Source organism: Saccostrea cucullata, unplaced genomic scaffold, assembly GCF_032062105.1.
Source record: "Saccostrea cucullata isolate Sc308-1 unplaced genomic scaffold, CSIRO_AGI_Scuc_v1 ctg85, whole genome shotgun sequence".
Lineage (NCBI taxonomy): Eukaryota > Metazoa > Mollusca > Bivalvia > Ostreida > Ostreidae > Saccostrea > Saccostrea cuccullata.
The window spans coordinates 5,153-77,241 of record NW_026929712.1 but is presented as its reverse complement, the minus strand read 5'-3'; the positions used below and the strand labels follow the sequence as shown (position 1 = coordinate 77,241).

Sequence of the window (72,089 nt, the reverse complement as noted above, 5' to 3'; positions counted from 1 at the left end):
TTGATATTTAGTATATTAAAATCTATAGATTGTGAAGACAAGATTATATGGTCATTACGCACGTGCATTCACATGCGCACGCGTGCAATGCTACAATTTGAATGAAATTTGTACACTTCTGGGTAAACGTTGTTAAAGTCTCAAATGCATAGAGTTTGTCTTATTTAATGAAGCTTATAGGGAATATGGCACAAAAAGAGACTTGGGGAGCGTTTGGGGAACATCTGTAACGGTCCCCGTTACAATTAGCACTAGTTATTATTATTATTATTATTATTATTTTTCTTCTTCCTGGGAAAATTTTGTCCACGAGTGATCTTGTAAACTATACATCCGACTTAGGTGAAACCTTTTTAGGGTCAGTAGGCATGTTATGTAGAGTTGCCAAACGAAGGTCATTTTGCGCGCACGTGCTTGCAAGAGCGCGCACGTGCAACACGTGAAATGACCAATATAATGTATACTGCCGTAACTTTTCTATTTTTTGATGAAATGTTTTGAAACTCATAATGTAAGGATATATTAGTAGTATAAACAAGATGACTCGGTCAATATGGCAAGATCTCACGCGCATGCACGTGCGCTTCGCTCTGATTGGCTGAAACTAAAGTCTCAATATCTTTCTTGTTTCTTGTCAAAATCATTTGAAATTTTGAACTTAGTCACAAATTATGAAGATCTACAGCATGATTAACAAGAATTTTCATAAAAGCACGTACATGCATGTGTGTTTGCAAGAGCACACGCGTGCAACACGTGAAATAACCGGTTTAAGTGATATAGGCGTAACTTTTTACATTTGTAATGAAATGCTTTGAAATTCAAAATATAAGGATATATTTGTAGCATAGACAGTATGACATGGCCAAAATACCAAGATCTTACGCGCATGCACGTGCGCTTCGCTCTGATTGGCTGAAACTAAAGTCTCTATATCTTTCTTGTTTTTCAAAGAAATCTTATGGAATTTTGAACATAGCCATGCATAAAGATATCCTACAACATGATATATAACAATTATCATGAAAACACGTGCATGCACGTGCGCTGCTATCTGATTGGCTTAAACTTTAAATAGCTATAACTCCCTTAGTTTTCAACAAAAGAGGATGGGATTTGGAACATAGATAGATTTAATAAACCTCTACAAGAAGGTATGGCCACAATGCACATGCATACATGTGGGTGTACATGCGCTGTAATCGGATTGGCTGAAACTTTAAACAGCTATAACTCCCTTGGTTTTCAACCAAACGGGGTGGGATTTAGAACATAGATAGATGTAATGGACTTCTACAAGTAGATATGGTCACCATGCTCATGTATGCACGTGCGTGCACGTGAAATGAGTTAAATCAAAAATACACTTGAATGAGCGTATGTTTTAATACTTTTGGTTTAAATACTTTAATATTTAGTATATTAAAATTTATAAATTATGTAGACAAGATGATATGGTCATTACGCACATGCATTCACATGCGCACGCGTGCAATGCTAAAATTTAAATGAACTTGGCGTTGATTATTAAAGTCTCAAATGCATAAATATTGTCCTATTTAATGAAGCTTACATGGAATATGGCACCAAAAGGGAGTTGGGGAGCGTTTGGGGAACATCTGTAACGGTCCCCGTTACAATTAGCACTAGTTTTAACTTGAAGCAAAATGTAGGAGGTGTGTAATTTCCTTATTCAGAAGTACCATCGAATGACAAAGGTTATTTAGTTTAGCAAACTAATTAAGCCCTTCCACCACTCTTGCTTGTTAGTTTCCTACTTCCAAATACTAGTATACTTCCTGCTTCAAATTATGTAGAATTTATTTATCAAAGGAAAATCAAAAAGAAACTAATAACCCTTGTACATCATTTCATCAAACACTATGCAGTATAGAAATTCATTGTGTATTCCTCTATTGATGTTATCTAGATCATGATTAGGTCATCCTTTAATTAATGCATGGTTGCTTGCCCTCTCCCTACTCAGTCTAAAAAATGAATCGATAGGTAGCATTCGGCACACCTCGGCCGATTACATCATGTAGGGTACCGTAGTCAGCCGAGGTGAGCCGAATGCGATGGGTAGGTGAGAAAATCGGGGGATACATGGAAAATTCAGGACTAATCAAAGTACTGAAAGTACTCATGGGAGTTGAACATGGTGTAAAATAAAATCTTTGATCGGGAGGTTAAGTGAGTGAACAATATTATTATTTCAAATACAGACAACTGTTTCAGATTTTTTGTGTTGCAACAATCTTGAGAAAGACATTCAGAGACATTGAATAGCAAAAAAAAAAAAAAAAAATGCATGGGCCATATTGCTTGCCTGCCTACATTAGTCCTTTTTTTTATACCCCCTGCTTGAAAAGCGGGAGGGTAGGGTATTTATCAATCGGGATGTCCGTCCATCTGTTTGTTACGCTTTAGGTATACCCATCTCTTATCCGCAACTCCTCTTACACCACTGAATGAAATTTTCATAGAATCTTTATTACATATTGCCATTGTGCAACTTCTATTACTTTTTCATCCTACACATATTTTGGGTTTCCCATTGCAAAACATGGACACTGCCATTATATTCATATTAGAGGCGGTTGATCATTTATATAATTCACTGCTCAAAGTACCTCTAGTTCATCTTCAAATATGTAATATATTTTTCCTTGGCACCTTTGCCCATGTGTTATGAAAATTTCAGTTTCACAGGAATAATATCAATGTTGATAAAATGTTGATTTTCACACAGCATCCTTTTAAGAGCTAACAGGTTTGTTATATAAAACTTCTCTGTGAATATAAAAGTATTTCCATTACACGAAATCTGAAACAGTTGTCTGTATTTGAAATAATAACATTGTTCATTCACTTAACCTCTCGATCAAAGATTTTATTTTATACCATGTTCAACACCCATGAGTACTTTCAGTACTTTGATTTGAAACTGCTCCTTGTTACATTTCCTAATGCACAATATTTAAGTTTATTATACCTCATTATAAATATTCCACACAACGCGTTATCCGATTGGTTCTAGGTTATCACGTGATCGGGCCGTAAAACTTCATATTTCCCGTCGTCGGCACGCTTTTCATCATATTCTACCTCTTCGGAACACCTAGTGAATTTTCCCGCAATGTAGTTCTCGTTCGTTGAACGAAAACTCCCGAGAGTAGTAGACGTCACAATAGCCTGGTTTACGTCACAAAACTTGACGTTAACAATGAAAATGAATTTGAGAGCGGTGCCGAATTTGAAAGTTTATGTTTATTTCAAAGGTTTTGCTTGTTTCGGTATAATAAACAATTCATTGCATGAATGTTCGGGAAACATGAAGACTTATTCAGCCACGAAATATCATATTGATTTTTCTTGGCTGAATAAGTCTTCATATTTCCCTCACTATCATGCAATAAATGTATAATATCCACTTGCTTGACAGGTGATTTAAATGTGTTCAGTACAGGTACATGTGCATGAAACGTTATTGTACATTTAATGAGAACTGTTTGAGACAAAGTACCAGGTGTCTTTTTCCTTGCATTTTGCATCAATTATAAACTTCAACATGCTACCTGTACTAGTACTTTGTATGATTATTATAAAAAGAAAAAAAATAATTATACCCGCACTTTCTAAAGAAAGTTCGGGTATATTGTTGTTACTCATGTCCGTCCGTCCGTCCGTCCGTCTGTCACACTTTTCTTCCCTGAACTCCTCCTACATTTTACACAGTAGCTTAATCATCTTTTGGGAGATGGTTGGTGGGGTCATGTAGATGTGCAGTAAGGTTTTGGAATTTTGATTTTGCCCCGGGGGGTCAAATGGGGGTCGAAAAATGACGTTTTTTGTCCAAAAAGCCCCGTCTTCCCTGAACTCCTTCTACATTTTACTCAGTAGCCTAACCAGCTTTTGGGAGATGGTTGGTGGGGTCATGTAGATGTGCAGTAAGCTTTCAGAATTTTGATTTTGGTCCAGGGGGTCAAAAGGGGGTCGAAAAATGACGTTTTTTAAGCAAAAAGCTCTGTCTTCCCTGAACTCCTCTTACATTTTATTCAATAGGCTTATCATCTTTTGGGAGATGGTTGGTGGTGTCATGTAGATGTGCAGTAAGGTTTTGGAATTTTGATTTTGCCCCGGGGGGTCAAATGGGGGTCGAAAAATGACGTTTTTTGTCCAAAAAGCCCCGTCTTCCCTGAACTCCTTCTACATTTTACTCAGTAGCCTAACCAGCTTTTGGGAGATGGTTGGTGGGGTCATGTAGATGTGCAGTAAGCTTTCGGAATTTTGATTTTGCCCCAGGGGGTCAAATGGGGGTTGAAAAATGACGTTTTTTAAGCAAAAAGCTCCGTCTTCCCTGAACTCCTCTTACATTTTACACAGTAGCTTAATCATCTTTTGGGAGATGGTTGGTGGGGTCATGTAGATGTGCAGTAAGGTTTTGGAATTTCGATTTTGCCCCAGGGGGTCAAATGGGGGTCGAAAAATGACGTTTTTTGTGCAAAAAGCCACGTCTTCCCTGAACTCTTTCTACATTTTACTCAGTAGCCTAACCAGCTTTTGGGAGATGGTTGGTGGGGTCATGTAGATGTGCAGTAAGCTTTCGGAATTTTGATTTTGCCCCAGGGGGTCAAATGGGAGTCGAAAAATGACGTTTTTTAAGCAAAAAGCTCCGTCTTCCCTGAATTCCCCTTACATTTTACTCAGTAGCCCAATCATCTTTTGGGAGATGGTTGGTGGGGTCATGTAGATGTGCAGTAAGGTTTTGGAATTTTAATTTTGCCCCGGGGGGTCAAATGGGGGTCGAAAAATGACGTTTTTTGTCCAAAAAGCCCCGTCTTCCCTGAACTCCTTCTACATTTTACTCAGTAGCCTAACCAGCTTTTGGGAGATGGTTGGTGGGGTCATGTAGATGTGAAGTAAGCTTTCAGAATTTTGATTTTGCCCCAGGGGGTCAAAAGGGGGTCGAAAAATGACGTTTTTTAAGCAAAAAGCTCCGTCTTCCCTGAACTCCTCTTACATTTTACTCAGTAGGCTTATCATCTTTTGGGAGATGGTTGGTGGGGTCATGTAGATGTGCAGTAAGGTTTTGGAATTTCGATTTTGCCCCGGGGGATCAAATTGGGGTCGAAAAATGACGTTTTTTATGCAAAAAGCCCCGTCTTCCCTGAACTCCTCTTACATTTCATTCAGCAGCCTAATCATCTTTTGGAAGATGGTTGGTGGGGTCATGTAGATGTACAGTAAGGTTTTGGAATTTTGTTTTTGCCCCGGGGGATCAAATGGGGGTCGAGAAATAACGTTTTTTATGCAAAAAGCCCCGTTTTCCCTGAACTCCTCTTACATTTTATTCAGCAGCCTAATCATCTTTTGGGAGATGGTTGGTGGGGTCATGCAGATGTGCAGTTAGGTTTTAGAATTTTGATTTTGCCCCGGGGGGTCAAATGAGGGTCGAAAAATGATGTTTTTTTATGGAAAAAGCCCCATCTTCCCTGAACTCCTCTTACATTTTATTCAGCATCCTAATCATCTTTGGGAGATGGTTGGTTGGGTCATGTAGATGTGCAGTTAGGTTTCGGAATTTTGATTTTGCCCGGGGGGTCAAATGAGGGTTGAAAAATGACGTTTTTTTTATGGAAAAAGCCCAGACTTCCCTAAACTCCTTTTTTGTTTTAAACAGTGGTCTTATCATCTTTTGGGAGAGTTCACTCTTTTGAAATTTTGTTAAAACATCAACGTCAAGGGGTAAAAAATCATAGCATGTTGGGAGCCTCTTGTTATGGGTAATGTTCACTTGAAATGTGAAAGTCAAATCTCTTCTCAATGAAAAGGAAATACAACATTAATGAAAACTAAGTTAAACTTCAAGGTCAAGGTCACAGAGTCAAAAAGTCATGATACATTTTGAAAGGTCTTATCACAGGTAATATGAATGCCCTTTCATTTATCTTTCAAAATGATCAATTCAAAGCAATTAATTTTTTTATGAAATTAGGTCAAACTTCAAGATCATGGGTAATGAAAATCAAAGTGTATGTAGAATGGTATTGTCCCATTTAATACTAATACACATGTTTAATAAAAAAGTCCTATCTCTTCTCATTCAAAATATACGACCATGATGACCAAGGTTAAATTTATTGTGACAGATGGGCAGATTGACAAACAAATGAGATTTAATGTACCCTACCTTTAGCAAAAATGGGGACAATAAATGTCTTTGCTGTTCTTGAGAAGAAGATTTATGTTGGAACAAGATGTGTTTGTGAAACACTACACGCCCGGCGGCAACAAAGTTAAAAAAATCTACTTTTAGCATATTGATCACAGTCAAGGTCACAAGGTCATTGACCATGGTGTCATTCGAAAGAACTTAATCAGTGGAGTATGCGTACTAAATATGAAGTCCCTATCTCCTATGGTTCAAAAGTTGTGGCAAAAAGTGTAAAGAGCTATTTTTAGCATATCCGTCACAGTCAAGGTCACAAGATCATTGACCTTGCCGTCGTTTTAAAGGACTTTATCGGTGGAGTATGCATACCAAATATGAAGTCCTTATCTCTGATGGTTCAAAAGTTATGGCAAAAAGTGTAAAAAGCTATTTTTAGCATATAGGTCACAGTCAAGGTCACAAGATCATTGACCTTGCCGTCGTTTTAAAGGACTTTATCGGTGGAGTATGCATACCAAATATGAAGTCCCTATCTCCTATGGTTAAAAAGTTATGACAAACAGTGGAAAAAGCTATTTTTAGCATATAGATCACAGTCAAGGTCACAAGATCATTGACCTTGATTTCATTTGAAAGGACTCTATTAGTGAAGTATGCATACCAAATATGAAGTCCCTATCTCCTATGGTTAAAAAGTTATGACAAACAGTGGAAAAAGCTATTTTTAGCATATAGGTCTTAGTCAAGGTCACAAGGTCATTGACCTTGATGTCATTTGAAAGGACTTTATTAGTGGAGTATGCTTACCAAATATGAAGTCCTTATCTCCTATGGTTAAAAAGTTATGACAAACAGTGGAAAAAGCTATTTTTAGCATATAGGTCACAGTCAAGGTCACAAGGTCATTGACCTTGATATCATTTGAAAGGACTTTATTAGTGGAGTATGCTTACCAAATATGAAGTCTCTATCCCTTATTGTTCAAAAGTTATGGCCAAGGTTAAAGTTGACAAACAGACAAACAGATAAACAGACAAACAGACAAACAGACAGGACAAAAACAATATACACCCAGGATCTATCGATCCGGGCGCATAAAAAGTCCCCTGCATATTTAAATGTAAATTGGTTGAAATTAGCCCAGTGGTTTTTAAGAAGTTAATGTGAAAAGTTTGCAGATAAACAGATGGACAACAGAAATCAGTACATTTCAGAAAACAGTATGCTTATAAATAGTTAATCAAGGTGCTTTGGGTAGCAAAATAAAGCTAAACAGGTATATCTAATTCATCCGCATAGCTTAGTATATTTCAATATGCACAACCTTTTCAACTCTTATAATTATTTTTTAAAATTTATATCACCATGTCTCATTCAAGGGAAAACTAGAGATATGACCAGATGTATATTTGTTGAATATAAAATATGTACATGTATTCTATGTTTTATTTTAGTAAGTTGTTTGTTTGTTGTGACAGCAACTGTTATGGCAGCTTTTGGCAAAGGTTGAAGTTTCTCAAATGTAAGTCAAACTCCAAGGTCAAGGTCAAAGGGTCTAAATTGTTGGTATCAAAGGGAAAGTCTTGTCACAAGGAATACACATGTGAAAAAAGGGAGAAATCCCTAGAACTTCCTCACCTGTTCAAAAGTTATTGCCAAGGTTAAAGTTAAACTTGATTCAACTCTAAGGTCTAGGTCAAAAATAATTATACCTGTTGAAAGTTTACAATGATTACACATGTAAGAGCATGAAAGTCCTAGCACCACCTGTTCAAAACTTAGGCCAAGTTCAAGGTATTTTTCTTGTAAAATTGGGTCAAACTCCAAGGTCAAGGGATCAAGAGGTCAAAATTGGTGGTACCCATTAAAAGGTTTTGCCAAAAGAAATTTACCTATGAAATATTGAAGCCATGTGTATAGCCCAATCCACTTAAAAAATATGGGCAAGGTTAAAGTTTCCTTGGACAGACAAAATTACATAAACATAGGAAACAAAATATGTATAAATAGTCAAATGAAAAAATTTTCTACTATTATGGAGTCATAAGATCAATTGTCATTTCAGGTACAGGGAGTCAGTGGCTAGGGAGATCAGACCCCCCCCCCCCCCCCTGGAATTAGCAGTTATTTAAATAAGACTATATATGCACTGTAGAGAATAAAAATGACTTTGGACATCCTCCCCCTTAGAAAACAGGGACTCCACCATCATTGTTTTTATCATTATTTTTTATTTCCATCTCAGGAAATCTTGGGCTGATTTTTTTGACTGAGATGTGACACCCCCCCCTTTCTGAAAAAAAATTCTGGATCTGCGTCTGTATATACTGAATGTCCGCAACGGTAGATAACTTGACAATGTGAAATTTGTCGACTGTGGCATGCGATGATCTTTGACCCTTTTTGAACTTCAACCTAACCATTTGCATTTATTTATTTTTATGCAATCTATACGAAATCTTGTACTTACCGAATGTCATAGGTCGTGACAACGAATTCATGAAATATAATCCATATAATCCAATTAAAACACAAATGATTTTAACTGACCACACTGCATCGTCAGCATACATGTGCTAAATAATCTCATTCGACAAACCTTTGCTGATTCCGTTGCCAGTATGAATTGGCCGAGGTGTGCCGAGAGGTGATATCTATAAATATGATAATGGGTGACGCAAACCCAATGTGAATGTAGAAAATAAAACTGTTTAGTGCAAGAACAAATTTCAAACTATCATAATAAACTATGTTTTTTAAAAAATGTGAGAGTGAGAGAGAGAGAGTGTGTGTGTGTGTGGGGGGGGGGGGGGGGGGGAGATAGGCATGGACAAATTAATCGGGTTGTATTTTCAATGGGTTTTTTTCCCCGACCAAATACTAAAATCAGTTTGCACATTTTGATAAATTCATCAAAAACGCTTTGTACTAAAATAATATTTTATGTCGTTGAGAAAGTAAATTTAAAAAGTTCCAAATTATGGGAAAATTATTTATTTGAATCTAATTAAGTAATATACTTCAATCATTAATTGCAGGCGCGTAGCTGCCTATACGCAAGTGCGTACACATCATTTACAAAAAAAAAATACAAAAGAATAAAAGAAAGAAAAAAAGAAAGAGACAGATTTATTCGAGAAAAAAAGGCGCTAGTATCCGTGTTTCAAATTATCTTGCGTCTTATTTTTTTTCAAATTTTGTTCAGCACATCTCTACAGTTAAATTTAGTCTTTTAAACAATCTATTTCAAAAACATCTTCCAAAATTCTTGAGGGAGAAAATATTTTTGAACAAAAATTTTCAACTGTTTATCCGCGTAATCCTGATTATCGGACAAATATTTGATGAAGGAAAGCGATCTAAAGGACTTTGATCTAAAGAAAAAGTTACAAGAAGACGACTATGCAAGATTTTCAATTTCGGATCCGTTGAGGTAAAATGAATAAATGTCGTTAAACAAAAAATGGTAAAATTTAAATTACGCTAAAGTAAATAATAATGTAGATCATGTATGAATATCTTCTGTTACTGATGTTACCAATTTATAAAATTATATTATAAGCATTCTCACATTGTTTAAGCTATCAGAATGTAAAGGGAATCAAAATGAGACATGCACCCACCCGTCCCAACACCCCTGTTTTTTTTTAATGAAATATTTAAACTACAATGATTACGATATTGAAATTATTTCTCTGTTTATCTTGTCACACTTGTAAACTTTTTTCCAATACTACATGTAAAATCTCCATGAATTGATTTGATTAAATTATCGTTCTCTTTCTGAAGTATCCATGGAAGTATAACTTTGCCAAGTGCTTGCTCGAGAAGAGATGTAGCGTGATTTCTTTTCCGGGAAAATGACTAAAATTTTTAGTAAAATCCACGAGCTTCCGGGGGCTTCGCCCCCTGTGCCCCAACCAGGGCTTCGCCCTGGACCCACTGGTGGCCTCAGGGCGGCCCCCAGACCTCTGACCGTTATCTGCGTACACATCTTTTCCAAGCTGGCTACGCACCTGAATTAAATTCTGTTATTTCAGACTGGTAATGAATTAAGTATTCAAAATACATATATGAGGCTCAGAGATCATATGGTCATCTGAAAATTTTATGTTCAATTTGACGAATACATGTACGGTGATAATTATAGAATTATCTTGACTTCTTCCTTGGAAAGTCCAATATGAATGAGTGTATATTTAGAGGCAAACACCATAGTGCGGGTATTACTGTCTCATGACAGCATCTAGTTTCTTTTTTTCTCACTTCTAGAGAAAGAGGTGCTTGCAACCCTATCGCAGCATTATTGTATGGAATCGTCGACATATCAGTAAAAAAACACACCGGTAAAATTGCCCCAACTTCAAAAGCATGCGAGTGGATCAAACCACGTAGCAGAAATCTTTCACCAAAAATGGCGCAGGACATGGATTTCAGCAAAACAAAGACGACGGGGAAAAACAAATCATGTTCATATAGTGTCAGCGAGAAAAATCCAGACCTAACCTTACCATCTTTAAAGAAAATCTTACAAAAATAAATCCAGTGGCAGGTTGGCTAAAAAACTTTTCAACTACACATATTGAAACATTACCGCCCGCTGCAAAATCAATAGCTGAACTTCACCATATAACCTTCTCTTACATGGACACTGTTAATCTTTTTTCTGATGAATGTAAACAACAATTTATGCAATATTTTGGTTCACTTCAGGTTTCAGTAAAAGAATGTGAAATTATTAATAAAATGACTAAAGGTCAACACATAAACCCAATTTGGCGAGAAGCAAGCCATTGGAGACTAACTGCCTCAGACTTTGGTAAAATTGTACGGAGAAAACCAGAGATTTTACCTGACAATCTACTTTTAAAGTATATTCTTGGATACTGTCCATCTTTTTCAAACAAAGCAGTTGAATGGGGAAGAGAACATGAAAAAGTTGCCATTGACTGGTACCTGCTCAAGGTGAGGGAGATACATCCACCACTGGCATTCCAGGAGACTGGACTAGTTGTCAGGGAATCGCTACCTCATTTAGGTGCCAGCCCCAATGGACTAGTATACTGTCCTCACTGCAAGCCTTACCATGGTGTTATTGAAGTAAAGTGTCCCTACAGCTTTAAAGATGTGCATCCCAAAGAAGCGGCTTTAAGTGACAATTTTTTTTTGTATCTTAGAGGAAAATGGAAATTTACAGTTGAAGAGAATTCACACATATTATTATCAGGTACAAGGAGAAATGGCCATCAGTCAAAGTGGTGTCACTTTATTATATGGACAAATAAAGGTCTCGAATTTGAAAAAAAAAATATATATGATGAGGAACTTTTGGAAAAAGAAATGTTTCCAAAACTGAATTCTTTTTATTGTTCTGCAGTGTTCCTGAGCTTTTTTCAGGCAGAGTTAAAAGGGGTCTTAAATTAAAACTTTTATGAGTACTGACATATGTGACTAAAGGTCTTTAATAAGGTATGACATAACCGTGCATTAATATGTGTACATGTACTCTTGTATCCTTGTGTCATAATCAACATATTTTGTAATACTTGTGAGTATCTGATCAATAAATTTATAACGGAGTATTTTATCTTATTTTCTAAATGTAGGTACATACATTACCTCTTAATCTAGTAATAAATTTTACATTAGGCCAAAGATCATTGCAATGATACAAGGACATGATGCATTTAAAAACTTGATTCTTACATTAACTTTAATAACAGTCAACATGGATTGATAGTTTTCTGAATCTTTTTAAATGTAGAATTTTAAAAGATTTTCTGACATAAGAAATGGCAGTGCAAATGAATGAAGTCGTTCTGGCTCATCATTGCTATGATCTTTGGAACACTTGATTTCTTACTTGCCCATGATTGACATACTGAAGTTTAAATAATGTAAAGACGCACGTAGATTTTTGCTATTTATTAAACGGTATAACTACTTAACAAGTTTTCCTCTACATATGAAATAAGGAGAGGACGTTCTACGTTTTTAAGAACTTGTGTCCAATCCTTTTGTTGTAACATCAAAACAATAAAATATGTTCAAACCAAACCATGAAATATGTTGCACAATGAAGTACTTAATGCTTATTCTGAAAGATACATTTTATGATTTACATGATAGATTATACTATGACTGAATAAGTGGGGGCATGAGATTACAGAGAGCACACACAACAAACACTATTTTGGACACTTTGTCATGAAGTGATATTGGAACTACACCTTGAATAATTCTGAAGTTTTTTATTCGCTCCATTGCTCGTTCCACATGGATTCTTAAATTTGCAATCCGTCTGGTTTTTTCCACTTCACATTTTGTTAGCCTTCCATGTTTCTTTAGAGGGGGGATAATGAGATGAATTCCATTTGGAGTGCATAGGTCAGCAATGAGGAAGCCTTTGTCACCCATTATTGCATCCCCAGGTTCACATTTTTCAATTAATTTTGACAACTTTGTGATTTGTTTGTCAGATGTACTTCCAGTCCATAAATCGGAGACATGTGTAATCACTCCACTAGGGCTATTTCCAATGAGCACTTTCCAAGTCATGTGTGACTTGTAGTCTGAATACATCCTTCCTTTGTTGGAGAGTGACTGAGGAGTTTCTGTGTAGATCTCGGTGCAGTCAATAATAACACGACAATTTGGGTACCTTCGTTTAAAACTGTCTGGCATGTTTTCTTTGATAACATTCCGTTCTGGCCAAGCTACTAAAAAGTCTAAATGCTGATACATCAAATCTAACCATTCATTAAAAATTTTACTGCAGGTTGACACATATATATTAAATCTTTTAGCCAAATCTTGAATTAAGAGTCCTAACCTTAAACGCATTACTAGTAATACCATTAAAAACTCATCAATATCTCTCATATTTTGGGTCTTCCTCCAGTATAAGGAACTGTACATTTATGAAAGTCTGACAGATGTTGGAATAATAAATAAAAAGTCTCTCTCTTTGTTTGGCAGACCAGTATAAAATGAAATGTCCTGTTTCAAGCCTTCAACTGTTATAAACGGTAAGGTTGTACTAGTGCTTTTGTCACAGAATTTTTTTTGAAGAGACAGTACTACTCCCGTATGCGTCTAGGTAACTTTCAATTGTCTAAATACAAACATTGTTTTTCTGTTGGACATCAGTTTGTGTCAGTTGATTTTTTTTATGAGATAAGGTTGATGTTTCTATCAATCAACAGTAATCATGCATTAATACGGATGTATCCAATACAGATTGGTTTGCATCAACAGTAAAACGGGGGTTTTCAGCAGAATCAGACTCTGAAGTCTATGAATCTGATCTCACTGTATTTTCTTGTTAAAACCTCCGCTGTTTGGTCAAACTGAAAACAAACGTATTATGTGTACTATAAGTATCTATACAAATAAGGTGTACAACATCATTCAATAGATTACAAGTTATATTGATTTTTTCTTAGCCTCAAGGAAATATGTATATAATATTTGTGTAACAGTATAATAATATACCAGTATGTGGTGATACATAAAACATTGCACCGTATCATGGTACAAAATTGTACACCTGTGTATCATGATAAATAACACATTAGGCAATTTATGAAGTTCTTTTACTTTAAACCTGACAAAATCATTAAAATGATAATCTTTATTTACTTCTGATTTTTATATATTGTATTCAGAGCTTATTTAATTCAATGTTACATAATATATAATGTAAACTTTATCAAGTTCATGAAAAAATCTAAAATTCTTACACTTTCACATAATAACCTGATAATAATAATAAACAGAGAAATTCAGTTTATACTAAAGACCACAGGGAACATAAAATTAATATCACAATACGTATCACGATACAACATCATTGTATCACCATACATCATGGTACGCTGCTTTACATGCTCTAATCGTATCGTTGCACCTTTACTTTAAATTGGTATATACGATCGTCCTTGATTTTACATAATTCTGATAAATTTTAAAAAATACATACGTTTGTAGTCTTAAATATTTTGTGATGAAAAATAGATCGTAATGGATGCTCCTTCGTCGGACCAGACAGCGAGATGAAATGCTCGGAACATAGTCTAGAGCAACTTGTTGGCTTCCAATTCTTGCAGCTGACACGGTTTTTCCATATCATTTTATGTATTTTATTAATTGGAAATCTATGTAATATCACTTTTCTATCCTGAACACTTTTCCCACTATAATTGTGACAGTTCGTGGCGCAACAGTATAATTTTCCTATCACAAATGACCGAATTTATTACTTGTTTATAAAAGATTGTCTACAAATTTTACCTACCGGAAGTACCCTCGAGTGCCCAGTAGTCGTGCTCTTAAGAGAGTATCAGTGCTAAGTACAATTTAAACGAAACTTATGTTTATTTCATCTTATATTTTGATTTACTGTGTAATTGTCTAATTTTCTTCGTATTAAAAATATTTCTAAGTGCTTTATTAAATTTAATATCGGGGCACAAAACAAGTGAGGTTTACGTCGGCCATATTTGTTGACCAGTAGTCGTGCGCTCGAATGTAGCAGCACATATTGGGTCAAGAAAAATGAAAACAAAATAAAAACAAATTTCAGGTGACTAAAATGTTATTCTTCAAGGATCAATTCAATAATTTTTAGAATTTATTTGATTTAATTTACGATTGTTTTTCTAAAATAAGTCATAAGTTTTTCATCACTCCTTATTTACACGTATTCCTATGTCATAGTTACGTATTTCAGTATAAGGAATATAGCATTTTTATGAAGTCATCTTTTAGGATTATTGACAAAAGGAAAAAAATAAAATACCCAGTGACTATCACGTATGATTATGCTAATTAGCCATGTGCTCGCTGCGTCCATAGGTGGTGCTTCCGTGCAGGTAGAGTATATATTTAGAAACTTAAAAAAGAGTATTAGCGAAATGGCGGCTTTATTGATGCTTATGTTTATTTGATTAATTGATAAATGTTTCTTCCGCATATTTAACTTTTGTTTTGGAGTAAGTACTGCCTTCTCTCTTCTTTGAAAATCTGTTGTGTATGACGTAATATCATAGCACGTGACCAACTTTTGACAACAAACAAAATGGTGCACGACTACTGGGCACGCACGACTATAGGACCCTACAAATAGATAATCTTCTAACACAAAAGAGTTCCGATTTTCAAGAAAGATAACCTAGTTATTGAAAGACGCTATAATTTACCTTGAGCGCAGCTGTCAACTAGATCGAGACGTAACGTGAAACTTTACACTTAGCTGCAAACTATAATATTTAATCGATTTTCATTACAGTTTATTTAGGCTGCAAATTGTAGATTTTTTTCTTTCGCCATATGTGCATAGTAATAAGTATTCGTACATGATGAGAGACAAGCCAAGCTGCAATATTGATCGTTTAGTTATATTCATGTATAAGAAAAGTATTATAAAATAATAATATTTATTTCATTTTCAAATTTTGGGCCCAGAAGGCATAAAAGATTTATACAATGATAAGAAAGACAGTTCTATAACTGATCAAAGACTACATGTACCTGCATTATTGCAAACATAGAGAAATACCATAGACCACAACGTCTTGTGAAATCTACAATACATAATGTTCAAAGGACCATGCATAATACTTTCATCATCATCATAAAAGAGATGCCTCAAACTGCATTTTTTCATTGCACATGTATAATTTTACTCTAACTGCATACTAGTGCAATGTTTAAATGATCATACATTATGCTAAAAGCACCATATATGTATTATAATAAATGTACAGTATATAATGACGTATAAATTATTCAGTATTTTATATTATATAATGGAAGTTGCACAGTACACATGATTTCTAGTGTGAACATTTGACCCCAGTCCATGACTCCAGCCCGTTATTTACACAATGCCAACTGAGTCTGATAAAATATGTACACCACTTGCGCGTGTGCACCAGATGCTTGTAGCGTAAGGCAAGAGTAATTGATGAATGTGGTTACTCATGGTTGTGCATAACTTCGATTGTTTCAGAACCTTCTAGTCTGTGAGTAATTTTAGCGCCTCAGTCTTGTACCGGTCCGCCGATCTCGGGGATTTTTTTTTCTTGGAAAAAATTGGGAAAAAAAAGTTTCATGAAAACTCACAGTCACTATTAGAAATTTTTTAATATAAAACTTTACCAGTGGCGTTGCCGTGGTCTTTATTAAATGCTTTTTATACAATTAACCAAAGTAAAATATTTTCAAAAACAAATAAAAAAAACATACAATCAAACAAAACATCTCTACTCACCGCTAACTTAACAAATGTCAAGACATATAGACGGGAAACTAGGAGAAACGTCAGTCTGGCCTAACTTCTCTACCTATACATGATACCGACTTTGACAGGTAACAATTTTAAGACAGCTGATCTAAAAGAAAGGTGAGACAGGTATTCTAAGCGTATAAGACGTTTTTATTTTCAATTTTTTTTTATGTTTCATTATTATGCACATGCTGACGTACGGGTTTGTTTGAAAATAATTTTTAGGTGTGGATATAAAATATCTTAAATAACCTGCAAATATCTAATAAATATAAACAATATCCAGTACTAAACTCAGTTTTGGCGAGGAAAAACATTGAAAAGAAATAGTTAGGTTGCTAGGAATGAAGTCTTTCTTGAAACTGACAATCCTTGCGTTGACTAATTTCACTCAATACCTGTATCTATATGATTAACGTTGCCTCCTCAACCGCCTCAATAATGTGTGCATAATCTTAAACAGCACACAATCCATTGTAAACAGCCCTTATCTCGATGCAAGATAAAAATAGTAGCTATGTTGTGACCCCAAGGCATATTGCCACGAGTAGTGAAAATGTCGCACATGTTTTAAAAATAATTCATGTAAATTTTGGACAGTTTTTTACGCTAGTACATCGAGTAAAGTACAGTGTCCGTGTAAATTATGTACTAATGGCGTATTATTTTTTTTAGTCTGTTAGTATATATAGTTAATACCCATTATCGATCAAGGCTTAGTTTTTCGGAGAAGTGTGAAACTGTGTGTGTGCATGCATATCCATCAGATATGGAGGAAGGAAGTACGCTATTCAACTCATGAACGATGGCAGTTAATGAAGGTTAAACTTACAACAAGGTACAGTCTATGTGATGTTTATATAAATTTTAGGTCAGTTTTGGTATTGTGTGTTCTTGAAAGGAATTTTTCTTATTTGAAATAACAATTATTACATTTTGAATAAAAAATCTATTTAGTCACACGTGTGTACAATTGTTTTGACGTATAAAGTGTAACTAAAACAAGGAAAAATAAAAGCTGTATGCAACGGGCACTTCGTATTTAGGAAGCAATAGGGAACTGTACTTGAAATAACCAAGATAACGTAATATTGGGAGACAGAATGATGCAAATCGATTCTTCTTTGCAGTGACCAGACAGATTCTCTCCTGCTTCTTGGTGGGTGTAAACACGCTATTCCATGGGGTTATACAGATGGTGCTGTTCTCGAGGATGGAGGCAGATACGTTATATCTCCCTCATAATTATCATTATTCTGTGTGTGTACGTTTCTCTTTGGATGACCTTGAAACATACTGGCAGTGTAAAACAAGGAACTTCTCAGAAGACTATACTTAGAGAAAATGCAGTTTTAAACAGTGTGCTGAAAAACTACTCACTTAGTCGCGATCAGGCATGTAACCACCCTAACTTAGACCCGTATCATCCATCCGTAATGAAGTATTTCTATGATGTTGGTCCCCTGAAATGTGACGAAAATGAAAACTGGATAGAAGTGAACAATGGATCCTTTTGGATAAAAGCCAGCGCCAAATCAAAACATGAAAAAATTTCTTGTGATTATTACCCTATTTATCGTAAAGATGAGTATAGTTTTAAGGTGGGTGACAAGCACACGTTTACTGAAGGTGTTATAAAGGCACCAACTGATGTTATCAAAATTTCTTGCCAGTCAGGACTCTTTGGACCTAAATACTCAAATATACATACCACAGTTGCTTTTGATAAAACGGTGCATGAGAGAGTGAACAAAGCCACTTATGATGACCTTTATATGCCTTTAAATGTGCTAATGTTTGGATTCGATTCAGTGTCCAGAAATACATGGCTAAGGACATTGCCAAAAACCCATAAATACTTCACAGAAGTGTTGGGAGGGATTCTTCTCAAGGGATACAATATCGTAGGAGACGGAACACCTCAAGCTCTACTACCGATTTTGACGGGGCAAACGGAAATCGAACTTCCGGAAGCCCGCCGTGGTAAGCCCGGAGCAAAAGTTGTCGACGGCCATCCGTGGGTTTGGAAAGATTTCAAAAAGGCTGGATATATGACCCAATGGGGAGAAGATATGTGTTGGATAGGGACCTTTAATTTAAGAATGTTGGGCTTTGACAAACAGCCTGTTGATCATTTTTGGAGACCATACTGCCAAGCTACACAAGAGATACACAGATACAGCAAACCATTTTGTCTTGGTTCTGAAAGAAGACACAAAGTTATGATGGACTGGGTAAAGGATGCATTTCAAATGTATCAAAATCGGTTAAAATTTATTTTTGCTTTTCATTCCGAATATAGTCATGAGGACTCCAGCAAACTAAATTGGGCTGACGATGATTTGTTGGGCATGTTGAAATTTTTAGAGAACAAAAACTATCTGAACAACACTGTGTTGATTCTGATGAGCGATCATGGTGCTCGATTTCACGCAGTCAGGGAGAGCATCCAGGGAAAGTACGAAGAAAGAATGCCATATTTTTCTTTTCGCTTTCCAGAGTGGTTTCCGAAGAAATATCCGTCCGAATTTAAAGCATTCAAAGAAAATGCTGGTAAATTAACAACACCATTTGATATACACGAAACATTCCTTGATATGATGAAATTTGAGAAGAAAAATACTAAACCAGAGAAATTACCAAGAGGATTGAGTCTTTTTAGACCAATCCCAAAACAACGTACTTGTAGTGATGCAGATATATCACCTCATTGGTGCGCATGCTTAGGATGGAACGTCACTTCCTCTGATGATCTCATTACACAAAAAGCAGCAAAATCAATTGTGAAATTTATGAACAACTTGACTACAAATTTTAGATCAAAATGCCACGAATTGTCATTGAAATCTATCAAAAATGCTATGGTTTTACAATCAAATCCTTACATAGCGCGTTATCTGGGTAGTGCTGACACCGACGGGAGAGTTCCGAAAGAATCAAAAGATGCCATAGACAAAAGTGCTTTGTATCAAATCACACTACAAACAACACCTGGTGATGGAATTTTTGAAACCACCGTAAAATACATGGCAAATAATGATAAATTTATAATTAGTGCTCAAGAAATCAGTAGAATCAACAAATATGGAAATGCTGCAAATTGTGTTTACATGGACGCTCCGCATCTACGACAGTATTGCTACTGCAGGACAGCATAATATGAGCATAGATTTATACATTTTTCCAAATTTTTACCCAGAGTTTTTTTTATCAGTTCGTGAACAACGTTACTCAATACAGTCAAACAAAATGGAATCTTAATATACATAGAAATAATAGAATTATTATTAACACTCGAGAAATGAGTCAAAAATGGTGGGGTGTGACCAAATGTTCCTTTATTTTAAACCAGCAACAATTATTTCCTGTAAGTGATTTACAATACAAAGTTAAGAGCATTCTACACTCTGGAAGAGTAGCATAAGACAGTTTAGTTATGTTCAGTATACTTTCACGTACTTTCTTTGCCGTACACTGTAAATACTCTTGTCATTGATATTTCTAACAGGGCTATCCATCTTGCCGTATTTTGGATATGTTCGGTATCTAAAATTGGATGTACATGTATATATGTCACAGTGGTGGTTCGGTGCTTACAGTATCTTGGATGTGACTGCATGGTATTTTCAATATTTTGAATATGTCCGGTTATTTTGGAAATGCTCGGGATGATTGATGAATGCAGTAATTTCGGTGTGTTCGGTATTCTGGATGAATTTATTATTTTGGACCTGTTCGTTGCTCTTGATGTGTGCAGTATTTTGGGTTATGGAAGATCTTAATCGCTATATGGATCATTTTAATACATGTCTGCATTATTCCAATGTCCAATGCATTCACTTTGCACAAACTTGTTTTTCCTTCAAACATCCGGATTTTACCTGAGAATGAAACTTTTTTACAGATGCAAATTGCATTTATAAATTATTTATTCCATTTTTAAATTTTTTAAAACCTCTTTTGTCATGTATCTAAACATAACATTGTTTATATCAATTTAAATATCATTCTTAAAATGATAAAGTTAATTAGGAATACAAATGTATATAATTAATAGAGATAAGAACGCTTTGTATACATTATGATAAATTTCAGAATATATTTTCTTTCAATTTGTTATTATCAAAATTAAATTGTACGTTTGACATTAATCATGCATTCAGAAAAAGTAGATGTTTACTTAAGGTTAATTAATTGTGTTCTTTTAAATATGTACAAATAAAATTTCTTTTTATTTTGATACCATGCTTGAATGTTGCCTCTGTCAGGGTGTGTGTGTGTGTGTATAAGTGAAGAAACATGTGCTGTATAAGCTTACAATGCATTTTGAGAATGATGTTTTGAAAAAATTATTGAAATGTATTTTGTATACTATCATGAATAGGATAAATAAGTTTCAACTGTAAACTACCAGTATTGATTATATTTTACAAAATACCTGTATTGCTTTTAACAATTTTTTTTCTTTTTATAAATATAACTTTTAAATTTGGTTTTAAGATAACTGTATTTTATAGAATAAACTTTTCTTTGAAATGAACATGATTAATTAAAATAAAATGTGTTCAAAAAATATCCATTTTCTTTGCAGTCAGATTTTCTGTCTTGAAGTTGATATAAAGTACGTGATATTTCTTTATCTTCACCTGTGTTGAAGCTTCCGAAATATGAACATTTTTTTCTGAAAACTATCTGGAATTGATTTGTATGATTTGTGTTATCTTTTACCTTTTCACATTTCACATTAATTTTTCTTTTCGGAACGTTTAAACTAATTTTACCCTAAATAATCAATCAAGAATTAAAACCCCTACATAGGTAAGAAAAAAAGAGTGTTAAATATTAATAAGGTGTATCAAAAGGTCCTGGATATACAGCTGAACTTCGATATCTCGAAAACTGATATATCGAATACCATAGATAAGTCAAAGTCATCGAGAAAGTCTCAATTACTTTCCCTCTTTTTCTTTAACTCTCAATATGTCAAACTCATAGATATACATGTATCATAGATTTTCCTCGGTCACATTAGGTTCGAGATAACGAGGATTGACCAGAGTTTTTTTTTTTTTAATGCTTTATTTTTGAAAATGTTTATACTTACAAAAGAAACAAAATACACACCCTCACACACCACACGCACTCTGTGCACCTTTCCCAAAATACCAGCTTTCATAATTACATAATTGGAATTATGTATGACAAATCAAATCAAACATTGCCCATTTACTATACATTTTAGTTCTACAATGAAAATTGCTCTCACAATATTTTTTAACCAGAGTTTTAATGAAACCTTTTTATTTAGTTTAAAGCACATGGAAGGTGCAAATACATGCACTCTATAGGGAAATTATTCATCGGACCAACAGATTAGAGGCTAAGGTTTTGCATTGGAGTGTCATCTTTTGAAATCTTTAGAATAGTAACATGAGAATTATTTAAGAAATTTTAATAATAATAAGAAATAGATATTTAAGCCATGGGAAATATTTAAGAAATATTCATAATAATAGGAAATAGATATTTATGGGAATTATTAAAGAAATATTTATACTAATAGGAAATATATATTTGAGGAGAGACTATAACTTTAAAAGTTTCTTCTCCAGAATAGACACTGCAGGTCTCAAAGGCAAGATTTAAACAGCAGCAAATCTGGTCAATGTTTTTCATTGGACAATATATGCTTTAATCAGGTTTATCTTGGAAGATTTTCGTGTACAATTCAAAATTTACAATTTGACAACAGAGTAACAATCAAAATCACATGGAAGCATTCCAATGTAGTGTTCCTTCAGATTTGGTCTTACCACATCCCTTTCCTTCCCATGGTATAGATGGATCCAAAAAGCGGGATAAAAACTTTACAAAATGAAAAAAAAATATTGAAACATTTAAGTTCAAGAAAGTAGGTCAACAATTGACCTAGTTAATGAGGAAGAATCCTCATGCATTTTTTTTAATTCACACCTCTATGTGTTGAAAGAGTTTATTAGAGGCGAAACAAAATTTTAAGGATTCCCGTTTCACATCGTGAATTAGGTTTAAATTAAATGCAAAAAGGTACAAATATCTGTGTGTAAATTAACTACAAAACAGGAAGGGAAGGAAATACACTGTATATGGCTACATGAATGTTTTGTTTTTAAATTGCAAAGATCTGAACTTTATACTTTTTACAGATATGAAATCTACATCATGTATTTTAATCTATAAGAGGCGTGAATAAAGAAAAAGGAAATTAGACTAAAGATTTAACAAGAGGTCTAAGGGCCGTAAGGATCAGCTAAGTAACCCCGAATGTGTTGTTTTTCGGAGTATTAAAGAATACTTACAGAATATGTTACCCCTCTATATTCAATGGAAAATTTAAAACTTTATGAGGAAACTAATACCAACCAAACCTTAATTGTAGCACCTAAAACTGAATATAGAAAATGAAATATCTGAAAAGAATAATGGAACAATTTATTTAATTAATGCTAATTACTTTTATTAATTTTACGATACGTCTTGTTCTTCTGATGATCTGCTTCTTGTACTCAGCAGTGATGATTAATTACCAATCCGTATTATGGTAACTGGGCCAGCGTTGATGTTCACAGTGTGACTTTCCGCACAATGCAGAGAGGAGGACAAGCCCGATCAATACTTCTGCTGGCATTGTCTTGATTTAGTAGACAGGCAACATGGGCGTGTTGTATGGTAAAATTTACTTGTTGATCTGATACAAATAACATTTGGGCTGAATATTTTTTTCATTCCTATAACTACAGTATATATATGAAAGAGATTTTTTTCTGACACTGAAATCTAATCACAGCATTATTAAAAGTTAATTTGTTTTACCTCTAATTAGATAATTACTATAATAGTTATATCCCGCTGTCCTTTGCAAATGTTTTCTTCTTCTCCGAATTTATTCGTTAGTAGAGAGCATGCTCCGAGTACAATCAAATTCCAAACCGATGCAGGATACTGAAACATAAGTTGACGACACAGGGAGTTCAACATTCTTGGTCAAAGTCGGCACAGTCATTATAATGACATTGTGAGTAAAAAATAATTTAACACTGAGTCATATTTTGGTTGACTTTTTTCGTACCAATTGTTAGGCCCTTTATTATTACTGAATTTGAACAAGGACTGTTCTAACTACTTGTTCGATACATAAGGCTTACAGCAGATGTGAGGGGGTCAAAGAGGATACATACTCCTCCAAGGTACATGATCCTACCTCTGGAGTGTTTTATGCCTTCTTCACATATTTGTATTGTTTATGAATTTTTTAGATTGACAATTTCGTCTTTTTCATTCCTTCGTTGTTTCAATACATCCCATTGGACTCGAAATGAAAACAGTTTATAGTCCGACGTATCTGTTTCATATTTGGATTTTTCACTACAGAAAGACATAACTGGCAAACTAAGAATTAAACTTTATGACAAACATAATGATTTCATCTTTTCTATCATAATGTTCCCTTATTAGGTAACTAGACAAATGGTGTTTATGCAGGTGAGATGAGCATGTTCTACGTACAAACAAACTAAATAAAAGATGAAGGCTTCTGGTAAACAAGAAGATGATACAAGGATATCAACGATCTAAGTTTTATTCGCAATTTCTATTGTCGATACGATAAACTTGTTCGCAAACCCAATATACTTGTATGTCTATCGTTAGGTTGAATGCTGACTGCTGCAAATTGTTATGCCATTATTTAAATTCAATTGCTTTGTTCCTAGGCGATATATCCCGGTGAACCTGAAATTAAGGGCAATGGAGATAATGATATACGTATTTAAGGAGGCTAGGTGGTCAACAAATTATTTTTTTTTTATTATGCACCAGATATAACCTAAATTTTAGGATAACTAAGGGCAATTTCATGGTTAAAATTTGATAATTTTATCATATAATGATATACAAAATAGTATTTAAAATCAAAATCCATTAACAAATACAAATCGGGATTATAGCAAACTTGGACCTCCATGAGGATTAAGGGCGGGATTAGATGCCATGGAGGAGTGAACATCCCCTGATAACCCGCCATGTGCTTCTTATTATAATCGGATAAACGGGAAAAATTATTTTCGGTGTTTAAAATATGAAATACGGCAGTCAGCATTTGAACTAATGAAAGATTAATGAAATGATGATCTTAAACGAGACTTGTTATCAGTGTTTCATCAATTCGTTGGTTAATAGCTTGCCTCGTTTTTAAAAAAAATGATCGTATGTTGAGTTTGCTCGTGCGTATCGAATCAATTGGGAGACAAAAACGTATATATATGCGTATATTGCAAAATATATATTTATTTGTTCTTAGCATGTCCTAAATCCGGTCACTTTCTAAACCGATTTGCATTGATTTTACAATTTCAGATTTTTTAAATCAGCATTTGTAAAATCTGCGGTCGTAATAATGACCTTGTTAATATAACCTATGATTGCTTGGGTCGTATTTTGGCTGATGTATTTTATAGATAATTTTAAAGCTTTTGTTTTTATAAATTGGACTTATACACCGCAATTATATATCCTGGTAGTTCATTATCTGTAACACATTTTACTCCTCCAACACCTGATACAATGTAATATATTTGTATTGTTCATTTTTTTGTCCTGTTTTCTTCCTTTCAGGAGCCCGTTTGCACTGCTTCCAATTTGTACTTTGTCTATGGAATTGGACTTATTTTATTGTTCATTTTTTTTTTTCATTGTCCATTCTGCTTGATATAATTTAATTTTTTGCCTTCAGTAATTTATTTGACGACCATTCTTTTTTCGATTGTCTGTCGGTGGTGTTGACAGAATTTTTTTTACAGTGTGTCCTATCCATTGACATGTTCCTCTATTAAGATTTCTGAGTGCAGGTTCTGAGATGTCTGTCTTGTTTAGAGTCTCAAGCCTCAAAATTCCGCAAGTGTATAAATATAAACATTGATTAGATTTTCTGTTGTAAGTTTTTAAAGTAATCCAACTGTTACTGTTGTTTCGGAAATTCGGCTCCTTAAAAGAACAGATTTCACGTTGGTTTTAAACATCATAAGATCAGTATCAATTAGCAATAAATTATACAAAAGCCTGTCTTTTTGCCTATTCTGGCTGTTATGTCTTCATCAGTGTCATCTGTATTGTCCATCGTACCATCCTACATGTAATACTTTCTTTTTGTTGCAGTTCTTCATGACCTTCAAGACATTTATTAGTCTTAGTGCTGTTTTTCTTTATACCTTCCAACTATGTTGTTTTTCACGTACTTTAGAGAGAGAAAGAAGTGGAAATATCTTCAAAAGGTCTACTTTTTAAAATAAATTTAACGAAAGAACAATGAATTTCTTTTGCACTTTTATCAATGAATTGACTTGATATACCGCAAATAGTGTTGGTGAGGGGAGGAAACCATGCTAAACACCCGTTAACGATTCTGACAGAGCTGCTTCATGAATAATTTCGTATTTCAGCATATCTTAATTGAGATTCCGCTATTTCTCAGTTGTTATCATAAATTTTATTGATGTGATCAAATTCTTTTTATTAAAATTGATGACGTTCAGATAAGGTGAGGATTATCTCTCCACAAATTGTTTACACCTTTTCTTTTTTAAAATTTTTTTTTTGGCAAATTGAAATTGATGTTTGAGGTTGCATCTGCTTCTTTCAGAGTGTATTTTCGTAGACATGCATTTTCGCAACATTTATCAGATATTTTATTTATAGATGACAATTGAAAAAAATACCTGTATACATCTTGATGGTGCATGGTGCGTTATGGCCCCGGCCACAGGTGGATCCTCCTTCGATCAATGGTTGTTTCTGTGTTGTCTACTACTGCCTCCAGATGTCATTGAGATCTGCTTGCATTTTCCACTCACTGGTGGTCCCCAATAGTCCGCCTTCTTCCACACCCCAGCATGACCCTGTACACCAGTTTTTACGAAGTTTACAAACTTTATGCCTTCCTTGATTTTTCGTATCCTTCTTCCTTGCTTTTTAAGCACGCATACAATAATAAATAAACATTTGTTGTACGTGTTTTTTTATGGAAGATATACATAGAGACACGTACAACAAATGTTTATATGTTTATTAGACGTAAAGGCTGTAGAAGATGAAGGCAGAATATATTCCAGGTTGGCTGGTCTACAGCAGATTGGTTGGCGTTGGTAACACGTAAACCGACTTCAGCTGGAACTGCAGTCTCTGGGGATCTCATTCCAACATAACTTCTTCTGTCGTATTCCTTCCCATGTTAGCCGGCTTCCCTGCTTCTTCATACCAACTGCCTTCACCGTTCTGCATGTGTGCTCTTTCATTTTGCACATTTCTTTCTGCAAAGTAAGGAGTTGTTCCTTACATTGCAGGCTCGTCCGTGTGGCGCAGTGGCTCGAAGCAGTAGGTGCTGACACGAAAAAGACCCCTCCCTGCTCAATGACCCTGAGTGCCGAGTATAAGACAACATTTGGAGCTCTCCGCCGGCTAGTGGTGGCGTCTTCATATGAGTGAAAAATTTTCGAGAGGGACGTTAAACAATATACAATCAATCAATCCTTCTGCACAAGTTGCCTCTTCTTCTATTCTGGCGATGTACCCCTTTATATCGATGGTATCATTCCTATTCCTTGCTTACCTACTAGTATTGCCACACATCCCTCAATATCGACTCGTCTAAAGCGTGTCTCTGCCTCTTGTACTGTCTTCTTTGCTGACCACTTTCTGTTCGTCTTGATGTTTACCTTTGCATCCCATACTTTGAAATCATTACTGTCGCGCAACACAAGAAACTTCCTGGCCTTGGTGACCTTGAAATTTTCGACAATTTATGTCAATGGTAATTGTAGCATTGTTCCTTTGCTGTACAAACCAATGTTGCTGAAGCTTCTGGGAACTGCGATCCATCTTCTAAAGTACCCACTGATCCGTTGATCCATCGATTCCAATGATTTCAGCGGCATATCATACACAAGTAGAGGCCAAAGAATTCGTGGAAGTATGCCGTATCCATGCCTTGTATTTTCCTGGAAAGGCACTTTTGTCTATGATGTTTATCCAAATCTCTATTTAATTTCTTGTGTTTCTGACATTTTGTTTATCTCCCAGTGAATTATCAAAGAACTTTCTCAGGCACTTGACGGTTTTTTTCTGAGACTGATGGGATAATCTCTTTTCTCCCTTCCAATTTTTTCAATACGATGCTCCTAGATTTTGTCAGTTTGATCTTCATACGATGATATCTTTTATTTCCTTTAACGTCCATTTTGCTTTATAATGGTCCTCGTACTTACTGTCATTTTGTCCTTGAACGCTCTGACAGTGGGTTTGTCTCAAACCTACCTTCATCCATGGACCTCTCCTTATCTTCTCCACCGACTTCACCATCAAACCAATGACTGATGAAAACAGAATTACTGATAACGTATAGTCTGTGACAATCCCAACTTCCAGGCGCTGTCACACTATTGTGAAGTCCTGAGTGATGAAAAGTTATAAAGGCCTTTCAAATTAACTTTTGAGCAGCGTCAGTATCATGTCTGGTATATGATAGTGCTGTAGTGTAAGTTGGACTAGCTTATGAGGCATGGAACCATAAGCATTGCCTATATCCAACCATATAACTACCAGTTCTCCTTTCATCTCTTTATCTTTTCGGATAATCTCTGTCAGAACACTTGCATGCCCTTCAAACTCCGAGACCTCTGACACTCCTCATTCCTGCTCATTTATGCCTATGTACTTGTTAGCATATAGGTTGTCATCCTCTTGGCAAGACTAGCTAGGAAAAAATTCCCTTTTATGTTTAACAGGGAAATGGTATGGAACTGCTTACACATGATGGTACGAGCTTTTAAGTAACACACCTTTTGCAGTGAAGCATCCCTCAGCTTGGTGCAACTGTCAGCTAACTGTCCCCTCCTCCACACAACTCTCAGATGTTTCCATAAACGTTGGGTTAGTCTCGTACAGTTCTTGTAAATTTTGAATGGGATTCTGTTTGGTCCTGGTGATAAAACTGTTCTAGCCTTCTTGATTACATCTTTGAATTCATGCAACTTTGGTTCTCTCTCATCAAATAAATGTTCTAGATTGTCAGACTGTATTAGCTTCTTAAATTCTCGTAAATTTTCATCCCTCCTTGGATAGCTATGCATATCCTTCAAATATTGTTCGACTTCCTCTCTTCCTGCTGTTAGTTTTCCTGATCCTTTGCTGCCTAAAACTTTTGATGTTAATTGGAATGGATTGGCTGTAAATCGTCCTATTGCTTTGGTTCTCTCCTTCCTTGTCCTCCTCATTCTGTCTCTCTCATGATCTTTAGCTTCTCTCTAATATCCGTACGCGAATTAATTCAGTCAAAGCAGGTCTTCCCCTCCTCTGATGTTTTAAACCGTCTTGCCAGCTGTCACTGTTCTCGTCCTGGATTATCCATCTTTCGTTGTCTTCTTTTCTTATGCGCTACTTCTCTTTGTTACTGCTTTTCCTCCTTTCTAAATCTGTCCAATCCTACGTTAAACATTATAGTTACCATGCCTTCGATCTTTTTTGTTTATTCCTCTTGTCAGCGATGCGTCTAGGATTGTGTCTACATCATTATCAAATCTCTCGCATCCTACCTTATTGTTGCTATCTGGCCACTTAAAGCTGAACACGACTCGTATATGGGCAGGTATATACGCCATTTCGATATTACTATCTACGATATCAGCACCACGGTATATTCCTCGCATATAGTACACCTTACTACTTTACTGTCACGGGTATCAGCTTGGAGTGGCGACCTGCGTGTTCGTGCTGGTCATCTTGCATTACCTCTGTTAACATTTCATTGCTCTTACGTGTATTTGTTTGTATACTGCACTGACCTGTGCAAATAGTGTAAGTTGTTTTGTATTTTACATTCCTGCATAAGAAGAACTATACAGTTATTTTTTGTCGCTATCGAGTGCTGTTTATAGCATATGTCCGTCTACACCAGTGATGACTGACACACTGAGCAATGACTAAGTCATCCGCTTTATATAGGGGACCTCAGATATAGCGGGAATCCGATCAAAAATGGCGGACACGATCCTTTCAAAAATCGTGTTCAGCTGTAATCTTCGATTTCCTCTCTGATTCTGCTGGCTGCCTCCTAGGCTCTTGTCTCTGCTCTTCTGGTGTTACGACTTCCCCTTGGCTGTCCCCTCGCTGACTGGCACTTGCACGCTGTGGTCACTGTGGTTAGATTCCTGGACCACCTTCTCCTCCGTCTCACCAGGTTGCCCTGTGCGTTGCGTCAGTCGATAAATCGGGGGGCATCCATCTTTCTTATGTGTATTTTCAGATCCCGCTCGCTCTTGAAGGTCTTTCCACAACTATACAAACTCTCAGTCCTTGGACTGAGATGTCGTTTCAATTACATCCGATGAAACACCAACTCCGATCCGGGGATATCTCTCTAGGTATCTGTCTTAAGAAGGTTCTAAAAGATTCTTCTTCACGGAAGATGTTCTTTGGTTTGCTAAACCTCCACACCCTTGGTTGCCTGTCTTTCTAGACTCTATTGGCTATCCAGGTTGTCACTGCCCAATTCACAGTCGTCATCCAGACTTTCTTGGCTGCCACTGGTTACACAACACAAAAATACCTGTATAAATCTATTCTAGATGGTGTATGATGCGTCATGATCCTGTCCTCAGGTGGAAAATAAATATTGTTTCAAAAGACAAACAGGAAGTTCAAAATTTGAAAGCAGTCAATTTATTAACTGAATGATAATCTTGATATAAAATAAAGTAAAATATTAAAAGACTGATACAAAAGTACAAGCTATAGAAAAATTACTTTTAATTCTGTTATGCAACAATCAATTTTCACCTGTTATAAATTCAACTTTCGAATTAAAACACTTAAATTATCTATTATAACTAATTTAAAAAGCGTACATGTACTTTTTTTCTTTCTCTCTTTACACACTAAATAAACTTTAAAATAAATAAGAAATACTATAATTTCTGTGTTTGCTTCTTTGACAACACTGTGCAGACAACCTCTTATGACATCTCAAAGTACATGTAATCCTACAAAAATTTAAAATAAAACAAATTCAAAAAATCAAAACAATTAAATAAATAAAACAAAAATGAATTTAAAACAAAACAAAGTTCTAACACACACAATAAAAGAATATGCATTTTTAAAAATAAAGTTTTATATAAATGGCAAACTTGAATTGTATCATATATCCATTTACTTACGATAAGAAATGCGCCGCCAATAATTAACATTTTCTCTATTGAATTCATCTTCTCGGGAACTGAAAAATTAAGAAGAAATCATTTCGATTCTAACCGTGATATCAGATTGTGTTCAATGAGGCTGGCAGGTAATGCTTTTAAGGAGTAGGTCTCAAATATTTTTACTACCGATATTACACAAAAAAATAAGACATTGTTTCGATTTAAAAAAACATCAAATCTTCTGGCATGTTACTTTTTTGAAAATATCACACCTCTAGCATAACTGGTTTTCATTCCATTAATGAATCATTAAAAAAATTCTAGAGTTTTCAAGCTCGTTGTTTCGTGCCAGAATGGACACTTACAATTGATATCAAAGTACTCGTGGTCCACGTTGATTCCATCTTCCTGCTCGCCTTCCCATTTCTTGTTTATAGATCCTAGTTTCTCTTCTCCTATTTTATCCCAAATCTTTAAAAAAAAAAAAAAAAAGGAAAGCAAAAAGACAATACGCGCTAAAATGTTCTTCACTACTATCACACAAGACCGGAGAAGAATAGAAAGTTGTTCGCTATTCTTCCTTTTTGGATATTGTTTGCTATTTTAGACGAACCTCAAATGAAATTTCAGTGCAGCATCGGAAGATACAACAAGGTCCAAAAATTTTGGCGATGGTTTCGCCATCATTGTCCATAACTTCAAAATTCCCCTGACAAACCCCAAATCTGCAAATACATGTACTATTAAAGAGAGACTAAAAATTATAGAAAGTATAGAATACATGTACTAATAAAGAGAGATTAGAAAATACAGAATATATGTACTAGTTTTATTTTATTTAATTGTTTTTTTTGTAAAATTAAAATTGCACTTCTTTATGATCTGTCCCACTTGAGCGCTTCCATTCCAGTCTGAAAGAAAACATCATTCACCAATAAGTTTTGTTAATCCAAAGCCATTTTTACTCGGACTGAAATAAACCCTTGTGATACGATTTTTTAAAGTCTGCAAAAAGGTTAGCATCTGCTTTGACTAGCGAATTCAGGGAGTACTGTTGCAGTGCTATCATACTCTTAGACCTGCTTAATGAGTCACCTTGTAAGTTTTTGTCAATCAAATATTAAAAATGAATTATACATACTACATGTACTAAGCAATGTTGATCAAAGTACGGCACTGAATGTGAACATTTCGGTGTTTTAAGCAAGATCTCCAAAGGAACTAGGATCGACGATAATACTGCAGATTCACGTATTGGTATCGATTTAATACAAAGGTTTCGTCTATAGGTATGGACATATTCCTCAAGGAATGAACCAAAGCATAATGAATAGATTATTCATTAGATAAATTCGCCGTTTTAATCATTTAGTATTTACATATAGTGCAGGTAGCAATTAATAGAAAAGTGGAAACTGTTTACGATTATTAAAGATAATATCACCGAGCAAAATTAACATTTTTGAATTAAAATAACTTTTTAATATATTTTATACTAAATTCGGACGTTTATCTGTGAAATTCTTTATCTGTTTTTAATATGTGCTTATTTGTAGTAAATTGTGTCTTATTTATCTCATTCCCTTTGAAATAGGATTAAGACATTCCAACTGACACTGTGACTCTGTCAAAATAGCTTTTGCTCGTTAGGTGTTAATACCTCGGGATTTGTTAATCCTCTACCAATAACTTTATTTGTACAATTTCTTTATAACCTCTTTCATGTCCATTTTATCAAAGAAACATACCTGTCCATCAATTAACTCAACTAGTGTCAAAAGTCAATGATTGTTTAATCTTAATCTTACAAATATCTATGTCCATTATAATCTCTTCAGTTTGGAGGCCCGACGCTCTACCGGCCACATCCAACTCGATTAAGTCTCTAAGATATTGTTAAAAATCCATGTTTGTTATTTACCATCGTCTTTAATAAATTCGGAAACCTGATTTACCAATTCTTGGACTTTATATTGGAAGACCATAAGGAATACGGCATCTTTACCCTTTACGTTTTATTACGGCCCACAGCGCCACTACTTCGTTATACCCGCCAACATTCCTTCTTCCCCGTTTACCCTCTAAAACGGATTTAGTTCAGGAATCAGTTTCATAACTTATAACCAAAATTTAACTGGTTATAATAATCTCATCTCAAACGTACTTCTGTTTAATAGATCCCAGTGTCCTGTTCAGGCAGTCTACGACATAAACTTTGTGATTACACAAAACACAGTCCAGGCAGCAGCACCAGTCACAGCGGCAGGACTTCCGGTACAGTGTGAAAACGAGGTCGTCCTGAGGTGTGAAGAAATCCAGTCGAAACTGGCGATGTGGACCACAAAACCAGCGACAAATACAACTGGCATCTGACAAGAATAATGGTCATGATGCATGTGATCTACATGTATATTGTTTTGAAATATAAACAGTCATTAGGAATTGCAATGAGGCTAAATGTCTTGAGTCAAGGTTATATTCTGATAAAATTTAGTGATTGTGAAGATTGCGATTGTGATTACTCTTTTAGTCTAATTCAAAAATTTTTCTGCTAAAATACTTTTCAAATCGAGGAATATTGAACGAAGTCAATGATAAAAAGCTTAGAAAACCGCACATTTGTGTAAAAAAATAAAACACAATAGGCTTCTAAAGCCTGCAATATGCCAAAGTTGATATTTCTTATTTTTATATCATATAAATATTAGTACTTCACACAGTAAGTTCTGTTTCCGCATGAAAAATCTTCTTTGGTTAACCTTGAAACTTCTTACTTTATAATGGTAGTTTGCATATACATCCAGAATGTCAATTATTGGAATACATATTATTTGAGTACATTTTTGTCTTTTAATGAACACAATTTTACTTAATGTGACAAATAAACACTCATTTTTTCTAACCTTCCAGTACGTAGAATAATTCCTCCTCTCTTTCGTTCCAGATCTTGTAAGTATTTGTTGCCCCACAGCCTCCTAATAATGGACCAAAAAAACATTATATAAGTTAGATAACAAGATATGTTTGTGGAACACTGATGCTCCCGTATGGTAGCTAATTGAAAGAGATGAAGTTTCTCAGTTGCAAGTGAAACTCCAAAGGTCAAGGTCAAAATTATTGGTATCCCAAGGAAGGTCTTTTCACATAGACTACAAATATGAAATATGAAAGCGCAAGTGCTATCTGTTCAAAAGTTACGCCCAATGTTAAAGTTTTTAAAACTGGGTCAAACTCTGATCATGGTCAAAAATATTTATACCCATGGAAAGTCACAATGAATACGCATATGAAGTATGAAAGCCCTAGCACTAACTGTTCAAAAGTTATGGCCATGGTTAAGGTGTAATATTTTTCAATTTTTTTTAAAAGCGGGTCAAATTCCAAGGTCTTTGTAGTAGCCAAAGAAAGGCCTTTTTACAAGGTCTTGTGAAATACGAATGCCATAGCCCCTACCATTATGTTATGTAATAAAATTTATGGGCAATGTTAAGTTTTTGCGGACAAACAGCTAGACAGACGGAGTTATATCCAAGACAAGATGTAGTTACGGTATCGACACATTACTCTTTTATAGTTTACTATCATATTTCTCTATCCTTGTGTGTTTATTACAATACTTTCTGTTTAAAGAAGTCTTCCTTACTGTCAATATCCACGATATCGTGCCGATATCGAATCATGATTGTTCAAAGAATTATGGTTTCCATCTATAAAAATAGTATTGTGTTTTTAACATGTGTTACTTAAAACTATCTTTTATAAAACTTTCCCTGAAGTATCGATATCGTTAATATCGACGATAACGCTTCGATATCGAATCATGTTTGCTCAGCTCTTTATAAATACCGTCCCTGTTACTTTGTATGTGTATTTATGTTTCATTACCTTACTTTTACGAAGATTGTACCTGCCATCGATATCGCCTTCACCTTAATACAAAATCTTTATTTTTAACATATCCCAAAACAATAAGTTCTGTGTTTCTTCATGCAACGCTTGTGCATATTTACTTTCTGATTAATACGTTTACCCTACTGTCGATATCGACGATATCGTATCGATATCGAATCATGATTGTTAAAACATATTTAACAACTTTCACCCTCACTCAACATCTAACTCTAAACTTTATCCAAAACAATAACAACCCCTAACTCTTTCCTTATCATAATTTATTTTCATATCCATGCTAATAATGAATGGATTTTGACATCACTTGTGACCTTGTAAAATATGTTATACCTCCAAATAGGATCGATATGGATACGATATCGTCATGGTATTGTCGATATCACGATATCAAAGTCTCATGTATGGTACCAAGGACATTGTATTTCAAATTAATAGTGCTAATCACGATCGATATCGATACGATATCGACATCAAATTCCTTCTTGGACATGTATGAACAGACGGACAGTGCAAAAACTATGCACCCTAATCTTCGATTATGGGGCAAAAAGGTGCATGTAATTAATTAATTATTGACAGGAAAAATGATTGAAGTGTTTTTACAAATACTGACAGTGAGGAGTGATTGTGAAACAAATTCACTATAATCTGCATCAGTAACACAAATTATCAAACAGGTGAATGCAAGATAAAAGGTCACGGAGTCAACTTAAACCCTTGCCCCAAACTAATGCGAATGAAGTGGGATCATGAGCCATGGAGAAGAAAGTAACCCTACGACAAATCTTCACTCTCCGTCACAGCTCACGGACAGACATGCAGCAAGATAAAAATTCATTCCAGTTAGTGATTTTTAAGCACTAATGAAAATGTGTTTATAGAAATTTAGATCTTTTGAGTCGTAAATATTGAGTTTTCTTGTGCATTTTAGTTCGACAAAGGGCACCTGCCATAAAACTCCAGGAAAGTTTTCAAAGACAATTCGGAACTATAAGCGCACCCTCTGATCTAAAAAAAAATTCATAACATGTTTTGATATGCTCAGAAACAATTCGATCATTGAATAGATGCCTATTTTAGATCAGAGGTTGCGCTTTATATTTGATATCGAAAAATAGCTTAAGTACTAAGAAATTGGCTGGTTTGGATTAATTTTTCAGGATATGAGGAAAATTACACATTTCATGACGTCTTAATGCATTGAGTAGCCAGAAATTTACACCATTTTTTTTCAAAGATACGCGGTCACCCAAGGTCTAAAATGATATTTAAAACCAAACAGTTTAGTTTTTCCAGAAATTCCCGCGGGAAAAAAGGCCTTAAGTGAATCTTATTAAATTCTTTGAACTTTTCAATAAATAGTAATATATAGAGAACCTCTTTTTTAAGTAACAGGATTACATATTCTTAAAACTTTGACATAACGTATTTTTAAACGCGATATGTATCTCATGTATCCCATTGTCCCTTCCCCTTGATCTTGGAAGAAAACAAATTAAAACTCATAATTTAAAATACTCGGATAAGAAAGATAACTCTGGTTTAAATTAATTTTATAAGTCAACAGGCATTTTCTGTCAAATTTTTGCCCCTCCAGGTAATGCTAAGATTATTTACATTTTAATTATATAATATTTAAATTTATTGTTGAAAATCATATTATTGGAAGATTTTATAAGAGCTAGGGAACTTAACTAGTTCATAGATTTTATTTTAAACATGTTTAAGGTGTGGCTTTTTGAGAACTGAAATTCGCGACACTCAAATTTACGATATGCTTATTTCTTTAAATGTTTATCACTGTAAAATCCCAAGACGTTGAATTTTGCGAAATGTCACGAAAACTGACAATTTTGAAATAATAACGAGTAGGAAAAGAAAATATTGCTATCTATAGATTTTATCGCATGCTTATTGAAATGACGGATTGTCAAACAAATATTTTAATGCAGTAACAAGAACTGAGTATTAGAGGTTTACCTCTCAAGTCGGACTCCATCTGTTGTCTAACATAAATGAAGCCTTTATCATTAAGTCCCTCCAAACCGGGTGGCGGATCCAGGCGGGGGTTAATAGACTTCCTTCTGAGGGACTTGACAGACATCCTTCTCCTCTGCATCTCGGTAAACGAGTCCGAGGAGGGAGATACCCCCCGGGACGCGACAGACCCCCGGGGCTGCTGGAAAATAACCGACTGTCGCGCTGCCTGCTCAGACATCAGCGACAGTCGGCGTCTGTCCTGCTGCATAATAGTCGACAGTCGACTTAATTCTGGTTCCATTTTCCTCTCTATTTGTTTAGATGAGGTCGTTTTCTTCACTCGCGATTTTTTGGATATGCTTAAGGGTAACTTCCTAACAGCAGAATGAAGATGGTGATATTGATGCGATATCGCCAAGGTTTATGTAGTTGACGTTCAAGAATTTATGCTAGTTTATTGAACAAAGAATAATAAAATAGAGATTATTCGCCGTACACCTTTATCGGGAGGCTTTTCCCATCAAACTTAATCTCATATTTAAACTTTTGTGTCTAGATATTTTTGAATATTTGATATTTTTTCTTTCTTCAATGAGGCCTTGGATTTTTTTAAGGATGGGGGTTGGGGGGTTGGGGGGGTCTTAACAGACACATACATGTATTAGCCTTTATCCGCGGTGAAAATTTTTTCTGCAGAATCATCCCCTTCCCATACCTCGTACGTTATAAAATTAATAGTAACAATTAATTATCATGTTATGAGTTAATTACATGTATTATACATATAAACTATACTACAGTGAAGTTCTTTGTCACTGCATATGCATTCGTTGTTCAACATGTTCAAAGATCGACAACTCTTAAAACTCACAACATTTTACAGTTTTGCTGAGTTTTGAATTCTTATTGACATTAAAAAAGGGGGAGGGGATGGAGATGCTTCTCATTTATAACTGAAGTTTACAAAATACACTGTACATGATAAACAACTAAGACTTCCAACTTTTTAAAATTTTAATACAGGATTGATATATCTAGAACATATAATGTATGTGCAATATTACAATAGACTGATATTACAATTAGATAGATCTATCAATTACCATATAAACAATTTACAAAAATATGTCATTGTGCAAATAGTCAGTTACACGTTTATATAAGAATTGGCATCTATACACAAGAATCTAGACTGATATTTTATTGACAAAATAAATGGGAGTATAAGGGGGCATTTAATTTCCTTAAATCTTGTAAATTCCTGTGATAATGTTATCATTTTTAAAAATGTATAAAAACCGTAATACTAACGTTATGACACCCGCCCCCCCCCCCCCCCCTATATATTTGATCAAATTTATAATCAATTTATAAAATTGTTTTATTAATTTTATTAATATTTATTGTATGTTTGTCAGAAATTAGATCAAAATCCTGAAATGTTAAATTTCCAGAATGAAAACAATTTGAGATTTTGACATTATCCCTAGATGCAGTTTTATTCGTTCTGACACCTTCCCCGCATCGCAATCTCGCAAAAGCGAGACTTTGGCGCCATCTTGGTTAAAGAAGAGGCAGAGGAAATGTCGGTGAACTCGTTCAACTTCTAGTAATTAGTCATACACTTGAGAAGTAAGTAAGTACAATCTTGTTACTATTGTTGATCATCTTGTTTTATTTGATTGAAGAACGTGGCCAAAAATCATTATTTGAATACAGTGTCAGGAAGGAAGATATTTTATGATTTATAAATAGACAATGTTCAGGTGTTTGTTTCCGTTCTGTGCGTACAGTGAGGTAGTTATATTTGATTTGACTTTTGAGAAAATACAGAAAGGAAACCCAAGTGTCATTAAGTTGCAGTAGATCTTAGAATCTGACAGTGTCACTGTCACCGATTTGAGCTCGGCATCTTTTGTGAGTTTGAAAGAATCATGTGCACCCCACTGTCATTTGGCTCCGCTGATGAGCATGAAATCCTGCCTGAAAATTTCTCACTTTCATTGTAGCATTGAAAGAAGAGCATTGATTTTTTTTTTCTATCTATCTTTTAGGCTAAAATTTAAAATCAAATACAGGACTACAGTACAGTACAGGTCATCCAACTTGCAGGAAATTATTTTCTTAAATTTTGAGCACACTCACTCAGTCTATAGATCCAAATAGCATCCAATAAATTCAAACAAATATCATTCTGGTTTTATGTGTAAGGTGATGTTTAAAAGCTGTTTGGATTACAAATAAAATGGTCCAAGGACTCTAGTCCCTACGGACTTTGCAGTGTTCTAAGATTTAAAAATCATTTATGTTACACTTCAGTTGAATTTCGAAATCTGTGTTTTTAAGAAAGGAGATTCTACACAGTCGTGAGTACTGCTTACTACGATTTTTAAACACCTCGATTTGTTCATGCTGGTTTCCCTTGTGAAAGACTTTGTTTACGCTACCTCCAAAATAAAAACAAAGACATGCCTGGTACTAAGAAAGGGTCAGAAAAAAGTAAATCTGGGACTGAAAGAAATGAAACGGTTGAAACAACAGATGACTTGACAATAGGGTCATTAAAAGCTGATTTACTTGAAATTAAAGAATGTTTGCAACAAACGGTCAAAACGTGCGATTTAGAATCAATGGTGACTAATATAGTGAAAGGACTTCTGAAGATTCATGAAGCAAATGCAGAAAAAAGAGAAACGCTGTTAAATAAAAGAATCGATAATCTGACAAAAGACGTCGATAGATTAACAATGGAAAACGAAACTCTAAAAGAAAAACTGTCCGAAACTAACAAAAACAATAGAGAACTGAAAAAGGAAATGGATCAGCTGAACGATCTTGCTACTTTTGCCACAGTGAAAGCTAACTATAATGAGCAATACAGCAGAAAAAACAATATTAAAATTTACGGAGTTCAGGAAACAGAAGATGAGGATATTATAGAGGTCGTGAAATCTGTATTGAAGGAGAAAGGGGATGTAGAGGTTAACGAATGTGACATTGTGGCATGTCACAGGATACCTGGATCCAAGGGTAAAGCACCAAAACCCATTCTCATGAAAATGACAAATAACGACAAAAAGGCCCATATAATGCGAAAGCGGTCAAAAGTGAAGGCGGCCCCCGGTAACATTCGACTAGGCGATGACGTTACCAAGGAGAACGGCGAGTTGATCGCGCGCCTGTTGGACTGTGAGGGTGTTTCATCGGCATGGTACTTCAATGGATCGGTTTACGCAGAGGTGAAGAAAAAACGAGTAAAGTTTGACATTCTTGATGACATTGCACACAAGGTAAATAAGTTCCGGGACTAAAATATCCGTCCGTACCTCAACTGATTTTAGTGCTGTAAAATGTATTTCCGATGTCATATGTGTTGATTTTTGACATTCCAAACAGTGACTCACTATATCACGGTAGTCAACTTGTATTTTCGTGGAACTTTTTTTTACTGTTGAAAATCATTATCTGATTTATTTTACTGCTTTTCTCTTCTTTGCTCTATCTTCTTTTCTTTTCTGAATCTCTACATATTTAAATCATGAGTTCACCTCCATCGTTCCGTTGGGTATCTAACAGTTTTTGCACAATTATTATACCAAATGGTTAAAATTATATCCGTAAATTGCCAAGGTTTAGGCGATATTGCAAAACGCAAGGATGTTTTTAATTATTTAAGATCGTTGAAATATAATATTTATTGCTTGCAAGATACACACTTCTCCTGTGATATAGAAAATGAAGTAAGAAATTTGTGGGGATACCAGTGCTTTTTTAGTTCATATACTACAAACTCCAGAGGAGTCGCAATTCTTATTAATAATAACTTTGATTTTAAACCTATTGCAGAAAAGGGTGATGTTGATGGAAACTATTTTTTACTTAAAGCATGTATAGAGGGCCATGAAGTATTGTTATGTACTATTTATGGTCCTAATATTGACACACCACTCTTTTATGAAAACATTCAAAATCATATCGATGATATGCATTGTAGTCATATTATCTGGTGTGGTGATTTTAATCTAGTTATAAACCCAGACTTAGATTATTACAATTATAAATCGATTAATAATCCAAAGGCAAGAGACAAGATTTTGGAAATAATAGAAAATTTTTCTTATATTGACCCTTTTCGACAATTACACGAAAATGTTCGTAGATACTCTTGGAGAAGAAAAACTCAATTGAAACAAAGTCGTTTAGATTTCTTTTTAATATCTGAGTCACTCTTGTCAGGGTTAGAAAAATGCACTATAGAATCTAGCTACAGATCAGATCACTCCATAATATCACTGTCTATTGCTTTTAATGATTTTAAGAAAGGAAGGGGTTTATGGAAGTTTAATAATTCTTTACTTTATGATGAAAATTATTTGGAATGCATTAAAAATGTTATCTTAGATGTTAAAAAACAGTATGCAACTCCAGTATACAATATGGATAACATAAATAATATCCTAGATTCAGATATTTCCTTCACTATAAATGATCAATTATTTCTTGAAACCCTGCTCTTTGAAATAAGGGGTAAAACTATATCCTATGCAACTTACATAAAAAAGAAAAAGGAAAATAAGGAGAAAGAATTGATAGAAAATATCAGGATATTGGAAGAAAATGTCTGTGAAAATAATATTGATAAGTTATTAAGTAATAAGCAAGAATTAGAAAATATTCGAAAACATAAGCTACAGGGTTCATATATCAGAAGTAGAGCAAAATGGGTAGAGGAAGGTGAAAAACCATCAAAGTACTTTTGTTCATTAGAATCAAGAAACTTTACAAGTAAGATAATACCAAGATTAGAAGATGATAATGGAAATGTTATTTATGACCAAACAGAAATTTTAAGAGAAGCAAAATGTTTTTATGAACAGTTATATACAAAAAGTACAGATACTATAAATACTGATATATTCAAAGAGTTAAGAAATAAAGAAATTCCTAAGCTTTCATACAAAGAATCAGAATCTATAGAAGGCGAAATTACTATGGAAGAAGCCTCTTCTACACTTTACAAAATGAAATCAAATAAATCCCCTGGCTCAGATGGTTTCTCTGCAGAATTCTTCAAGATGTTTTGGAAATATATTGGGTTTTTTGTAGTTAGATCTATTAATTATGGATATAAGCATAACAGTCTATCTATTACACAAAAACATGGTATCATTACTTTGTTACCAAAAGGTGATAAACCTAGACAATTCTTAAAGAATTGGCGACCTATTACTTTACTAAATACAGTATATAAAATTGCATCTGGATCCATTGCAAACAGAGTAAAATGCTATTTAGATAAAATAATTAATGAAGATCAAACAGGTTTTATCTCCAATAGATATATAGGAGAAAACACCAGGTTAATTTATGACATAATGCATTACACTGAGGAAGAAAATATACCTGGATTATTACTACTTATTGACTTTGAAAAAGCTTTTGATACACTTTCATGGAACTTTATACAAGGCGCACTTAACTTTTTTAACTTTGGACCCTCAATCAAGAAGTGGGTATCCCTTTTTAATACAGATATTACATCTGCAATAAACCAAGGTGGTAACCTTTCTGATAGAATTAACATTCAGAGGGGCTGTAGGCAAGGCGATCCTTTGTCACCATATATATTCATTATATGTGCAGAAATTTTAGCAATCCAAATTAGATTAAATAAAAATATTAAAGGTATTTCTATAAACAATACTGAAAAAAAGATTTCTCAGTTAGCGGATGATACATCAATTATTCTTGATGGTAGTAAAACGTCACTCACAGAAACACTGCAAACACTTAAGACATTTTCAGAAATGTCGGGATTACATATTAATTATTCCAAAACTCACATAGTGTGGATAGGCTCAAAAAAGTTTAGTGACGAAATTTTGCTTCCAAATTACAAACTTAACTGGGGAACTACCAGATTTACTCTTCTTGGAATACATTTTGATGTAGAATTGGATAAAATACTACCATTAAATTATGAACCAAAACTGGTACATATTAAATCAATACTTAAACAATGGGAGAAAAGGTATTTAACTCCCATAGGGAAAATTACTGTTATTAAAACATTAGTTCTACCATTACTAAATCATATTTTAATGTCCATCCCAAATCCTTCTGAATCGTTCTGTAAGGAATTGGAAAAAATGTTTTTTTCATTTATATGGAATAATTCAACCCATAGGGTTAAGAAAGAAGTAATTGTAAAAAAATATGAAGAGGGGGGTTTAAAAATGTTAAATCTGACATCTTTTATAGCCTCCATGAAATTATTTTGGATAAGACATCTAATTTTTACAAATAGAGGGTTGGAAAACCTCATTCCTAAATTTAATTTGAACAAATTTATAAGTTGTGGAATTGAATATACTTCAACTTTTTTAAAAACAGTAAAAAATAAATTTTGGATAGATGTTTTTAAGTCCTGGATAATGTTACAAAATCTTGAGAAAAAGTTTGATGTTGCTGGTGACTCACCACTATTTTACAATCCACATTTGCATATTGGCGGAAAACCATTTTATAATAAACAAATGTTTGAGAGCAACATTAGACAAATTAATGATATCATTAATGAAGATGGTTCACTATTTTCTTATGAGCAGTTCTGTAACACCTATCCAAATATAAAGATTAATTTCTTAGAATTCAGTAGTATTAATCATGCTATAAAGGATTGGATGAAAAACTCCGGTCAGGAAAAAACAATAAAAAAAGCTCACTAATCCCATGATTATGTCTAATATCTACACAGTAACGAAATGTAGAAAATCTAAATGCTATTATGAAATCCTTATTCAAAATTCTTCTGTCACAGCAGGTAAAACTTATTGGAGTGAGCTTTTAGAAGTTGGAACTCAGGAATGGAAAAAAATTCACATGATACCCTTTAGGGTAACAAAAGATTGTAAACTACAATGGTTCCAATATAGGATTTTAAACAAAATCCTAGCAACAAATTCATTTTTATTCAAAATAAAAAAAAATGACTGTAAATTATGCAGTTTTTGTCATACTGAGGATGAAACAATAGAACACCTTTTATGGGAATGTGATAATACACAATTTTTTCTTGAAGAATTTGTACATTTGTTTGAAGAAAAAACTGGTTTAATGATAAATGTTACTAAGAAATCTTTTATTTTAGGATTTATTGAGGAAAATACTGATATTCAAAATGTTATTCTACTTTGGCTTAAATACTATATTTATACTGCCAGGTGCACAAAGAAACATATTAATTTACAAAATGCAATATCACAAATGAAATTTCATTATGAAACACAGAAAATTATCTCTTATAAGAATGGTAAAAAGGAAAAGTTTGATACCCAGTGGAACAGATGGAATCTGCTATTCTCTTAACTTGAATCTTTACACACTCTCTTTCTCTTCTCTCTCTCTCTCTGCTCTCCCCTCTATCTTTCTCTCTATTGTTTCTATCTTTCTTAAAATAAAAAACACATCATTCTGTTTCTTTTGAAATATGTATATAATGCTGTATTTGTGTGAATTAAAAAAAAAAAAAAAAAAAAAGAATTTCGAAATCAAGGACACTAATATTAAGCATACCATGGATATATCAAATTATTAAGAAGTTCCAATCACCTTTTTTCCTGTATTTTATCCTTGATATCTTGAATCTTTAGATATCTTGAAGTTTTTCCTGGTCCAATTGAGTTGGAGATCATAAGATTTGACTGTAGTTAGATCGATGATCTAATAATGAGGGGTGAAAAGATTCAAGTCATATGTTAACTAGCAAAATACCAGAGAATAACTTGCAAAATGTGCAGTGGTTAGAGCATTTGCTCTAGAGTCACCAAGAAAGAATAAATCCGTACATCATCGGATTTGAATCCTACTGTGGGATGAGAAGCCCAGTCCTTTGGAGGAGACCATGTAATCCATGGTCTTGTGGCACAGTATGTGCTGGTATGAAAAATTTCCTCATTGCTCAATGGCCTTGACTGGCCTGAGTGCCAGTCCAGATATAGGCCTAAATTTGCACCCCTGCATTTAAACATTTCAAAAATGATATGGCACTAAACTTTATATGAGAGACTTCTATCTGGTAATATCAGGGACCCTAATATAGGTCCCTACTTTTACAACTCTGATAGCAATATATGACACTCTCACTAGAAAATGTCAGAATTATTTTATTATCTGATAGTTCATCCAAATAGGAAAGGGAATTCAAAGAACATCACCATAGGAACAGATGTTTTGATCATTTTTATTTAAAATCTATCTTGTTGTTACCTTGAGATCATACTGAACATAACTTTTACCACACGTCTGTTCTTTCATATTATTTTGTTAGACTTTGAAAACATATGCTAGGAAAAACAGTAGGTTGCTTCTCATGACATGTACAGATTATTAGATGCTTGATAAACTTGATTTCCAGTGATGAAAGGCATGCATTTGGTTGAATAGAGTGGAGGCATTGTCAATTACTAAGTAAGCAAATACTGCTTTTCAGTGTGATGTCACAACTCAAACATTATAAGGGGAAATTGCCTGTTAAACATATTAGATCATAGATAGAGTGTACCACTTCGTTCCTGACACGAATACCCTTTAATTATTATATATATGTAATCAAACTTTTTAATAAGTAATTATCAAAGCAGAAATGATACACATATAATGATGTAGCCAAACTCTAACCTAAAACCTTCTTATATGAGAATAATGGCTTAAAAATTCGGATATATTCAGATAAATCATATTATTAGTTTATAATTGAGGAAAAAGAGGCTTTTCCTTATGTGACATTATTGGCTTAAAATATAGCAAAATACAGATATCATAATTTATTGTAGGAAAGGAAACTATCATTGATAATCACAGCTTCAGAGAGGTGATAATTTTTGAGTGAAAATATGAAAAATTTTTAAAATGCTGCATGTGTGTAGAATGCCTGGTATTGCTGTATTGCACCTGTTGCGATATATTTTCTTGAGATTGAAAGCAGAGCTTCCCCACCCCCCACCTTTTAATCATCAGATTAGGTTTTATATGCAAGGGTAATTTGTGTAATGAATGTTGATTTAAACATGTTAAAAAACTCATGCATGAGAAAAGATACTGATATATGTCTGTTTTTCAGAGATATACTTGCATGTGTACCCACCCACTGCTTCTCATAATTTTTGTATCAGAGTACAATGACACTTATATGAATCATATGAAATGTTTCTCTGTGCAACAGTGATGTGTAAATGGTAAAACATACATAAAATGTGTGTATATATGATAGCTTACTTTGTGCATGTTTAAACATTTAATTAGATATGATTTTCAAGATCATGAAAGAGGATTTCTGAGATTACAGATTACAGGTGTTTTTAATAGTAAGACATATGCAGAACTTTTGCTCTGTGTCCTTCATAAAACCATTTCTACACAATGCAGCTTGTAATCTAGGGGGTTTGGCTCAATGGCTTTTCTGCAGAAGCCAAGAGAGAGATGAGTCATTTTCTATTGATCAGATTTCCTTCGATTGGAAACTGTGCCATCAGACAAAACGATAACCTCCATGTAGCTAATTACATAATACGAGGGGAAATTTTCACTTCCTCTGTCTGGATAGTGACTGTCATAAAATCCATCGAGATTTATGAGTTTGTTGAAAATGTCAGATATCAAACAAAATCAATTAAGCATTTGATAATTATTTTTTAAAAAAATCTTATAGATCTGAAATTGTATTGGTGTTAAATTAAGCATACCACTCTATAAAGCAGGTGATTTCATGTGTTGTTGTAAAAGTTCAGTGCATATGGCTTTTAATTACAGATTTAAAAGTAAAAACAGGAATTAATAAATACAGTCAGACAGCTAACAAATTAAATGTCATTTGTTTATGAGATTTTTCCTTTGACATCATCTCTGTATGTGGGAGTACCTCTTTTGTTTTTTGGGCCTAATCTCCACTTTCTTTTTTAAAAAAAAAATCTTTTGGATTAAGGGAGTTTAGAATTCTTACAAATCCTGTAGCATGCCACCTCTCTCTCCCAGATCAATGATAACAAGTCATCAATAATATGCACCGCTCCATAGAGAGAGAGAGATGAGTCATTCTCTTAGCTTTTTTTTTATAGAGCCGATCTTATTTACATTGGCAAAGGGCTTATAAAACTGCACACAAAAGTGAAGGAAGGAATGTCGGGTCAAGGGGTTTGACCAGGGGCATAGAAGACATTTAAGCTTGTTAATTCTACCTGTATTGTTGTACGGCTTCCTGTTTTTTCTGTGTATTGGAGTACAAGTGCATAAATTTTTTTGGATTTCAATACCTGTGGAATTTTAACACTGTGGTTTCTTTTTATTTTCTTTGGTGTATGTGAATGACAAAGGATAGGCAGTTTTTAAACATGCATTGTGTAATGGTGATCTAGACTGGTTGAAAGGTCTAATTGACATTATATTCTTGAGGTCGTCCATTAACATTCCAAAATTTTCCCCCAGTAGCAGACAAAACATTTTCAGGTTTGTTTTTTTTTTTCTCCAACAACGATTAGCAGAGCTCTGTTGTACATATTCTTGGGATACAATATGGGTTTTAACAAGAAAAAATTTCTTACAGAGGTTGTTGTTTTGTGTGTAACAAATACAGTTCGTATAAACCATGTAATGGGGAATTTTATTTATTTATTTGAGGATATAAACAACTTTCTGCATGTAGTATTGAGTGAGTTATCTGGCCTAAGACATGAATCACTCTATTGATTCTGTGAAGTATAGTATTTAATGCCTCGTTATAAAAGTACCGCTTTCCTTTAATGATTTTGTTTTTTATTTTTAGGAGACAGTGCATGATTCAATATGGAATCAATAAAAAGATTACATTGGGGGGATTGAATGTTGCTGCATGCCTGGTTATTGGGGATGACATGCTGCCTGATAATTGGTCATTGAAACTGAGTCATGTTGATTTTTTTTTCTCTCAGAGGCCTGCATTCTGAGCCTGTTGATGACTAGCAAGTATTGATGAATGCTGAGTAAGCCAGCCTGACCATGTCGGACAGTTTTGATGAGGGGGAGAAGCCCCCAGCCCCTCCCGTGAGGCACACTAGTACTATGAGGTGAGTAGTTTTTTATACACAGATGTTTTTGTACTTGCCAACTAGGGAGGTATTAAATTTTTAATGACAGTAAGTGATATAGGGTTCTCAAATTGATTGTTTAACCTGTGTGACCAAGAAAAGTTTCAAATGTTCTTGAGTGTAATTTCTTTAACAGCCTAAGAGTGTAGGGAAGAGGAAACAACAAAAGAATATTTTATACTAGTGTTTAACCCCTCCTTAGTGTCATGATAATGAAGGAACTCCCTACTGAATGATTCTTATAGTTCTTCAATGGGGGATACTCTCATATCAAGATCGTAAAAAAGTCTATCAGCAGACACAGTAACTAGCCAATGAGAAATTCCTAGTGGTTAACCTCTGCTAGATGCCAGCTAACAGTAAACATTGGCTCTCACAGGAGATGTAATTATGTATATACAACTATCTACTAGTTAGTACTTAGTTGACAGTGTACTAGTTATGTTATAAACTCAGTAACCCCCATGCACATGTAGATATTAACTCAAAATGAATCTTTCTCTCTCTCTGGATTAACATTGTAAGTAAAGGGTTATTTTTTTATCCATAAACTTAAACACATATCTAGATGGCTGTGTCTAAAATTTGCTGATTTATCTTGGATTTAAAAGGATGGGAATCATAATGAGCATACAAGGGGCCCTGGCAGACATAGTTTGCCCTTCTTTGACTTATAAAAACATTTGTAAATGTTATCATGGTTATCTGACCCAATGATCAACAGGCATGAAAGTTTAAATAAGGAATTTCAGATTAAAAGTTTACACAGGTTATTTCAACTGAGAAATGTCAGAAGTATAACAGCAAGTTGTTTAGGTTTCAGCTGAATTTCCTTTATAGGTCACTTGTTTATTTTATGATTTTTTGAACATGAAATACATGATACATAGATCTATTATGTACATGCACAAAGAAGACATTGTACACCCCGGCATGTTAAGATGTTGTTATCTAACCAAGGAAATATGAAAGCTGTTTTTTTTTTTTTTTTTTTTTTTTTTACAATTGGTTAATAGATACTGTCTAACTAGGGATTTCTAATGCAGCTATGTGAGGAATGTAGTGTGTTTAGAACAGATGCTGCACACTCAACAGTTAGGGAACCCCCTACAGACATCTTGATAAAACTAATTGCTCAGAAAATCAAGTGCTGTCTTGAATTATGGGAAATCATTTTCACTGCAGGCCACGGCCTTATAATTCTGTGTTTTACAGATAAATGCTTCAGCTGTTGTCTAAATTGTATGTAAGCCTGCATAGATATCTTCATGTCTTGCATGGATATGAAACTTTTTAAGAAGATATATATATATATATATACAATGCATAACCTGATCAGCAACATTACAGTCCCAAATTTTTTGAAATTTTGTGTTTAAAAAATTCATATATGTACAGTCAAACTTCATTATCTCAAACTTGATGGAAGCTAGAAAAAAAGTTGGAAATTTATTTAAGGTTCTAGGTATTGAGGGTAAAATACATATTAAAGAAAAAGTGGTTGCAACTTTCACCTTGGAATATGTATGGTATTCAAGATATCATTGTTCAAGATCAGGAAGTTCAACTGTAATTATATGTTGAAATACTGGTTAAGCTAAGAGAGAATGCACACATCAGTGTATTAAAATATTTATGCCAGTTGAAGTATCTTTTTTGTCAGACAGCTCTGTTTGAAGTGGTGGGGAATTATTTATAAACACTAGGTGTTAATGTGTGCTTTCGTTTGTTTTTCAGGGATGGAAATTTGCCACAAGAACATAAACCACTGCCAAAAGAACCTGACGAAAGGAAAAAGACAAAAACTCCCAAAAGTAGGTCTTTGTCATGGTGTTTCATTTATATGTATTGCTATTGTACAGGTCATTATTTGATGGCTATGGTTTTATTTCAATTATTCCTAAGAAATGGATTTTTCTGACTTTATAGTACATGTAGTACAGAGGAAAGGAGGAGGGGGGGGTGTCTTAAAATAGATAAGATCTTGATTTCATCCTTTAATTGGGTTTTTGGACAAAAATTAATGCTGCAAATAACTTATGTAAAACATAAGAAAATGTTCGATCTCAATGTATATATGCACGAATTGCATCTGTCAATGCTGCACAATACGGGATCATTTAATCTTGGCACACGAAGGGTTTGTATTTTTTTCCTGGATGTTTTTTTGCTCTGGAACTATGATACATGTTTTTGCTGCATGTGAATGAACTTTACGGCTTTTTCTGATGCAAAGATATCAATTCGTACAGAGAACTTTGACCTTAGCAAATCAACTGCTGAAGGAAAACAGACATTTATACTAACTTGAAGATTTTAAGGGCAAAACTCAAGTGCATCTCTCATTCATTTCTGATCCAAAATCCATTGCTTCATTAGATTTTCCTTTTGGGATATAAGGAAATGATACCTTGAATATTGCTTTAACATATTATTCAAAGCCGTAGGCTCAAGTCTGTCATCAATCCAAGATTCCTCTGACTCTAACCCCAGCTTTTATATCATGACATATGCAGGGGAAAGTCAAAGTGGAAGCCATATTAATGTGAGCAAAGGTTTTGATGTTCTTTGGAGTCATTTGTGAAATATATAAAAGGTTATCTTAATTATATCACATCTGGGTACAGTGTGCTTATCTAAGTCTTTAGAAGCATGCTTTCCCCTGAGATGATTGATGCCCTGTAAACACATCTGAGACTGCTAGGGGTGACAAATGCCTGAGCACCAGAAAAACAGGAATCAGAATCTTAGGAATGTTGAAGTGTTTGATATATTGTCTGTATCTAATATTGTTTACAATCCCTAGTGAGTAGTAGTCATAGAGGTTTCAATATTAATGTGTTTAGGGATGTGTTGAAGACGTTGCTCGCTTTTTTGGAAGACATATTTTAGAGATTCCAAACTTTTGTGGATTGGAAGTTTCAGAATGACCAGGGGGAGAAACGTGATAGTTGTGTTTTTATGTACATACAATATGATGCTGTCTGTTGACGTGTTCACAACACTCTTAATAGGCTAATCATTGTATTGCGACAGTAGTTCTGCCCGTGTCAATTGCTTCTCATTTTCAGTAGTGCAGTAGTCACAGTCCTCGATCATCCTGTAGTGCTCAGATGTAAATTTAGTGTTAACTGTGATGCTACAAGGTGTGTCAGAGGAATTTCTGGAGATGTGATGCCAGAATGTGACTGATTCTGCTTGTTTTATAATTTTTATTCCCCTGTTGGATTTTTTATGTTTATTGAATGGAAAATATGAGTGAGAAAAAGAGATCCAGTTGGACTCATGTGTTTATTACTCTACAGAGAAGGATGAGTGGTGGATCCAATAGGCATTCAGGTTGGGAATTACTAAAAGAGGCTCTGCCTTACAGTCTAAGAGATTGATCTACCCGTTATATTTCATTAGACAGACGGTAAAAAACCTAATAAGCAGTAGTATCATGTAGTACTACATGTATACGTACAGGGGATGCTTCAATGAAAATGAATTATACATGTATTTTGGTTTATATTGCATGACATAGAAATATAGACCAAATAAATAGTTAAGTTTTTTCATATATATGGTTTGTTAGTTATGTCTTAATCATTATCTTTAAATATTTATTTACAGGCTTAAATTCCAAAAAGTTGAAAGAAAATGAGAAGCCAATTATTTCAAATCCCTCCAACTTTGAGCACACAGTCCACGTGGGCTTCGACCCCCATACTGGAGAATTCACGGTGTGTATTAAAGGTGTCTTTTTGTTGAAAAGGAAAAAAAGTTACTTTTTTACGGAAATTAATGAATGGTGTATAAAATTCTGTCATATGAACAGTCCTTGACTTACTTTCTTATGTTCACATAATGTAAGTATGAATCCTTGCAATATTATGTAACTATAAATTGTAGGTCCAATTTCAGAGCCATTTATACTATGTAACATTCTTATGAAAGAACTTCTGCACTTCAGAAGATCAGAGTGTCGGTATATAAGCCGTTGTGGTCGTGAGGAGGTGGGAGGGGCGTGGCCTAAGTGTGCCCTAGTATGTGGGTCAAGAGAGCTGAAAACCCGGTAGACTTGTGTCTTTGTTTTTCAAGAGGGATATTAGTGATTAGCTGATAAAGAGCTGGATTAAAGGCTAGAAGAATGTCATAATTGGCTTGGTCGTAAATGGGGGCTCTTGATAAAAAAAAAATAAAAACATTACATATGGTTACATACAACATTTAATGTTGATGTCTGCGATAAGAAATGGGAAGTCTGTAGTGTAAACTTGTCTCAGTTGATTCATATGACTCTTGGTCTCTTAATAATGTTTACATTTTCCTAATGATATGCATGAATCCTGCAAAATATCCTTTCTGATTTATAGCTAAACATAAGTCTATCCTCATACACATGATGTGATACAAAATGAGCATGATGAGTGTAACCATTTTAAACCTGACATAAATGGACCAAATTGATGTAAATACAAGCTGAAACTTACAGAGATACTTGTTCATACTTTTAAAAAAAAATTATGATTTCCCTCTTTACTACTTCCCATTTCTATCATCATCTGCCAAAACACAGTCAAGATAGGAAAAAAAATGTATGATTGGTGATGCTCATTTTTAAATACATGTATACATATAATTGGGAAGTTACTTCACCATGTTCAATATAAAAAAGAAAACCCAATCAGAACTCATGACAGCTGGGGATGGGGATGACCTGGATGGGGGACTCTTATAAATAATGGTAAATGGTGGGAAACCTCATATTCAAAGAAAGTAAAACATTAAGTTATAACCTCCTTTTATTATGAGACCTTGAAGTTCTAAAAATAAATGTTGGTATTCTCTCGCAGGGAATGCCTGAGTCGTGGGCCAAGCTTCTTTCCCAGTCTAACATCTCTAAGATGGAGCAGAAGAAGAATCCACAGGCTGTGTTAGATGTCCTAAATTATTATGATGCCACAAACAAAGAGCAACAGGAACCCAAAATGAAGTATATGACCAATATCAAACCACCTAGTAAGTAGTAAGCCCAGTTTGGCCTCAGCACAAATATAATCAGCCCCTTGAAATGTAATTCTGATGCAACTGTTACATTTTGATTGCCTAATACACTGATGTTTGGAGACATTCAAATGAGAAATTTAGGAGATATTTTTTTATTGATTTAGATATCAATTTGAAATTTGACAAAACTTATTATTTGTTTTGTACCTGCAGGTGCTGATTCCATGCGTCCCACACTGTCAGACAAATTCTCCAACAACGTTGTTATATCACCTGTAAGTCAAAATTGAACAAAAATCAGATATTAAGAAATTATTTTGCGAGTAAAAATTGCTATTAAGTCAACACTTCACAAGAATATTATTTTTTATGTTAACCTTTTACAGCAAAAGGTGGAACAAGCAACACATGCCTCTGAGGAAGAGGAAGAAGAAGCTCCCCCTCCTGTAGCCACCCGACCCGACAAAACAAAGTCTATTGTAAGTCATAAAGACACCTGACCCGACAAAACAAAGTCTAAAGTAAGCTATAAAGCCACCTGACCCGACAAAACAAAGTCTATTTTAAGTTATAAAGCCACCCCCGACCAACAAAACAAAGTCTATAGTAAGTTATAAAGCCACCCAACCCAACAAAAGAAAGTCTATTGTAAGTTATAAAGCCACTCGACCCATCAAAACAAAGTCTATTTTAAGTTATAAAGCCACCCCCAACCAACAAAACAAAGTCTATAGTAAGTTATAAAGCCACCCAACCCGACAAAACAAAGTCTATTGTAAGTTATAAAGCCACTCGACCCGACAAAACAAAGTCTATTGTAAGTTATAAAGCCACCTGACCCGACAAAACAAAGTCTAAAGTAAGTTATAAAGCCACCTGACCCGACAAAACAAAGTCTATTGTAAGTTATAAAGCCACCTGACCCGACAAAACAAAGTCTATAGTAAGTTATAAAGCCACCTGACTCAACAAAACAAAGTCTATTGTAAGTTATAAAGCCACCCAACACAACAAAACAAAGTCTATTGTATGTTGTAAAGCCACCCGACCCGACAAAAAAAGTCTATAGTAAGTTATAATGCCACCTGACCCAACAAAACAAAGTCTATTGTAAGTTATAAAGCCACCCTACCCGACAGAACAAAGTCTATTGTAGGTTATAAAGCCACTCGACCCGACAAAACAAAGTCTATAGTAAGTTATAAAGCCACCTATGTCTATTGTTACCACCCAACACAACAAAACAAAGTCTATTGTATGTTGTAAAGCCACCCGACAGAAGTTATAAAGCCACCTGACAAAAACAAAGTCTATTGTAGCCACTCGTTTTTTTCTAAGAGCAGACCCCACAAATCTACTATGAGTTACATACCAACAGACCTGAAAAAACAAAGTCTATTGCAAGTTACATATTAACAGAAGGAAGATAATTATTGAACCATATTTAGATTTACAGAAATATAATAATACAGAGAAGTTTTGTGAAACTAAGGAATCAAACAAACAGAATAATGTATTCATATTGAATAAAAAATATTTCATCAATGTCATGTGACAAAATAAATATTACAAACAAGAATAATAATATTCTTATTATGTCTGATTTATTTTCCAGTATACAAAGCCAATTGAACCCGAAGAAAAAGCAAATGGTGCTATTGCTACAAGTAAAAATGATAAACCTAAGAAACGTAAAATGACAGATGAAGAAATTCTAGAAAAATTACGCACAATTGTGACCATCGGTGATCCTAACAGGAAATATACAAAAATGGAAAAGATAGGCCAAGGGTAAGGGTTTGAAAATTATTTTCTATTTTAAGAAAACTGTATTCCATTTGAATTTAAAGCATATTGTTATACCTTTAAAAATATGTTCCTATACAAATCTCTACTAAAAAAGTCTAACATTTCTAATGTGTTGCTGAGCGGGCATAAAAAAAATCGATTTTGGATTGCTAAGTGAGATGTTGGACCGCTTAATGAGATGTGGACCGCTTACGTCACACAATGGGCGGAGCTTAATCTCATTTTCATTTTTGGTGTTCAAAAGTGACAGACCCAAGGTTACATCACGGACGATAGTACAAAATACATTTATGTCAAAAAATTAAAATGAAAGGTATAACAAAACATTTTCTGACTATGTTCTCGGGCAAAATGCATTTTGTCAACCCTGGAACCAAACTGTGTGCCTTCGGCCTAATGGCCTCAGGCAGACAGTTTTGTTCTTGGGTTTGACAAAACGCATGTTGCCCTCAAACTCAGTCAATAAATGTATACTTTTGAATATTACAAGAATTTAAGAAATAAAAATGCTATTGAAATCTGAAGTGGGGTCTCTTTTTAACAATGATATTCTTTATAAGATTTATTTTTTGTATGGTATTTTAAAACTGAGTCTCTTGTTGTGTTCTACTGTATGTCAAATCTATCCTATCTTAATTTTTAAAAATTAAGTAGTGTCAAAAGTTGAAATATTTCCGATAGATAAAGAGATAATTGACTTTTGACATACATGCACTTTGCTGCATTTGTTAATTAGCATTTTTAATTTGATGCCTAAATACTGAAATTAAAACTATGAATTTTTGCACCTTTTTTTCAGAAGTTGACATTTATTTTCTGACATTTTCAGAGCATCAGGAACTGTGTATATTGCAATAGAAGTGGCCACAGGAAGGGAAGTGGCCATTAAAACAATGAACTTGTCTCAGCAACCAAAGAAAGAACTTATTATTAATGAAATTTTAGTGATGCGGGAAAATCAGAATCCCAATATTGTGAATTATCTGGATAGTTATTTGGTGGGGGAGGAATTATGGGTAAGTAAAATAAAACCAAGCTCAATTTCAAGCATAATTTCTAGTATTGGGCTATGTTTAAGATTGCTGTGTAGTGCTAGATTGGCACTTTGAAGTTGATCACGTATGTGCTAGCCATATGCAAAGGTAATAAGCATATATCTTACTCTGCATTCAAAAGGTTAACCTATACATGTATATCGAAACTGTCTAGCAGTTAGGCTAGCTGCTATCACCTTGATATTATTCAATAGTCATTAGTCAGGGTGTATTAATTGTTACTCAAAGTCTAGATAAAGTTACCAAATTATTCTGTGGTGCTTTGTAAAGCTTTAGAAATGTAATTGATAAAATTCAGTGTACACAGGTCATTTATTAAAAAGATAAAATTACAGTTAAAATTAATTAAGTCAATCCTTTGATAGCAGTAATTTGAATGACTTCAAAGTACATGTAATTCCAATTTCACTGTTTTTATATGAACTTAATTGCAAAGAAAGATAAGAAATTGCTCTGTATGTAAATTAACAGCATACATGTTAACATTAAACAAGTTTCACTGTAACTTTAAGTAGCTGCATTTTATGTCCAGTAGGTGGGACTGCCAAATCACGTTAACATTCAAGATATCAGTGTTTTTGAGATAAAAACCAAGTTCAGCTGTATTTTCTATTTCATATTAATAGGTTTTGAATTAAAAGGGGCATAAATTTACAATTCTGGTCCATATATTTTGATGCAGTAATCATTGAACTTGAAATGGAGGTTTCATTATCACCCTTGGTTCTAGTTGCATTGTGAAATCGATTCATCTAAATAGATTAAATTGTAGTAGTGCATGTACTTGGCATATCAGTACTTGAAAAGCATTAATAGTGAAATATTTTGAGTTAATATTTCAATTTATTCAGGCGGATTTTTACTACAATATTAAATATAATAGTATTTATAATGGTGCACTCTCCAGAATAAAAATGAAATGAATTTGAGTTCATATTGGGGTTGAGATAGGCATCACCATTTTAAATTGACTTGGGCATTTATAAATGCAGTGTTAGTAGGCCACCTTGTGAGGATAAGAAATATGAAATATACACTTGACATTTGTTCACAGGTTGTTATGGAATATTTAGCTGGAGGATCTCTTACTGATGTTGTCACAGAAACATGTATGGATGAGGGACAGATAGCAGCAGTCTGTAGAGAGGTATTACTTTATAAGTGTATAATCCCCCCTTCTCCTTTTGGCCTCCTTTTGGAGGTTTGACCTGTCACTACTCCTCAGTTTGGGGTTGGTATTCCATGATAAACTTTTTATTAACTTTGGTAGCAGCTAAAAATTGATCCCTCAAACTGGGGTTTGTTCAAATCATGACCCCCGGGGGGGGGGGCCAAAATGGACGATCAAAGTTTTGCATAGGAATATATAGGAAAAAATCTTTAAAAATCTTTTTCTCAAATTTAAAGCCAAAAGGTGATGAAATTTCATCTAAGAGGTGGAAACTTTGTTTAAATATGTATTTTTCTTTAAAATAATTATTCATTTTATATTCTTGCTCAAGAAACTTATGTGGCAGATATTTGGCTGCACCAAAAAAATCTTGTTTTGGGTATACCTACAGACAATGTTTGAAAAATATATGATAAACATGAAGAAATGGTTTTTTTTTTTTTTAAACTAAGTTTTGCTGTGCTTTACTATTTTCAGTGTTTACAAGCTTTAGAATTTTTACATGAGAACCAAGTCATTCATCGAGACATTAAGAGTGACAATATACTGCTGGGAATGGATGGAAGTGTCAAATTAAGTAGGTTTTCTCCTTCGGAACCTAGAGTAGGTTTTCTTAAGAACCTTAGAACTTTCTATTTTCATTTAAAACGATGATTGCAGGAAGTTTCCTGTAATTTTGAATTGTGGTAGCTAGCATTTATTACACTATATGGATATGATTGCTTACTTGACATATACATGTAGAAGCATTAAAGCTTTAAAATTTAAAATGCAATAGGTAACAAATTATGTGACAGAATAGACAAGGTGTTGGAATTTACTGTTATATGAATATATATTATTATAACAGTAACTTTATATAATACATGAAAAAAGTAAAAGGTCGTAAAATCACGTTGAGTTGACAGGCGCGGATCATCAGATCTAACTAGACGCTTCAGTTTGATCTGATGATCCGCGCACACCTTATTGTGGCAACGACTAGGTAAGGGTTGTTGTCAAGGCAACAGGCAACATTTAGTACTGATATGTACGGAAATCTTCGGAAATTGTAACTACAAGTTACTGTTATAATGATAAATTTATTATATACCCCCTTATAACTAGCTAAATATAGCAGAATAAAACTTAAGAGATCATTTGTATAATATCCATAAAACAAAGCATAATTACAAGGGACTTTTTAACGCGCAAGAAAAATAACGTCATGTTTTTGCGTACTACGTCATCAGTTTCAGAGAGTGGTGATATGGATTCAGAAAACCAGTGTGGTGATCCGGAAAATCGGATCAAACTCTGTAAAATTAACAAGAACAAAAACAAGGAAATTGATGGGTATATAATAAAAAAAAATACATGGAAAAAAGTAAAAGGTGAATGAAAATAAAGGCCTGAATTCACGTTAATATGAATTGTACAGGTGTAAGATTCGACAATTTTTCCTGTATCACGTAGAAACAGCTGCTAACTGAATCCATTTCCTCTTCACAGCTGACTTTGGGTTTTGTGCTCAGTTATCTCCAGAACAAAGTAAAAGGTCGACAATGGTGGGCACACCTTATTGGATGGCACCAGAGGTCGTCACTAGGTAAGGGTTGTTGTCAAGGCAACATTTAGTACTGTAGTATGTATATTTCATAAACTCAGAAATTAAAATCCAGAATGGTCACTACAGTTTGAATTCTGTATAACAGGAAACAATATGGTCCAAAAGTGGATATTTGGAGTTTAGGTGTGATGGCCATTGAAATGATTGAGGGAGAACCACCATATCTGAATGAAAATCCTTTAAGGGTAAGTTCAGTGTTAAGAAAATAAGACTTTATATAGCATCTTTTGTATCTGAGTGGATAATTATATGTATGCCTCCCTTATTAAGAAGGTAGGGCACATTGCTTCGCTGCTGTCTGTCAGTTGGTCTATTAGTTAGTCCACCAAGAGTTTCCTTTCACCTTTTTTGCAGAGTTTGCACATACTGAAATGAAATTTAAATAAAAATATCTAGATCAAGGTCTGTTTTGGGTACGATTGAGCAATTTTTGACAGTTATTGCCCTTGGACTTAGAAAAATTACAACTATTTGCATTCTTGGTATGTATGTTCGGGAGGGGAAGGGGAAGATTAAACATTTCCTGTTTGTAGCATTCTTTAAAAAATATAAACAACATGATTTGCTAGGGTTTTCAAGTCATTTTTAGTAGTTGACTTAATCTTTCAAAAGAATAGTTAGATATTTGTTCTGTTAAAAATTTACATGTTTAAACTTTGATGACAGAATACTCTCACAAACTGGATATTGGTATGCAAAAAAATTTGCTAAAGCTTTGACTCTAAAAAAATTTTCACTCCACAAAAATATTTACCAGTACTTCAGCATGTTTAAATAATGTATTATAAAAGTACTGTCAAATCTTTTTATCTCATCCTCCATCTGACTGAGAGAAAATTTGGAGTTATAAGAGAATTTGAGATATCAAAAGTAAAACTCATCAATAATGAGAAGTAGGGACTTCCAAATCATGCACTTTGACATATTCATGGTTTTCAACATATCAGCATTTGAGATACTGAAGTTAAATTGTATAACAATGTGAACCAATGATTCAGATGATATGTTTTATTTTGTAGGCTCTGTATCTTATAGCAACAAATGGTAAACCCGAAATCAAAGAGAAACACAAACTCTCGCCGGTCTTCCAAGATCTCCTGGATAAATGCCTGGAGGTGGACGTAGAAAAAAGAGCATCAGCCTCGGAGCTCTTAAAGGTATCTCATATTCTGATCATTTGATTTTTTTTTTTCCAAAACAAGGATTCATTTTCTAGCAGATTTTACACTGTTGTTTTACACTTATTATTTTGATTACATGTATTAAAAATCTCCTATGAATCTTGCGAATCTTTTGCTCATTGCAGCATCCCTTCCTTCGGTTAGCAAAGCCACTGGCCAATCTACAGCCACTTATACTAGCTGCCAAAGAAGCTCAAAAAGGACATTGAACAAGTTCATCTTATGCAATAATCTCTCTGTGTCTAAAAGGTATGTTGTGGATTTCTGCTCAAAATCTTGTGCTTGATAAATTGCATATTGAGAAAAACACAACATATTGCCAGAGATTTAAACAAATTCAAGCTTTGAAAAATTTAAATTGATCTGGAATTGAGTACTTTCAAATCACTTATTTTTGTGAGGTCAAATTTCATGGTTTGAGGAAAATATATTGATAAATGAGGATTCCACTTTTTGATTGACGAAATATTCAGTTGTTACTTATTTGAAATTTTTTATTTCATTAGGATTTTAATTCGAAGGAGTCGTGATTACACAAAAAACAACAAAAAAACATTTAAATTAGTGATACCACACTTTTTATGCCCTGCCATGAATATGGCCGGGGCATACAGTATTTGTCATGTCCGTCTTTCCGTCCTTCCGTTACACTTTGAGTTTAGCTCAGTTCAAAGCTCAATTTCGAAGAAACTATCCACCACCAAGATGTTTTCATCAAACTTCATATGCTGATAGATATTGCTGAGAGCTATGCAACTGCATCAACATTTTTTGACCTTGATCTTACCTTTGACCTTGCCTTCACTTTTCTTAAATTAGTGTTTAGCTCAGTTTTAAACTTACCATTCAAGATGGTGTTATCAAACTTTAAATGTTGATATACATGTACATACTGATGAGAGCTATTCAACTGCTTCACCAGTTTTAAAGCTACCATTCAAGATAGTGTTATCAAACTCTATATGTTGATACATATTGATGAGAGCTATTCAATTGTATCACCCTTTTTGACCTTGACCTTTTCTTTGACCTTAACCACACTTCGCAATTTAGTGTTTAGCTCAGTTTTATGGAAACCATCCAAGATATTTTTATCAAATTTTATAATCTGATAGATACTGATGAGAGCTTTTATACTGCATCAACACTTTTGACATTGGCCTTTCCTATGACCTTGACCTCACTTTTATCAAATTGTGTTTATGTCAGTTTTAAAGAAACCATTCATGATATTTTTTCAACTTTATGTGCTGATACATACTGAAGAGATCTTTTCAACTGCATCTACATTTTTTTACCTTGACCTTTCCTATGATCTTGACCTCACTTTTATCAAATTAGTGTCAATCTGGTGATACATGATACTGATGAAAGCAATTCAACTACATCCAAATGTTTTACCTTGACCTCACTTTTATCAAATTGTGTTCAATTTTAAAGAAACCATTCATGATATTTTTTAATGTGCTGATGCATTCTGACAAGAGGTTTTCAACTGCTGCATCATTTTTTTACCTTGGCCTTTCCTTTGAACTTGACCTCACTTTTCTGAAGTTAGTGTCACAATTGATATGCTGATGCATACTGGTGTAAGCAATTCAACTGCATCAGTATTCAAGATATTCTGATCAAATTTCGTACACTAATACCAATTTTCTCGTTGAATTACTAATATACCCTCAGTGGGGCATTCATGTCCTATGGACATATTTCTAGTTTGAATAGATAGACAATTTTCAATCATTTCATTAATTTAAAAAAAATATATATATTCCATTTTTCTTGTACTTTTTTTCATTTTTATTTTTCATCAGATCTCTCTTTTTTTTTTTCAGGTTGTATGATAGATCTGCAGGAGTTTCAGGTGTGAATGCAAGAAGCAAAACTGTTAATGAAAGGAAACTGTCTACTTGATGTCTTTCAGTGCCACTGCTTCAGAATGGGTGATCTAAATGTCAGCTTTATTTGTCATCATGCCTGCTGGGACTGGCGAGGGATACGACCCCAAACCCCTCAAAAGACTCAGCCAAATTGTGATATTGGTGACTTTTTACATGTCAAATTTTTAAATAATGTTCAAAACATTTCGTAATAAAACATGCATGTAAGAATGAAAATGTCCTCATGATTTTTCTCATATAACTATCAGTGAATTTATCGTTCAGTCATAGCTTTAATGTTCATTTTGATTTTGTTATTGGTTACTAATAGTACTGCCTCTTACGTAGAACTTTTTAAGTTATTTTTGTGTTACCTCTATTTGTTTTGTTTTACATTTAATAACAATAATGTCTATTTCTGCAAATTGGAATTTTTAGGTTAAACATTCTTGAAGAGGAACAAGTCATAAGCCATATTATATTTATCAAATATTTGAATGGTAAAAAATAAATGTATGGTTGTCTATTGTAATACCCAGCTAGTTGAAAATTCCAGTCAGAATTAAAAGATATCAACAATGTTGTAAGTTATCGTCCAGTGGATATCCATTACAATTTATGCTTGACAGCTCTTGCTCTGTCTTGGTTGTGAATACATTTGTATTTTAAAAGGTCATTCTATGCATTGAACTTATTTTAATTGTCAAATATTTGACATACACCACAAACAGAAAGTAATGAAGTAAAAAGGAAAGTAGATGAAGAAAATACAAAATCTGGAATTTAAAAATTAAATATTTTATATCAATTAAACAATCTTGTCATAAATTTGAAGATTTTATTAAATATATGTACAAATATTGTAATAATACCATGTATTATGAAATGCTGAAATGAAATAACAGATCTTGATCTTATTTAATAGTTCAAACTTTGTATATGTATTATATTATAGAATACAATGTTTGGAAAAAACATAATATGTTACTTTTTTTATTGGACTATATATTATGGAGGGTGGTATGCTTTGTTTGACAATTTACTTATTTTGTTGTTCAATCAATGTAGATGATCTTTATGAGCTGAAATCAGTCAGAGATCATGGGCATAGAGGAAAAAAACAATGTTATATAAAATTTACTAGCAAACTGAATGTATTACAAATGTTCCTTTTATATACAAGTACAGGTAAACACAATGCATTTCAAGAATTAAATGGCCTTCAAAAGTTTTAAAAAGTTATTTTCCCTTTTCGTTTTCTTCTTTTTATTTATTTAATTTTTATTTTAGATAAAAAATTCGTTTTAAAAACCAACTTTCAATTCACAAAGGAGATCATGACAGCTGTCATATATCATTGTCAAAAAAGTTTTTAATCACAGACTTTTTACCCAAAAAAATCTGATTCTATAATATATTGTGTTCTTAATGTACCATTTATAAAATGTTAGACTCTATTGATTAGGTCCATTATTTCCTGTATCCTTCTTAATGTAGCGGTTTGTATTTTGTGGAATGTTTCTTGTGTTAGGCATTGTCGGTAGGAATACAGAGCAGCTTGGTAATTCCCTGTAATCTGTTGACAAATCCCTAGGATCTCCCATGATATGTCTTTTTCTCTTTCGGATATGTATGTCCCCAGATCATGGTGTACAAGATCTTGTAGATTTTAGAGCTCTTTGTGATCTCACTGGGTCTACATGTCTGTAACACAAGATCTCTAACATGTGTAAGAGAACATAGAGGGGGATATATATTCCAGGGGATCCACACTGTAACCCTGACTGTTGTTCAGGCAGTAGTTCATTAATGTAACATATTCTATTGCTTAGATAAATATTCCATGCTACAGCCTTTCTCATCTTTGTAGACCAAGGAAGTCTCCCTACAGCCTCGCTATATCTTCGTGCATTTACAAGTCCCATAAACACTACATATGGCTGCGCTAACTTGGCATTTGTAGCCTCTATAACAGTTAAGGTTTCCAAGTATCTGAATGTATTGTAATAATACATAGCAACGTACAACATGTCAGAAATACATCCAAACTTCGCAGCTAATTTCAGCATGTAAAGGGATGGTTTGTCAATGAAATATATCCCTCTATTCCTACATAAATTATTATCCACTTCGAGTGGTATATAATGTGTTAAAAGGTTAAGTAAAATAAAAGCTGTGCCCTGGAGTATATAAGATGTGCTCTTCTGTAAGATATATTTTTTATATTGTCCCACAGGTAAAACGATCAACCTTCTTAGAGCATTGAGAAACTTCAAACAGGGGTGTAGGTCAAGTTTAGGTTGAAAATTGCGATATATTTCCTTGAATAGATCTAATTCAAACACCACCTTAGAAACCAAAATTTGTTCATCTGTACAAACAAATTGCCTAGGATTTTGAAGGACACTTATAATATGGGACACGATGGATGGACTGTGAAGCAGGGATGCTAAACCCTTCTCATATAATCCATGGAGTCTGATGAACAATGCCGTTTGTGCTTGACCATGAATATTACTCAGAAACATGTTGTTTTCTGGAATAAAGAAATTTGGACAGATGCCGTCAAACACCCATTTCAGGATAAGTTTAAAACAGACCCAGAAACACTGCAGGAGATTTTGTGGACACAAGTAAGGCATTATGTTTAGTTGAATCACCCAAAAAACAGCCGTCTTCATGTGATAAGAACACAGTAATTTATCCTCTTAACCTAATCCACTGTTGATGCATTCTTTTAAGAACAACTTTAGCAGACCGTACGTTAAGAATTGGCACTCATTGAAGAAACTAGAACTTTCTCCGCCAAAGAGAAAGAAATTCTCCATTCTTTGTCAACGTGATTTCCTAGTTTGTGTCCTACTGCTACAAAGTGGCATCCATTTCCGAGTATTTCATCAATGATACGAGGCGGGGGCCATGAGTGACATCTGTTTATCCATTGGAAGGCGGGAGGAGGCCAAAAGTCACAAGCAAAACATACGGCTGTGTCATATTCATGTGACTCAATAACAATGTTACAACAAGGACTATGTTCTATAGACTGAGAAAGAGCAGAATTTGTGATGCGTCTGCATTTAGAACTTGATATATAGAGTCTGTCGTTAATTCTTATACAAGGATTCTCTAGAGATCCCCAGTAAGTCTCTGTCAATAATTCTAGTAAAGCAAAACCAGGTGGACTTTCCGAACAATCACTGAGAATTAGTGTTTTTCTATTTAAATCATACTTCTGAGCCTGTTCCAACTGCCAGATTATTTTGTAGTCCTTTGGCCAAACCATTGCGTCCGTATCTGTCCCCTGTAGCCTGAATCCTTCCCTATAACTTCCACTAGACATCGCTGCAAGCTTATAACTTGTAAAGTTTACTTGATTTACTATAATCTCGCCCATGTCTAGTATTTCTCTCCTCATGGTCACCTGTTCAGAGGTCCCTACTATGTGACACAGTCCCGCAAACACAGACTCTGTTAAATGCTGGATACCCAAATCACTGTTTAAAAAATAGATTTTATACAATGATAATGCGAAAATATATATATATACAATGTAATTAAGTTGATTTGAACATATTTTATTGCCTTTAAACTTTACAAATTGAATTATGCTTAAGAATACTAGTAGTGTACATTTGATTTAATGATTCAAAATTAATGCATCAAAAATGGGCTCCAAAATGGAATCAGAAAATAATTAGAGATTGGGCAAAAGTTTTAAAAATTAAACGTTTTTTGTGAATATTGGTATAATTAATGAGTTAATGTATATCAAAGTCTAAGCATATAATGTCATTGTTTTATCACTTTTACAGTTCAACACTTCAACAACTACTATACTATATCCTTGATTGTTGTTTAAAATCTCAAAAAATATATGTGTTACTGATCTTTATTCATAATTGAATATACAAATCTAATTTTTATACTTACACCCAACTAGAGGAAGTCATTTTCATATACTGTTCAGAGGAAAGAGGAAGATTCTAAAAAAAAAAGAAGAGGAAATCCCTTGAGATGCTCGACCCCCTGGCTTGTTTCAGTTTGCACATCGATCTATGTACATCTGTTTAAAAATTAGATTTACATAATATTTTAGCGCATCAAAATAATTAGATCAATCTATATAATTATTTAAACCTACCCTTCTCTCAACAGTTCAAGGTCACTTAGATACATGTAGTTGTGTTTTCTAAATATATGAAAAGAAGTTTTCTGGTGGAAATTTTATATTAAGTAGGGTTACATTATCGTTAAATACTACGACATTTTAATTTTAGCATTAAAAATTCTGATTAAAAGTAAAAATCATAAGAATATATTGATAAAAAATTCAAGTATTTTTTTTTTATATTTTATTGTAATATGTTAGATCTTCATGTGCTAACTCTTATAAAATTATTAATTTGAAATTTTTTATCAATATATTCTTGTGATTTTTACTTTTCTTATTATTTTCTTATGGATAAACGTGGTAGGTTCTCATGTCACACAAAGATTGCCCATGACCTAAGGGTTTGTCATGACCTTGACCCAAGGTCATTTGGGGAAGTTCAAGGTCACTGGAAGAAAAAATTTCATAATTTGAGTTTGGTCATATCTTTCTTATGAATAAACTTGGTAGGTTCTTATTTCACACAAAGATTGTTCATGACCCAAGGGTGAGTCATGACCTTGACACAAGGTCATTTGGGGAAGTTCAAGGTAACTGGAAGAAAAATTTCATAATTACTCTTTGTAACATATCTTCATTATGGAAAAACTTCTGAAAAACCCAGCGGGGGTATTTTGTCCCGTTTGGACAGTTCTAGTTAGTTAAAACATTCTTGAAGAGGAACAAGTCATACGCCATATTATATTTATCAAATATTTGAATGGTAAAAAATGAATGTATGGGTGTATATTTTAATACCCAGCTAGTTGAAAGTTCCAGTCAGAATTAAAAGATATCATACAATGTTGTAAGTTATCGTCCAGTGGATATCAATTACAATTTATGCTTGACAGCTCTTGCTCTGTCTTGGTTGTGAATACATTTGTATTTTAAAAGGTCATTCTATGCATTGAATTTATTTTATTTTATGTCGAATATTAAACCATTAACAGAAAGTAATGAAGTAAAAAGGAAAGTAGATGAAGAAAATACAAAATCTGGAATTTAAAAATTAAATATTTTATATTAAATAAACAATCATTTCATAAATGTTAAGATTTTTTTTAAATAAATGTACAAATATTGTATTAATACCATGTATTATGAAATGCTGAAATGAAATAACAGATCTTGATCTTATTTAATAGTTCAAACTTTGATTATGTATTATATTATAGAATACAATGTTTGGAATAAACATGTTAATTCTTTATTGGACAATATATTATGGAGGCTGGTATGCTTCGTTTGACAATTTCATAATTTTGTTGATCATGAGAGTAAAAAAAACCAATCAATGTTATATAAAGTTAACTAACAAACCTATTACAAAGCTTCATTTTATATAAACACAATGCATTATAAAGAATTAAATTGTCTGCAAAAGTTTGAAAAATTGATCCCCCCATTTTAATATTTCTTCTTTTGATTTATTAAAATTTTTGAAAAAAAAGAGTTTAAAAACCGACTTTCAATTCACAAGGAAAATTGTGACAGCTGCTTCTTACTATTTGTAAAAAATAGATAAGAATTGTTGAATTAATATAAAAAACCTGATTCTAAAATTTATTTATTAAAATGTACTCAGTGAAGATTAATAACATATTAGACTCTTTGGATTAGATCCATGATGTGCTGTATCCTCATTAATGTAGCGGTTTGTATTTTGTTGAATGTTTCTTGTGTCAGGGATTGTTGGTAGGAATACAAGGCAGCTTGGTAATTCCCTATGACCTGTTGACAAATACCTAGGATCTCCCATGATATGTCTTTTTGTTCTTCGGATATGTATGTCCCCGGATCATGGTGTACAAGATCTTGTAGGTCATCTAGAGCTCTTTGTGTTCTCACTGGGTCTACATGTCTGTAACACAAGACCTCTAACATGTGTAAGAGAACATAGAGGGGGATACCTAACCCTGGGTGTCTATACGGTAACCCCGACTGTTGTTCTGGCACTAATTCATTTATGTAACACATGAAATTGTTCAGACGAATGTCACATGCTACAGCGTTTCTCATTTTTGTAGACAAGGAAAGTCTCCCTATAGCTTCGCTATATCTTTGAGCATTGACATATAGCCCATACAATACATATGACTGTGCTAACTTGGCTTTTGTAGCTCTTATTACAGTTAAAGCTTCCAAGTATCTGAAGGTCTTGTAATAATACATAGCAATGTAAAGCATGTCGGAAATAAACAAAAATTTAGCAGCTAATTTCAGCATGTAAAGGGACCTTTTATTTGTTAAATACATCACTTTATTTCTACATGTGCTAGTGTCCACTTCGAGTGGTAAAGAATCTGTTAGATCGTTGAGTAAAATAAAAGCTGTGTCCTTTAGTGTAAGAGCTGTACTCCTCTGTAAAACAAGTTTCTGATATTGTGTAAGGGGTAAAATTGTCAACCTTTCTATGGCAATAAGGAACTCAATACTATTATACAAGTCTGTTATGGGTAGATTGGTGTTCTTTATCTCACTGAGTAGATCTGCTTCAAACTGGACCTTAGAAACCAAAGTGTGTTCATCTGTACAAACAGATTGCCTAGGATTTAGAAGGACCCTTATAACATGGGATCTGATGGATGGACTGTAAAAAAGGCATGCTAAACCCTTTTCATATAAACCATGTAGTCTGATGAACAATTCTTTTTGTGCTTGACCATGAATATTACTCAGGAACATGTTGTTTTCTGGAATAAAAAAATTTGGACAGACGCCTTCATACACCCATTTCAAGATAAGTTTAAAACAGACCCAGAAACACTGCAAGAGATTTTGTGGACACCAGTAAGGTATCATATTTTGTTGAATCATCCAAAAAACAGCTGTCTTCATGTGATAAGAACACAGCAATTTATCCTCTTCATCTAATCCATTGCGAATACATTCTTTCAAGAACAATTTAAGCAGACCGTACGTTAAGAATTGGCAATGATTCATACAGGAAACGAGACATTGCTCTGCCAAAGAGAAGGAAATTCTCCATTCTTTATCAGTGTGATTTCCTAGTTTGTGTCCTACTGCTACAAAATGGCATCCTTTTCTGACAATTTCATCAACGATAGGAGGCGGGGGCCATGAGTGACATCTGTTTCTCCATTGGAAGGCAGGAGGGGGCCAAAAGTCAGAGATAAAACATAAGGCTACGTCATATTCTATTACCCCAATAAAACAGCTACAACAAGGACCATGTTCCCTATATTCAGGAAAAGCAGCAGAAACCGTTATTCTTCTGAACTCAGAACTTGATATATAGAGTCTGTCGTTAATTCTTATACAAGGATTCTCTAGAGGTCCCCAGTGAGTCCCTGTCAATAGTTCAAGTAAAGCAAATCCAGGTGGACTTTCCGAACAATCACAGAGAATTAGTCTTTTTCTATTTAAATCATAATTCTGAGCCTGGTCCAAGACCCAGATTATATTAAAGAATTTTGGCCAAAACATCAAGTCTATATCTGACTCCTCTAGCCTGAATCCTTCCCTATAACTGCCACTTGTCATCATCACCATGTCGTATTTACTTGTACGCATTACTTGATTTTTCACCATCTCGTCCATGTCTAGTACTTCTCTCCTCATGGTCACCTGTTGAGAGGTCCCCACTTTGTAACACAGTCCCACAAACACAGACTCTGATAAATGCTGAATACCTGAATCACTATTTTAGAAACAAGACACTGTATGAGTAAAAAAAATTGAAATTCGGGTAATCTTTGACAATGTGCTTCAATGTAATGACTCCAAATTATCAATTTATACACTGGGCATTCAAATTTACACTCGAAATTTGATTCAGACAATTTAATTTAAACAATATTTTATTCACTGATGATTAAGACAATAATTTAAGAGACAGGGGATAAGTTTTAGAAGTTAACATTTTGGTTGAATATTGATATAATTATTGAGTTAATGTGTATGAAGGTCTAAGTATACAGGTCGTTATCATTTAAACCGTCCAACACCTCAAGAAATACATCCTTGAGGTTTAAAATCTCAAAAATATTTGATACTGATCTTTGTTTATAATCAAATATACAAATCTAATTTTCGATACTTACATCCACCTAGAGGAAGTCATTTTCATATAATGTTCAGGAAAGAGGAAGATTCTAAAAGACGATAAGGAAACGCCTTGAGTTACTCGACCTGCTAGCTTGTTTTAGTTTGTAAATAAAATTGTTTCTACAACATGTTTTCTATATGTAGTTGTCTTGCACATCGATCTATGTTGACCAATTTCAATGAACACCAGACATTCACTGCATGTGCTCAAAACTTAGATTTACATATTCACATTTAAGCTCTACTATATAATTAGATCGATCTATATATAATTGTATAAACCTATCCTTCTTTCAACAGTTCATGGTCACTTAGATACACATATTTTTTTACTATAGAACTTTGTGTTTTCTATTTATATGAGAAAAGTTTCCTGGTGAAAATTATATTTTTAGTAGGTTTTCAGTAACATCCTACAACATTCTAATTTTAGCATTAAGAATTTATGATTAAAAGCAAAAATCACAAGGGTATACTGATAAAAAAATTAAAGTATTTTTGGTTATTTTACTGTAATATTTGAGATCTTCACGTGCTAACTTTTATATTGTTTACAACTTATTTATTTATTTTTGGATGAAATTCCACCACAATCATAATAGATGACTTTAAAATGATTTATTAGGCTTAAGCAACATTTATTACTCAGTATATCTTATTTTAACTAAGGTTTGGTTTACAAAACAAGCAGTATTACCGTTTGTGTTTTGACAACATCCCCACTTTCAATAGTTTGTTTACCAATATAATTCTCTAAGCATCTTTGTAAGTATGGTAAAATAACCCATTTAAAAAATATTACAGTTATTTATAATTGCCAGTTATTGATTTCAGTTCAGTATCAGTGAAATACCTAAAGAAAAATTAGAAAGGGGTGAAAAAATTTGAAATGAAATGGGATGGTGTCCTCTACGTATCTGGGTTGGTGGGTGCATGGATTTATTTTTTTTTTAGTTGAAATAGGTTAAACAACAACAATCATTTCCAAGTACGTGTATGACAGTATAGATCCACATCAAAGTAATGGTAATGTAATACATTACTCTAAGAAAATAGAGTAATGGTAATTTAATGCCCAAATTGTTGATGTAATGGCAGTGTAATGCATTACTTTGTTACGAATTCGGCATTCTCCACTATGATTATGAATAAGTAAACATGGTAAACAAGATGTTCCCTGTTATATGAGTCGTTAAAATGATGATTCGATGGATGATTGAATGAATGATATGAATAGACATTTATTCTTATTTACTTGCTATTATTGATTAATGTTATTTACTTATTAGAATTTATTATAAGCTACGTGCAAATTGTTCACCTCGTACCGAATTTCCTCCATGTTTTGAGGAAAATGGAACGTAAAGAAACCATTTTCTGGTCCATAAATGTAATGACATAGTACTTAATGTGTTTACCTTTGATAATTGGGATAATTAATAAATCCATTCACTGATAATTAGAGTAAAACATTACAATTACACTCTGCTTTTCATAATTAGCGGTAAATGCTATAAAAGACATTCGAAACACCTCGGATGAGTATAATAGTTAACCGCATCCGAAGTTTTCCAGCTATAAGCCTGGTTCCATGTCCCTGTTTTGCTTTATTTACACCGCGTCACTAGGATGAGACAGGGGACCAGGCTATCCAGCTATTAGACGTTATGGCGCCAAATCTCATGCATTGGCGTCATAAAGGATGTAAACGCTTTATATACGAGCTCCCAGCGTTTAACGGTCAGACTCCTGCGGTTTCACCCACGGAAAGGTTCACTAGACGGACCAATTCCGAATAAGGCAGTCTCCCCATCAGAAAGGGTTCTGTTTGAGACAGAGAGATGAAACAAATTGACATGATAGGTAATTATTAACCTGAATATTGAATGTGATAGCAACGTTTGATTGCTTTATTCATTCATTTTATTCAGACACAAGTAGTGGTCTGAACTCATCGTTATTGTTTACTCTTGAGTAGTATTTACTAAGGCACAAGAAGTGACCTAAACTTGATATTTATAACTCCTGAAATTATTACTAACAAATGCATGGTGCATTGTATTGAGTTTTGTAGTGAGGAATAAGCATAACTTTGTCCCTATACAATTAGTTGTTTGCTATAACTTTTGAATATTAACAAATGCTAGACGCATTGTATTGAGAAATTAGCATAACTTTTTGTTCCTATACAAATAGTTGTTTGCTATATAACCTGACATTTTATATTTATACTCACAAGTGAAGAAATCACTCGTTGAATCTTTATTCGAGACCCAAAGGCATTAGGTCTATTAGTATCTATTAAAGGCTTTGTTTAAGGCTTGTTTTTATATTAACATTTGTTGGAAAGGGTGATTGGTTTGTTTTTATTTCAAGTGAAGACCGCAGAGCCAAAGAAGAGTTTTGTGTATATTTATTTGAATAAAATCTAAATAAAATATTAAAAACAATTTATATCCTGTTGTTTT

General features: G+C 33.9%; 4 protein-coding genes across 6 annotated transcripts; 2 read left to right on the top strand and 2 right to left on the bottom strand.

Moving 5' to 3' along the window:
• Positions 1-12,310: 12,310 nt before the first annotated feature.
• Positions 12,311-12,859, bottom strand: LOC134281964 (uncharacterized). The gene has a single exon (XM_062764403.1). The coding sequence runs from the start codon at positions 12,857-12,859 to the stop codon at positions 12,311-12,313; it is 549 nt and encodes a 182-aa protein (XP_062620387.1).
• A 4,149-nt stretch (positions 12,860-17,008) lies between these two features.
• LOC134281971 (uncharacterized) lies at positions 17,009-20,997 on the top strand. The gene is made up of 2 exons (XM_062764410.1): positions 17,009-17,301; positions 17,594-20,997. Exon 2 carries the CDS (start codon positions 17,645-17,647, stop codon positions 19,619-19,621), a length of 1,977 nt encoding a protein of 658 aa, XP_062620394.1. The 5' UTR covers positions 17,009-17,301; positions 17,594-17,644; the 3' UTR covers positions 19,622-20,997.
• A 9,240-nt stretch (positions 20,998-30,237) lies between these two features.
• LOC134281961 (phospholipid scramblase 1-like) lies at positions 30,238-36,910 on the bottom strand. Its single transcript, XM_062764401.1, has 7 exons — positions 36,584-36,910; positions 33,595-33,666; positions 32,856-33,060; positions 31,305-31,416; positions 31,057-31,162; positions 30,710-30,768; positions 30,238-30,532 (listed from the first exon to the last, which is right to left on the bottom strand). The coding sequence occupies exons 1-7, from the start codon at positions 36,882-36,884 to the stop codon at positions 30,506-30,508; spliced, it is 882 nt and encodes a 293-aa protein (XP_062620385.1). The 5' UTR covers positions 36,885-36,910; the 3' UTR covers positions 30,238-30,505.
• A 1,162-nt stretch (positions 36,911-38,072) lies between these two features.
• On the top strand, positions 38,073-61,627 carry LOC134281969 (serine/threonine-protein kinase PAK 3-like). 3 transcript variants are annotated; one of them, XM_062764407.1, is made up of 16 exons: positions 38,073-38,219; positions 47,548-47,682; positions 49,441-49,517; positions 51,319-51,428; positions 52,542-52,707; positions 52,909-52,970; positions 53,082-53,174; positions 54,311-54,486; positions 55,334-55,520; positions 56,614-56,706; positions 57,208-57,307; positions 58,222-58,318; positions 58,425-58,524; positions 59,359-59,496; positions 59,646-59,769; positions 61,356-61,605. In XM_062764407.1, exons 2-15 carry the CDS (start codon positions 47,615-47,617, stop codon positions 59,727-59,729), a joined length of 1,551 nt encoding a protein of 516 aa, XP_062620391.1. In that variant the 5' UTR covers positions 38,073-38,219; positions 47,548-47,614; the 3' UTR covers positions 59,730-59,769; positions 61,356-61,605. The 3 variants fall into 3 exon arrangements, with proteins under 3 accessions (XP_062620391.1, XP_062620392.1, XP_062620393.1); XM_062764408.1 differs by lacking the exon at positions 38,073-38,219 and adding an exon at positions 46,961-47,086 and having other exon boundaries at positions 61,356-61,609; XM_062764409.1 differs by lacking the exons at positions 38,073-38,219; positions 47,548-47,682; positions 49,441-49,517 and adding an exon at positions 50,798-51,042 and having other exon boundaries at positions 61,356-61,627.
• Positions 61,628-72,089: the final 10,462 nt, after the last annotated feature.

What these genes read in the sequence shown, in the direction of transcription:
- LOC134281969 (XM_062764408.1), top strand. Translation starts at nt 47,615, where the DNA reads ATGTCGGACAGTTTTGATGAGGGGGAGAAGCCCCCAGCCCCTCCCGTG. An exon ending in CCCATACTGGAGAATTCACG is followed by an intron (nt 51,429 to 52,541) that starts GTGTGTATTAAA and finishes ATTCTCTCGCAG; the next exon opens with GGAATGCCTGAGTCGTGGGC. An exon ending in GCACCAGAGGTCGTCACTAG is followed by an intron (nt 58,319 to 58,424) that starts GTAAGGGTTGTT and finishes TCTGTATAACAG; the next exon opens with GAAACAATATGGTCCAAAAG.
- LOC134281961 (XM_062764401.1), bottom strand. Translation starts at nt 36,884, where the DNA reads ATGGAACCAGAATTAAGTCGACTGTCGACTATTATGCAGCAGGACAGA. An exon ending in CGAGTACTTTGATATCAATT is followed by an intron (nt 30,769 to 31,056) that starts GTAAGTGTCCAT and finishes TTAATTTTTCAG; the next exon opens with TTCCCGAGAAGATGAATTCA. An exon ending in TTGGCGGCGCATTTCTTATC is followed by an intron (nt 30,533 to 30,709) that starts GTAAGTAAATGG and finishes AAATTTTTGTAG; the next exon opens with GATTACATGTACTTTGAGAT.
- LOC134281964 (XM_062764403.1), bottom strand. Translation starts at nt 12,859, where the DNA reads ATGCCAGACAGTTTTAAACGAAGGTACCCAAATTGTCGTGTTATTATT.
- LOC134281971 (XM_062764410.1), top strand. Translation starts at nt 17,645, where the DNA reads ATGGGGTTATACAGATGGTGCTGTTCTCGAGGATGGAGGCAGATACGT.